Raw genomic sequence first — 72,089 nt, forward strand, 5'->3', positions numbered from 1 at the left:
ATGATTCCAGCCTAATAGCATATTACTTACCCTTTGGCTTGGAATGAGGTCACCAAGCTGCCTCCTACGATCTCCTTTCCATGCCTCCAGCAGATAGGTACCTTTCCCTTTTCTTTCCAGTGTCCTTTTATGTATTGTCTTTCCTCATTAGAAAGTAAGATCCTAGAAAGCAGGGACTGTTTCACTTTTATCTTTATATTCCCAAGATTTAGTATATAGTAAATGGTTAATAAATGCTTGTAGAATGATGGATGGATTGATTACCCAAGGTCACACAAGTAATAAGGAGAGAAAGAAAGGAGAGACAGATAGACAAAAAGAGACAGATACAGAGACAAATAGAGAGAGAGAGACTGAGGGAGAGACAGAGAGACACACAGATGGAGAGACAGAGACAGAGACAGATGGAGGGAGATGGATAAAGACAAAGGGATAGAAAAAAAAGACTGAAAGAGATTGAGAGGGAAGAAAAAAGATGAAGAGGAAAACAATGAAAGGGGAAAAGAGATTAAAAGAGAGAAATTAAGTGATTAAGGAGAAAAGAGGGAGAATGATTAAAAGAAAGAGAAAGAAAGGGGGAGAGTGGGAGAGACAGACAGGCAGACACAGAAGTGACAGAGAAAGGCTTGCTGTGGTGGTGTAAGATGAGAATTCAGATCCTATCGTCAGCCTTCCATCTCTGCCCTGTGGGGATTTCCTGGACCTCTCTGGGGTGCAGGGAAGCAGCAGGGGGATGCTTGCAGGGGCTGCGTGGGGAGGTGGCGCTGGCTGGGCAGTTCTACGCCTGCCTGTGCTCATCACCCCCTAGCCTGTTCCAGCTGAACCTGGTTTCCCAGATTGAAACTGTAACCTCCGTCAGACCGAGCCCTTGGCCAAGGTTAATGATGTGCTTCTGGGCACAGCTGCCAGCTGGCTCTCATTAGAGGCCAGTCACTTGTTACTTCTAGAACAAATGTGATCCTTCTTGCAGAGCCCTCTCCCTCTTCCCACCAGGACTGTCTCCTTCCAACCAAACTGCTCAGGGTTTCCTGTTTCCTCCCCTTCCCAGGAGCTTGTGAACACCCCGTCAGACTTCAGACCATGGTCTCCGGAGAGCCTGCGCCTTAAATGAATCTTTCCACCTTCTCAGACCAGCCTTCCCTGTTCTCCCCCTTCCCCTTTCTAGGAGCTGCTTCCCTGGGTTAGGGTCTTGCTCCAATTCTGATTCTCGACTCTCTGCTACCCCCGTGTGGTCGATGCTGCTCTCTGGGGCCACGAAACGGTCTTGATCCTTTGTTCTGAAGGCAGAGGGAAAATTAACTTAAGGCACATGCGGGACAAAGAATCAGAGATGAGAATTCTAGGTCGTCTGATTCAAGCCCATCATTTTACAGCTGGAGAAACCGAGGTCGAGAGAGTGACACAAGTAGTGAATGGTAAAAGTGGGGGAGCTTCCTAACGATGATGGACCCCAAGTTAAAAACCCCTGGGTTCCTCTGAAGAAGGTGTTATTTGTTTGATACTTTCTCCCAGAAAAACGAACAGCAGCATGGGAGTGAGAAGCAATTAGGGTCTGTTTCTGGTTTCAAGGAAGGGAAATACAGCTCATGCTCACCGGGACCTTAAACTAGTTATACTTTATTGTTGTAAAAATAAAGGCGCACATGTTGACTAGTGATGTAGCCCGTCAGGGCCAGTTTGTCCTGATTTGGGACATGTTCCATGCCACGTGAGATGCAGCCCCGTCAGAACTGCAGACAGACCTGAGCAGTGCTCATATGCTAGAGTTTATGCAGTTCTTTCCAAATGCACCAATCCAGGGTAGGTAGATCCCAGATATTTTTGAATACACCAATCAGCAGCAAGCAAGACAGAAAAGTCCATAAGTAGTGGTCAGATTCCTTAGGTGCTCAAGAGTTACACCTGTGACCATTTTCAGTATTTCTATACATTCTGTTCCCTCCCTTTCTCCTCCTCCTTTTTTTTTTTTTTTTGAAAAAGTCTGACCAAAAAGCCTGAGGGAAAAAACCTTCTCTGGATCTCTATTTCTTCATCTATAAAATGAGGGAGTTGAACTAGATCAGAAGGTTCTGAGCTTTTTCATTGCTCCCTTGCAGCCTGGTGAAGCTTATAATTCCCTTCTCAGCTTAATATTTTAAAGGCAAAAAAAGGCAAAAAAAAATACATAGGATTACAAAGGAAATCAGTTCAACTCAAATAGTTATCAAAATATTATTACAACACAAGTTCACTGATCCCAGGTTAAGAATCCCTGGAGAAGATGCTTCGATTGTGGCTTTCAGTTTTCCTAGAAGCCAATGAGGGAGATAAGCGCTATAGTGCTAATTCGAGGGGCTGGAGGAGAGAGCTGGGGTAAATAGCCTTCAAGACTAGAATTGGTTGGATGAACTCACTCTGAGGTTTTGAGACCTTGTATTATGCTGGTGATGAGTGGAGTCAGTCTGGAATCCCGTTGTCGCATCGTTGAACATGTACCTATTTGGGGCTTCACTCCTTGAAATCTCTCAGGCATGGTGCTCTCTGAGGGACTAAGAACATAATACTTGAGTCTTTGCTCGCTCTACAGAAGAGCTCAGGACAATTTTGTCAATACGTAGAGGTTTTAGCTCTAGAATTAGGTTTATCAGTCTCTTCCCAGCCTTCCATGGAGATGGCAACCTGCGTCCTCATCAAGCTGGTCGAAAAGTGGGGCCACGGCTCTCTCCTTTCTCAGGCAGAGATGAGCAAGGGATTGCCCCTCTGGGGGAGCAATGGGAGGCGTCCCCTGGCCAGGTGCCCTCTGCTCCTCCTCTTGCACCTATATTCTCTCCATATCCAGAAGCAGGGTAGCCACGAGGTCGATGACCAGAGAGACTGGCTGGACAGCGTCATATTCGGCAAAGAGATGACACACATTTTCTGCAGGGTCTGTCAAACTCTTGGCAATAAAGCCAAAAATCCTTAAGAGGAAGAGAAAGGCAGCTTGAATGAGGTCTAGGGTTTGGAGATTCTCCAGCCTGGGATAGGAGTGGATTTCCTTAACTCACTACCCCTTTCTCTGACTCCCTCCCCACCACACACACACACACACACACACACACACACACACACACACACTTCAGTGTAGCCTTAGTACTTCCTCATGCTCATATCTGGGCTCATTGAAGGCATTTCTCCTAAATGAAAAGGATAGAATCTCTACCTTCTTCCAACAGACTGGGGGGGGGGGTTCTCTTAGAGAAGAAGATCTTCCCTCCCAATTCCACCAGACTAGGGACTCCCTGCAGGTAGAAACTCTCTTCCCTCATCAGACTGAGAGGTTCTTGAGAGTAGAAACTATGCTTCTCCCCACACCAATCAGTTTGGGGGTTTCCTAAAGACTCTCCTAAAGACCCTCCCCACCTCACCAGGTTGGAGACCACTTGGGGATAGTAATTGATTTTCCCCTTAGCTGACTATACCCTTTTCCCTCAAGCACAGGGATTGAGTCTTCTCCATTACAATCAGACTAGAGCCTCTCTGAAGGCAAGGACTTTATTTTCCCCAGTAAATATGAGGCAGCTGGAGGACAATGACTGTTTCTTCCTTTTGGATCCCTCCCACGATCCCAGCACAGGGGTATATCCATAGAGGATATTCAATTAATGATTGACAGACTAGGCTAGGAAAGTTTCATAGTAAGAGAAGAGGGGAGGAAGACTTACCGGGAAGATTTACAATACTTCTGCCACCTGTTTGAGAGAAGGGAGAGACAGAACAAAATGAAGAAAGGCTTTGTTCACTTCTGAATGGAGATCTGACTGAGAGGGATATGCAGAAAAGATCTAACTTCCCCCTATTCCTTATCCTCCCCCAACGAAGGTTGTAGAATCATTCCTAGTTCTCCCAGTGGTACCACCTTATAAAGTGACCCCTGCTAGGGGAAGAGCAGAAATGGCTGAGGGTTTCACCAGAGATAAGTGAACAAGGGAAATGTGGGGCTATCATCCTGAATCCTAGACTTGCTAAACTTTAATCTTATACTTACTTCCTATGCTCTGGGTCCATGCCGCAGAAACGGAGGGTGGCAAGTGGATAATGTCGTCGGAAAAATAGTCTGTGAAGAAAAGGAGCAAAAACAGAATGGGTGGGAGCCTACTGCAGCATCCCAAGAGCATTTCCCTAAGGAATTCCCTGGAGAATTGGAGGATCAGAGAGGCTGAGGGATATAAATTCAATATGCATACATTAGCATTAATATTATTAATATATAACAATAGTATAGACAATTATTTGTCATATATAATTCTATATTATCTATTAGAGAATACATATATCATCGTATTGCATTATGTGCAACACTATGTAATGTATTGTTTTATATTTTATATTATTAATATTTATTCATCACAGTATGCAAAGAACTATGTAAATACATAAAGATAGATAAAAGCCATCTTATAATCCAACAGAGGGAAATGGCAAAGTTGCAAATATAAATCAAATAAGGCAGAAGTCAGTTATCAAAAAGAGATCTAGGCCAGGGCTTCTTAACCTTTTTCTACTTGTGACCCCTTTTTAGCTGAGAAATTTTTACTTGACTCTGGGTATACAGGTATATCAAATAGGTGTACAAATCAAAAATTTACTGATAATAAATCATAAAGAAATTTATTTTAAAACAATTCTTTGGTATACATATTTTATTGTTTACAAAAGATGGAAAGCAAATTAGCATACTATTGAGATGGATGTGCTTATTTATTTTTACATAAAGAATTAAATCTTGGTGAAGGATTTTATGCTTTTTACTGCTGACAAAAATTTGAGACCCTCACATTCAGTTAAGTGACCTTATATAGGATCACAACCCACGATTTAAGAAGCTTTGACTTAAGGCTTAAGGAGAATTTTGAGGAGAGATAGCTCACCTTCAGGTGGGAAAGTTTTCATGGAGAAGATGATCCCTGAGTTGGTATGGAAAGAAGGGAGTGAACAGAGATGATGCAGATGGGGTGGAGGATTGTCTCATTCAAGCAGGGTGACCACGTGGTGATGAAAGGGAGCAGAGCAAGGATGGAACAGAGAGTGCAGTGAGAATGGAATGCAGACTACATGAAACAGCATTGAGATAAGACTGAAAAGTCAGGTTGGAGTAAGATTATGGAGGGCCTTGAACACCAGGATTACCTTTCTTCAGCAGGCAAAGGAAAATGCTGATGATAATCAAGGCAGTACATTGGTAAGGAAGGTTACTTGCACATTGGTTTGAAGGATAGATTCTAGGGGGGACAGACTAGAGGCCTGAAGACCCATTAGGAAGCAGTTGTAATAGTCTAGTTGAGAGATAATGATGAGTGGAAGTGGAAAGGAGACAGATATGAGAGATGTTGCCAACCAGAATCTGTAAATTTGGTAACTTATTCGATGGGGGAATAAGGGAGAGGAAAGAATCACAAGGTAATTCCAAAGCTATGTATCTACATGACTGGAAGGATAGTGGGAGCTATAAATAAAAATAGGAAAAGATGAGGATTTCCCTTTTGAGTATGTGAGGTTTGAAATGTTGGCAACACACTCAAGTAGACATTATGATAGTTGAAATCCTGGACTGGAACTCTAGGGAGAAATTCCAAGGGAAGATGTGGGTCTGGGGATGATAACTGAAACCATGGAAATGGAAGAGCTCCAAAAAAGAATGGGGCTCAGGAGAGAACCCATTGTTCTGCAGGTGTTCTGCTTGTAGTTAAGGGGTAGAAGGAGGAAGGAGTCAGAAGGGGTGATCAGAGATAGGAGAAAAAAACAGAGTATAATGTCAGGAAAGCTCAAGGAAAGAAGAGTCAAAGGCTGAAGAGATCAAGGGAGATGAGTACAGAGCTTATGCTCTGAGATGTGGGGGCAAAGAATAGAGTGAGGACCAGAAAAACCCGACTTTCTTTCATTTTTTTCTAAGGTTCCATGCACCGAGCTTCCTCCCTCCAAGTTGTACTTCCAGAAGGACGCCCTTGTCATCCCACCCACCCCAAGAGCTGGGGTGGAAAGTCTCTTACTTTCTTTGCACGTCGGTGAGGGTGATTCCCTGGTCTGTGACTTTAACATGGACCACAGTGGGTGTGGGCAGTGTGTCCCTCTCAAAGGTGGCCGAGATGGCCTTCTGCACGGCCATGGCCCCGGTCAGCGTCTCCACACTCACAGAAGTCAGGTACAGAGCTTGGCAGCCTAGAGGACACAGACAAGAATGGCTGCCGCTCCTGAGGTTTCCGGCCCCCCACTCTGGGTCTCTCCATGAGACCTCTCCTATCCCCGGTCGGATGGAGCCCATGATGCAGACAGAGAAAGCAGCCCCGGGGCGGGGGGGGTGGGGAGAAGAGGGGGAGTGCGTTTGAGATCGGAATTTAGCAGGCAAGCGGAAAGATTCATGGGATTAGCTCCTGTCCTGTACAATCCACGTCCGTGTTCTGCTATTCATGGAAGGGAAAGAGATGTGAATTATGGCCACGGAGAAGTCCTAGCATGGGCTATCTCACTCCACAGGGCATGTCTCACTCCCTTGTTCATTCTGACCGGTCAGTGTTCATGGATCAATGTGTGATGGTCAGGGCTGGAGAGGAGAATCAAGTGACCATGGCCTTGTTTGATAAGAGGAAGTGTGTGTGTGTGTGTATGTGAGAGACAGAGAGACAGAGACAGAGAAAGAGAGATAGACAGAGAGACAAGAGAGAAAGAGAGAGAGACCGAGAAAGACAGAGAGAGACAGAGTGGGAAAGAGAGACAGAGACAAGAGAGAGAAAGAGACAGAGAGAAACAGAGTGTGTGTGTATGTGTGACAGAGAGACAGAGACAGAAAGAGATAGAGAGAGAGAGAGAGACAGACAGACAGAAAGAGAGAGAGAGAGAGAGAGAGAGAGAGAGAGAGAGAGAGAGAGAGAGAGAGAGTGTGTGTGTGTGTGTGCGCGGTCACAAGTTGGGGTGAGAAGGAAGGAGAATATGGGAGCTTCCAGATGTGACTTCAAGGTATGAGTTAATCCAGATGGCTAAAGTCTAATTAGGAGAAGAGGGGAGGCAACTAAGAATTGAAAGAATCTTGCCGGAGGGGTCTCAGACTAAGAGAGACAGCCCTCCCTGCTGTAGGGGAGGGTCCTTGAGCCCAGAGAGACTCACACTTAAAATGAAAGAAATCATAGGATTTACAGCTGGTAGAGTTGGAAGGCCCTTCAGGCATCACCCAGTGCAACTCCCCTCATTTTGTAGAGAAAGTTCAGAGGTTAAGTAACTTGCCTTTGATTACAGGGCAGAGGAGGAAACTTGAGTATTTAGACTCTAAATTTGGTGTTCTTTCCTCTCTAACACTGCCTCTCAGATGCAGAAAATTCTCTCCATAGATCGGACTCCTGAATACAGCAAAATTCTCTCTGTCTCTCTCTCTTTCTCTGTCTCTCTGTCTCTGCCTCTATCTATCTGTCTGTCTGTCTTTCTCTGTTTCTGTCTCCCTCTCTGTCCCTGTCTGTCTCTCCCTCTCTGTCTGTCTGTCTCTGTATGTGGATCATGTTCACAGAACATACTTTGTGCACAGCATTGGGCTAGATGGCCCCAGTTGCCCCTGGGCCTGCTACCTTGCCGTTTGGCCACTGTTAGCCTCTCAACATCTCTACTTTCAGTACGAGGAAAGGAGACTGCATCACCTTGTTAAAGGCTTAGAAATAAAGAGCTGATGGGAAACATGTGGGGGGAAGAGTTTGAGAGTGGGAAGTGGGTCTGGACCATCAGGCCCCTCTGAGCCTAGACTGGCGCCTTTCCTCCTTCTCTTCCCCGTTAACCACTTACTGGCTGATTTCTTCAGTTGAGAGGCCTCCGTGTCTGCTGGGGGATCTGGGGCGCCATCTCCGCCTCCCAGTTCTAAATCAAAGAAAAACAACAGGCCCAATAGGGACTGGAACAAATCAGTGCCTCCAACAAAGAGCCCCCCTCATTAATCCTTTGAATTGCTCCTTCTAAGTCCATGATGTGACATGTCTAAGTAGCCCAATATAATTATCACAATTATGCAAATATGGGATGCTAGGCCTCTAGCCACGCCATCCACTTTGGAAGTTTAATGATCTTTTGCTCCCTGCTCCCATCCCCTCCTCTCCCTCCCTCCTTTGTCTAGCACAATGTCCTCCTCCCCCTAAGCCATCAGAAGTCTTTCTTTAAGACCCATCTGCAAGCAGAGCACTCACCTTTCCTGGGGATGATCAGCTTGCAGGGCAAGGCTAAAGGCATGATGGAGTGCTGGTATACAAAGGCCGACAAGCTGCCTGCAAGGGAAGTGGGGTCGTTAGAGTGGAGCAGGACACACCATCCCTGCCCATGAAGGCGGGAAACTATGAGGGACTGATGGACCGGAGGTAGCTTGGGGCCTTACCGAAGTAGGGCTCCTCCCCGGCGCCTTTGAGGTGCACCCCTTTGGCTGAAGATTCAATGAGGAAGTGTCGGATGAGATCAAGGTCATTGCCGTCCGTTCCTGAATGTGGCAAGAGGAAGAGTAGGAGGGTTACCAGTACTTACAGAACGTTTTAATTTCTCCCTATCTTATTTCTTCTGCAAAGCCAGGTTAAAGATGTGCTTCCAGGAGATAGTGGGAAGAGCTGTGCACTTAGAAGCTTCAAACCTTAGCTCTCTCACCGTCACTCCTTGGACCTCAGTTTCCTCATCTACAAAATGAGAAGATAGGACCAGATGCTTCTAAAGTCCCTTTCAACGCTATTCTACAATTCCATTCAGCCCTGCTGCATCAAGGCGGCTCCATACCACAGCAAAATCACCCAGATACAGAATGAGAATTTATTTTTCAGATCCTCTCAAGGAGATGCCAGCTTCTTTTGGCTCCCAGTTCTAGTGCCTGATACCTTGCCCTGTCCATCTGTGTGATCAAGGACACGCGAGTTTGCATCTCTGTGCCTCAGTTTCCTGACCTGTAATTTAAGGGATCTAAACTTGCTGCTCTCTTAAGGTTCATAAATCAATGCTAAATCTTATGAACTAGGGAATTTCTCTCTGTATTCCTAGAATCTTCAATAGCTTTCAGACCAAATCTCCTCAATTTAGCTCTCAAAGTTTTATACTTCCCATGTTCTTTCTTTTAATCTCCAGCATAATCTCTTTGCTATAGCCATGTCTCCTGGTATCTAACTTTTTTCCTGAGTCTTTGATCATGCCATTTTCTTGATTTTAGAGGCCAATTCACAGTTTTCATGATTAACCTTCTCCAAGTAACCTTTCTTGATTCCCTCTATACTGATTCTGTACACTGAAGACTTTACTTTCTCTCAGTGCTAATTAATGCCTATAGATTTCCTCCTCCCCCCCCCCCCCCCCAGTCCTGTCTGATTCTTCATGACCCCACTTGGGGATATTCTTGGCAGTGATATTGGAGTGATTTGCCCTTTCTTTTTCAGTTCATTTTACAGATGAGGAAACTGAGACAAATGGAAGTAAGTGACTTGCCCAGGGTCACACAGCTAGTAAGTATCTGAAGTCACATTTGAACTCAGGAAGATGAGACTTTCTGACTCCAGGCCCTGTACTCTATCCACTGTGCCACTTGCTCAATCTGCCTATGGATTAGATGGAATTATTATGTGCTTGGTTTCATCCTCTAGTCCTTGGAGGCAGACCCATATCCTGGCATAATAGAAAGAACCAGAAATTGGAATTGGGGAATTTTACTTCAAGAATCAGCGCTAAATCTCAAAAATTACTGTGTGATGATAGAGAAGTCACTATGCTTCCCTTAGCTTCTGTTCTCTTATCTGTAAAATCAAGATAATAACAAAGTATTCTCCCTACCTTGCTGGATTGTTGTGAGGATGGGGAGAAGGGGGGAATAATGTGTGTGATTGTAAATGATATCAATATGAGCTATTATTAATCATTAGTTAAAATTGCCATTTTCTAGTTGGATGTCACTTAACATTTTTGCCTCAGTTTTCTCATCTGTGAAATGAATTGGAGAAAAAAAATGGCTAACATCTCCAGTAGCTTTGCTAAGAAATCCCCAACGGGGTCATAAAGAATGGAATACTACTGAAAAACAACTAACACTACAAAATTATATCTAATAGAGTGGAGGGGGGCAGAGCTTTTTGGTAAATATAAAGCCATTCAGGAAGAAGCATATTTGTTATCGTTCTTTTTAAAATTCTTTTAAGATTTTTAAAATTTTAATAGTATTTTATTTTTTCAAATACATGCAAAGATAGTTTTTTCTCCCCCAGAGGCAATTGGGGTCAAGCAACTTGTCCAGGGTCACACAGCTAGGAAGTGTTAAGTGTCTGAGGTCAGATTTGAACTCAGGTCCTCCTGACTTCAGGACTAGTGCTCAGTACTGCGCCTCCTAGCTGCCCCTGCAAAGATAGTTTTCAGCATTCATCTTTGCAAAATCTTATGCAAGTCTTCTAAACATATTTCCATATTTATCATGCTGTGCAAGAAAAATTAGATCAAAAGGGAAAAAAGCACAAGAAAAAATCAACAAGCAAATAAACAACAACAGCAAAAAAGATGGAAATACTATGCTTTGATTCATATTCAGTCTCCAGAGTTCTCTCTTTGGATGCAGATGGCTCTTTCCATCACAAGACTATTGGAAGTGAGGAAAAGGCACATTTTGATAAAAGTCAAATTCCTAAGCCAGAATCCTTGCGGTAGGTGAAATTGGATTTATTATTAGGTTTATTCTTTTTTTTTTAAAAGGCTTTTTTATTATTATAACTTTATTGACAGAACATATGTATGGGTAATTTTTTACAACATTATCCCTTGCATTCACTTCTGTTCCGACTTTTCCCTTCCCTCCCTCCACCCCCTCCCCTAGAGTGCAGGTAATCTTATACATTTTAAATATGTTGTAGTATATTATTAGGCTTATTCTTACCCCTTTCCCTTTCTTCATGGATTTGGAGTCAGAGGACGTGGGTACATATCCTGATTCTTCCCCTTCTATCTATATAACCTTAGTCAAGTAACTTCACCATTTTGGACTTCAGTTTTCTCACCCGTAAAGTGAGGGCTCGATGGACTTGATGGTTTTATGAGAAGCCTTCCAACTCTCCATCTGTGACCCTATGGCTATTCCTGCCCCCTACCCCTACCCTCATGTACTGATTTAAGGCCTTGGGGAGATATGACTTAGATTACCTGATCTACTTTGAAAGGATGTTGAGGATTCCTGAACCTTCATGGCGAGGCCAAAGGACCCTCGATACGAAGTGCTGTCCCTGATCACGAAAGCCCCTGGTTCCTCCATCTTCAGTAGCTCGATTGCTGAAATGATTCTCATATCAGAGGTGCCCCCAACCCTACTTACCCTTCTCCCATGTCTCAGAGACCCTCCCCCATTCTTGGAAAGCAGATACTAAAGTCCCCTAGATCTAGTTTACAGTTTTGCTTGATTATAGGCAGGAAGTACCTTCTCCTGCCTGGTTCTGTCCATTCTGGCTATAGGGTCAACCCATTTCTTCCTGTGCTTGTGTATATTTGTCTGCATACTGTCTTCTCCATTAGACTGTGAGTCCTTAGGGAAGAGGGACTGCCACTTGTCTATCAGTGAATCCCGAGCGCTTAGCACAGTGTCTGCCACTGTAGTAGGTACCTAGTAAATGCTTATTAAATGATTGACAATAGACATGGAGAATGGACTGGCCTGTTTCAGACCATTTCCTGTCTCCAAATGTACCTTGACAAAGGATAAGTTTTGCCTTGGTTTAGGACAATATCTTTGATGTAGGGGCTTTCTTGTGTCATCTCCCCAATTGTCCCCCTCTCCCCTACCTTAACTAGGAATAATTGTCCCTAGGGCAAATTCATTCCAGGGGTAAGTTAGTGGTAAAGAGAATACTCTGGGTAGTAACTGAACTTGTGGGGAGATAAGGAATGGTCTGTCCCTAAAAAGTGATCTGTGTCCCTGAGAAGAGTAAGAGGGGAAGGCAACTCCAGAAGAGGGGTGCTGTGGTGACCCCTGAAGGAGGTGGTCCCTGAGAGTAAGCCAGCTAGTGGAAGGCCACAAAGTGAGGACCAGGTAAGCATGTGCTCCACCCAAGAGGGAGCCTCTATGAAAGAGAACATGTCATATCCGTGTCCTGGGGTAACGCCCCTGTTGTCCTATTCTAGATTGGCTCTGCTTCTCTCCCTTCTTCCTTCCCTCACGAGATCACATACATTACCTTGATCCCGAGTGATGCTTGGTTTAAACCAGTACTTGGATGTGTCCATTACAAACTTCATGGTTGGTGGTGAATTGTTTCTGCTAGGACCTGAGATAGGACATGGAAGAAAAAATCCTTGTAGGATGCACCCCAACCTGGCTAAACTGGCCCTGGAAAGGCCTTCCCGCATTTGCTGTTCACAATACCCTCAAACAGAATCAAATGAAGGGTTTCTAGGGTGTGGGCACTCCGAACTTGTAGACCCCTCCTCACATTTAACCTCTGTGGTCATTAGTGTCTTTATCAGTAGTAAGATGGAGGGTTATCTTTTGAAGTAGAATGTAAGTTCCTTGAGGGAAGAGACTATTTAGTTTTTCTTTTTGCAACTCCAATGTGTAGAATGGTACCTGGGACTTAGGAAGTGCTTCAGATCTTCTCTAACCCTAACTGTTATGAAACCTGCGATAATCCTGACAATTAATCAGAATCAAATTGGTAAAAATTCAATTAAAAGAATAAAATCATCTCCTAGGTTTGTGGCACTGTTCTGCCTGAATCTGTTCAATTTCATGGCCCATTTCCTCCCTACTTCTAGAATGGCCATATGAGATATTTAACTTTTAAACGACTCTGATAGAAAGGATATTTCACTAGGAGTCAGTAGACTTGAATTTTACGACTGACTCTATCATTAATTTTGTATATGGCCTTGTGGCAAGTAATTTCCTTTTCTAGGCTTCAGTTTCCTCATCTTTTAAATGATTAGATTTGGTGTATTAGATGATCTGTAAAATCTCTTTTAGCTATACAAATCTATAAAATTAAAAGGAATTTGATTTGTAGAATTTTTGAAAAATATGATATCTCTTTGAGGAAAAAAATCACCATCACCACCACAACAACAAACCTGGAGATGCCCAGGATGACATGATACTAGATTTGAGAACCATGGGGCTAATTTAACCTTGGAGGCAACATAGAACAATAAAAAGAACAATGAATTTTGAAATGAGAAGATCTGAGTTCAAATCTAATTTCTGAGGTTTACTACCTATGTGACTTTGGACATATAGGTAATTTAGCCTGCATAATCCTCAATTTCCTCAGTTGTATAATGAAGATAGTGGAGCTTTGAGGTCTTTTCTGTTTTATTTCTGCTATCTTATGAAGTGGAGATTCTATGACTTGATTTTTGAACTTCAGGATTTAGTAAATGCTGGAAACAGCCTACTATAGTAAAAAGAGCACAGGATTTGAAGTCACAGGACTGTGACAGTCAAAATCCCAGTTCTGCTGCTTACTACCTGGGTAATCTTGGACCAGCCATATAATCACCTTGAATTTTAGTTTCCTTTTCTGTAAAGTGAAGGGATTAGCCTAGATGGCTTCTAAGGTTCCTAAAGCTATATGACATTCAGTCATTCAATAAACATTTAATAAGCACCTACTATGTGTTAAACTCTGAGCATACAAAAAGATGCAAAAACCCTTATCTATGTGACTCTGTGTTACTCACAGGAAGGTTATTATCTCTGTGCTTTAGTAAAGCATTTAGCAGATATCTGGCACATAGTAGGTGTTTGAAAATGCTTATTTCCTTTTCCCCCTTTATCTATAAAATGAAGGGATTTAGGTAGATAACCTGTTTCCTTCCAGCTCTAGATTAGGATTCAGCCCTTAATAGTTTTGAGTCCTGGAAATAAGAGAATGAGATTTTTGGTGGAGAAGGAAAGGGCATGGGTCATATGAGGGTTCATAATTTGAAAGATGAAAACTTACCCTCTGAGGAGGAGGCAAGAGAGGTATCTGAGGGGGTTTTGCTGTGGCTACTGAGGGCTGCATAGGGGCTGCTGGAGGTGTCAGCCCTGGGCCGGACAAAGCTGTGATGTCGGCGAGGAGGCTGTGGAGAGGCAGAGTCTGGTTCTGGGCATCCATTGACCAGCACAATGGGGATGTCCACCATGGAATTAGCAATGGATGGCGGACAGCTGCTGGCGTGCTCCTTTTGCAGTGGGGTTGAGTATGAAGCAGCAGGCTGGCCCAGGGTGGAAACTGGTGGTGTGAGCCCTGAGTCAGGGCTCTGGAGGTGGAAATAATTGGGTCTCCCACTGGGAGATGAGGTGCTGGGGTTGTGGATATTAGAGGAAGACCCTCTGGAGCATTCTGGGTTCTTGTAGGCAAGCTGGTGGCTAGAGGTGCTGGTAGGAAGCAGAGATTGGCTGCTGTAGAGAAAGAGGGAAGACAGGTTGATATGATGTCTCTGGAGGGTACTTTCTCCTTCCCAGACACAGGGTACTTTCTCCTTCCCAGACACTAACTGCTGTTCCCTAAAGTGCTTACTAAATGCTTATTGACTGTCTGACTGCACAGCATTAGGTTTGATTCAGTGCAGTTTGGCAACTCTCAGTCAGGGTTTCTTAGCCCTTTTTGGAGTCAGTTCTACAAAGCATCTCTTTTTTCATAGAATGTTCTTAAATGTATAAAATGAATACATAGTAAATACAATTATGCTAAAACAGTTATCAAACTATTTTTACAAAAAATTCATGAAAACCTGGAAAGACTTACATGAACTGAAACAAAGTGAAGTGAACAGAACCAGGAGAACAGTATACACAAGTATAGCATTATTATATGATGAATTATGAATGACTTAGATATTCTCAATTATCCAAGACAATCCCAAAGGGCTCATGATGAAAAATGTTATCCTCCTCCAGAGAAAGAATTGATGTTGTCTGAGAACAGAATGAAGCTTTCCTTTTCTTTCTTTGTTTTTTTTTCTTTCCCTTCCTTCCTTCCTTCCTTCCTTCCTTCCTTCCTTCCTTCCTTCCTTCCTCTTCCTTCCTTCCTTCCTTCCTTCCTTCCTCTTCCTTCCTTCCTTCCTTCCTTCCTTCCTTCCTTCCTTCCTCTTCCTTCCTTCCTTCCTTCCTTCCTTCCTTCCTTCCTTCCTTCCTTCCTTCTTTCCTTCCTTCCTTCCTTCCTTCCTTCCTTCCTTCCTTCCTCTTCCTTCCTTCCTTCCCTCCCTCCTTCCTTCCTTCCTTTTCCTTCCTTCCCTCCTTCCTTCCTCTTCCTTCCTTCCTTCCTTCCTTCCCTCCCTCCTTCCTTCCTTCCTTTTCCTTCCCTTCCTTCCTTCCTTCCTTCCTTCCCTTCCTTCCTTCCTTCCTTCTTCCTTCCTTCCTTCCTTCCTTCCTTCCTTCCTTCCTTCCTCCCTCCTTCCTTCCTTCCTTCCCTCCTTCTTTCTTTCTTTCCTTCCTTCCTTCCTTCCTTCCTTCCTTCCTTCTTCCCTTCCTCTTTTTCTTTCATTCTTTCTCTCTCTTTCCTCCTTCCTTCCTTCTTTAGTTCCTTCTTTTCTTACATGACATAAATATGGAAATGCTTTTCATGATTGTTCATGTATAATCTATATCAGATTGCTTATTATCTCAGGGACAGAAGAGGGGAGGAAGGCATAGAACTTGGAACTCAAAACTTTGAAAATTACTTGTTCTTACAAGTAAGTAGATAAAAAATGTTATTTAAAAATATATTATATTCATAGGCTCCAGAATAAGAACTCCTGTTCTAAGCAAAGAGTTAGCCCAATTAAATGAAGCAGCTAAACGTGCAGCACATAGAGTACTGGGCCTGGAGTCAGAAAGACTTAAGTTCAAATCAGACACTTATTAGCTATGTGACTCAGGGTATGACACTTAACCTTTCTGCCTGCTTCAGTTTCCTCAATTGTAAATAATGAAGATAATGAATGGCATATAGCAGGTGCTCAATAAATGTTTGTTTCCTTCCTTTCTTAAATCTCCCTTAAAAGATCCTTAGCTATACATGATTAGCATAAAAGTTTGTCTATAATTCAATCTTTTTTCCATCCTATGCCTCCTCTCAGCTTTGCCTCCTTTCCTGTTTATTCTGAGTGATACTTAGAGAGTTCTGTTAGAAGAGAGAGTGACCCAAATATAAAGAAATGAGCGGTTGGGCTCAGGCCAACTGCACTCGGCCTCTAGGATAAAATAGTGGATTACAATCTCAATAGGAACCAACAGTATGATATGTTACCAAGAAAGCCAATCAGATCTTAGTTAACCTCAAAGGGAGATAAATAGCAACCCTGCCTGTCATCTGCCATGGCTGAACCCCATTCAGAATACTGTGGACATCTTAGTTTAATGAGGACATTATTGAATTGGAGAATGTTGAAAGGAGAGAATTTAGGACAGTAAATGGCCTTGATTTAACTACTAACCTCCCTGGCGTCCTTTAAGCCCCAATTAAATCCCACATTCAATGAGAAGCCTTCTCCAAACCTTTTGATTCCAGGACTTTCCCTTTCAAAATTATTTTCTATTTATCCTATACTTAGCTTACTTTGTAAATTAGACTATAAGCTCCTTGAGGGCATGTGCTCTTTTGTCTCTTTTGATATCCTGAAAATTTAGCGTAGTGCCTGGAACATAGTATAATAAATTAATATTAACAAAAATTTACTGAATGAATGAATGTTAGAGGAATATTGATTGAAGTACTGGGGTAAATGGAGAAGAGGAGAGCTTTGGAGGGAGGGGAGACAGGGAAAAGGCAGTGATTTAGGTGATTGGTTATATGGAAGGCTAGGATAAATTGGGGGTAGTCTTGGAGGGAAGGCATTAGCTTTAGGAAGACTGGGATGTATCTGAGTCAGGAATTGAATTCAAACCATCCTAATTCCAAATCCAGCACTGTGTTTACTTATGTGTTCTTGGGCAAGTTGTTTAACCTGTCCGAGTCTCTGTTTCCTTATTTGTAAAATGAGAAAGATGGACCAAACAGTTTCCAAGATCCCTTCCAGCTTTGTGTGTGTGTGTGTGTGTGTGTGTGTGTGTGTGTATAAGCCTATGATTATGCTCTTTTTAACATGTGCCCAGCTTGGGTCTGCAAAATAAAAAGCAAACTGGCAAATGCATAAAGTAGATGATAGGAAAGAAGTTATAATCAGGAAAAATCTAGAAAATATAAAGCTTTGTTTCCCTTTAGATGTCTTCTTTCTTTAAAGATTTTCTAAGAGTATTTTCTACATGTACTTTAGAGGCTTGAAGAAGCTAGATGGTACAGTGGTTGGATCACTGGGCCTGCTCTCAGGAGACCTGAATTTAAATCTGGCCTTAGATGCTTACTAGCTGTGTGACCCTGTGCAAGTCACTTCACCTGCTCATTTCAGTTTTTTCACATGTAAAATGATCTGGAGAAGAAAATAAACCACTCCAGTATTTTGCCAACAAAACCCCAAATGGGATTATGAAGAGTCATAACATGATAAAATGACTGAACAACAAAAAGAGGGTTTTAACTTTAAAATAATGCATTTTGTTTGACAACTCCTCAATATAGGATTATGGTGAGGTGGAAAGAACACTGCATTTGGAGGCAAGATTTGGGGTTTGACTCTTATCTCAAACTCTAGTCTGAGTTAGCTACAGGACTGCATATATGTTACCTAAACTCTCAAAGACTTCATTTCCTTATTTGTAAAATGAAGACAAACATATTGGCGTGATCTTCTTAAGTAGATTTCTCCTTGCTGGGTGTAGGTCAGATTTTTATATTTAAAAAAAAAATCCCATTTTTAAACATATGAGGTCCCTGTTTAAATGAATTCTTTTGTAAAATGAAAAGCCCTTAATTTATCTTGAGGGAGAAATACTGCTCACAGGGTTTTCTGCTTAAAGAGAAACAGAGCTACAGATTATTCTGCTAACAGTCCTGAGCAGGAGCTGGTTTTGTCACTGGGAAGGGAGGAGGGATAAGCAAAAATGGATGTACCTGCCAAACACATAGCTGGTGTCAGAGCCTGGGCTGCTGGACAACAGAGAAGCTCCACTGACCCTCTGCAGTGCCCAGCTCCCCACTGAGGGCCTTGGCAAAGCTCCTGAGCCTGGAGAAGCTTCCAGGAGGAAGCTGTCACTTTGAGGACCAGGATTCTTGTGCTTGGGTTGGGGAATGGTGATACCAGGGGAGGGCAAGTGAGGAGATGACCACTCTCCCACCGGGGGTGGAGGCTGCTGCAGGGGGTGATGTCCCCTATGCTGGTTCCCGGAGAAAATGAGGCTCTCGCTGCTGGCATTGTTTTCACGGGGTCTGTCTCTGCAGAGGAGGAGGCCGCCACTGAGAGGTGATCCACAGGAAGGGAGGACCGAGGGACTGGCACAGCGCTGGGGGGGGTCCTGGCACCTCGATTTGGTAGATGTCACCTCAATATACTTGATATCTTGTGGAGAGAGAAGAAAAAAGTCAATGACATTATTCAGGCAGCCATACTCAGACTGGAACGAGAGATTCCTTCCAGAAGAAAGAATAGAAATTGAATTCTCAGGAGATGCTACCAATAAAGGAGCCCTTTTCTCCCCAGACTCCTTTGGGCACACAATCATGAGGCAAGACAATTGCTACTAAGGAGCAGTTCCATCATCCCTATGCCTAGCCCAAATGGCCTGGAGCAAAACTTGACTTGGGAGATCCAGGCTTGAAATCTGGCTCTAACACTGGCTGAGTGAACTTGGACATATTAACTCCTCTGAGGTCTGGTTTATCCATAAAATAGGGTATTGGTCTAGATGAGGTTTAAGGTCATTTCTGTCTTTAAATCTTAGGATTTCTCTAAGGACACTGAAAATAAGGTTTACTTTCTGTTTTTTCTCCCCCCCCCCCCCCCCCCCCCCCCATCCCTCAAGTAAAGGGAATCTGTTTCTTTTTACTACCCTGGTTATATGAGCATGGGTGTCCCTTATTTTGGAGCATCACTAAGTCTTGCCTGATTTCCTCTTCTTGTCCCACTTCTTTGGTTTTGGCCCTCCCCAAACCTTCGCTGGCTCCTCCACGTGTGCCCCTAGTAATGATTGCAATGTTTGTACTTGTAGCAGCCTGTAGTAGGGTGGGGCTCATTATTTGGCCCCAGCACAGCAGCTCTGGCTCTGTCCTTACCTGCTCATTAAGCCTTTGACTCGCCAGCAGGGGATGGTGGTGATGATGGTACTTACGTCAAATGGGTGGGTAGTTAGGGGGTTGGGCTTGGCCTAGACTTTTGGGTGGTTATTGACTGACGGGGCTCATCCTGTGTTTTTCTGATTGTCCTTGAGCTAGAATGGGACTCCCACTGTTAAATGAAAAGAGGGCTAAAGAGGAAAGTGCTTTGAGTTTGCTAGAATATAAGGAAGGGAAGTACATAACTTCATTCAAAGCTACTCTTTTGCAGAACACCACAGGGCCTTTGTCTGGGGTCGGTGACTGGCTATATCTTTGGGGAAGAACCTGCCTAATATGCTCTTTTCTAGGAGTAAGAGTCAGCTGTTAATCCTGAACACTGCCCAATAGTCTAGCACTGTAGAGGTCGATTAGGGCAGCTTTAGAAAATTTCTTGTACCCCTTCTACCATTTGCTTTGTTTCTCTAGGGGGTGGAAAGAGAACAGGGATTGGAAAAGAGTATTACTGGAAGGGAAGATGGATGGGGAGACTAAGTCACTGTTGTTTTGTAGATATCAAGAGGTGGATATGGTTAGTGGTAAAAGAACACAGTGAATTTCTCCACTCCCATAACCAAGGTGTGTCTCTTGTTTATCAGGACAAACAAAATGAGCCTGCAGGGCACCCATGCAGCCAGTTACTAATAGGCAAGTCTGAGCCAAGCTTTGGGTCATTTGCCAGGTCCCAAGGGCAGGAGCAGGCAGGGTGGAGGAAAGGGGTGATGGTGGGTTATTAAAACTAAAAGCCCTTTATTGTGGACTGGGAGAAACATGTTGGAAAATGAAATATGGCAACATACTTAGAAGGAACAGCTCAGCTCTGGGCATCATGTTTTAAGAGGGATGACACAAAGTTGGTTGATAAATATAGGCTCTAAAAAATATCTTGACAGGATAGAAGGCTGGGTTGAACTGAACCAAATGAAATTTTAATGAGGGGGAACATAAATAGGATCAAAGGTCATTGGCCTAAATTTGGAGGGAACTTCAGAGGTTGATCTAATCCAAACTCCTCATTTTACAAATGGGGAAACTGAGGCCCCAGGAAATTCAAGTGATTTGCCCAAGGTCACTAAGTTAATAGTTTTCACCCTTTCCAAGTCAAAGATTTTGAGAAAATGGACAAGTTTGAGTTTATCCAGAGGAAAGTGACTGGAATGGTAAAGGATTTGCTAATAAGATCTATGAGAAAGGTCCCACGTGAAATGCCAAGTTGGATGACTCAAAAGCCAGAATTGAGATTGCTGAGAGAAATATCAACAGTCTCAGATAAGCACCTGATTATCATTCCAATAGCAAAAAGTGAAGAATTAAGAAGCCTCTTGATGAAGGTGAAAGAAGAGAGTAAAAAGCTGGCTTGAAACATAACAACAAAACTAAGATCTTGGGAAGTAACAGGTCCTATCACTTCCTGGAAAATAGAGGGAGAAGAAATGGAAGCAGTGTCAGATTTTATATTTTTGGGATCAAAGATCACTGAAGACTGCAGCCATGAAATTAAAAGATGCTTTGTTCCTTGGAAGGAAAGCTATTGCACATCTAGACAGAGTACAAAAAAGCAGAGACATAGCCTTGCTGACAAAGCTCCGGGTTGCTAAATATATGTTTTTCTCAGTTGCAATGTATGGACTATAAAGGAAAACTGAGTGCAGAATCATTGGTTTTGAATTATAGTTCTGAAGAAGACTTTTGAGAGTCCCTTGGATAGTAAGGAGGTCAAATCAGACAATAATATTTAAATAAATTAACTTCGATTATTTACTGGAAGGTCAGATATCATTGCTGATGGTTAAATACATTAAATACATAATGAAAAGATGGGACTCACTGGAAAAGACACTGCTATTGGGGAAAATGGAAAGCAAAAGGAAAAGGGGACAGCAGAGGATGAGATGGATAGATAGTTTCATAGAAACAATGAACATGAACTTGGACAGATTTTGAGAGATAAAGAAGAGTAGAAGGGCCTGGTGTGCTGTGGTCCATAGGGTCATGAAGAGTCAGACATGATTAAACAACAATGACAAGAACAAGCCTATAAGGAGAGAAGGAATTGGTGATTATTCATCAAGACCATGGCAACTGTCTCCAAATATTTGAAAAAAATTTTTTCGTGGCAGAGGATATATTTATTTTGCATTGCTTGAGAGAACAGGACAGATAGGTGGGAGTCATAGGGAAATTGATTTCAGATCAATAGTTAAGGAAGAACTTTCCAACAAGCAGCTGTGGGGTATACAGAATTCTGTGCCAGAATAAATTCCCTATTCAAACAAAGGTTAATGACCAGATCATAGACTTTTAGAATTGGAAGGTACTCTCAGATACCATCTGGTCTCACCCATGTTTGAAAAAAGTCCTTATGGAGATGTGTTAAGAGGATACCTGAATTAAAAGGGCATTATGGGATGATATTCAAAACTCCTTCCTACACTAACATTCTAGGAGGAAAAGGATACAGCAAGATAGCTCTCCCTTCACTCCTTAGATTTTAAGTGCATGAATTGTTTTTGCTTTTCTTTGGCCCTAATGCATACACTATGCCATAACTGTAGTGGGTGCTTAATAAATTCTAGTTAATTGATCCCTTTAAGGAAAAAAAAGGCAAGGTGGGGCAAGTCCCTGATCTCATGGATCTCTGGGAACAAGTCTCATGGCCAACTCTATAGTCTACCTAGGGTGAGTAGAAACAATTTGGGAGAAAACATCTGTGGGAGCTAGATTTTTTTTAAAATTTAGTGGGCTGCAAGGTCAGGGAGTCAAGAGTGTGACATGGCTTCATTGATAGAGGGACTTCCCTCTATGCTCACATGGTTCTAGTCCAATAGAAATTATTATGTTCATATGGATTGTAAGGAATTTTATAGGGGCAGCTAGATGCTGCAGTGGATAGAGCACCGGCCATGAAGTCAGGAGGACCTGGGTTCAAATATGACCTCAGACACTTAATACTTACTAGCTGTATGACCCTGGGCAAGTTACTTAATTGCCTCAGCAAAAAAAAGAACTTTATACATAGCAAACAAAAACATTAAAGCTTAAAATTGCCTTCTGATCTTTGCTAATATGTATATTTGTTTTTCCAGAATTATTGTATCAAATACTTGAATTTGTAATCTTGTTGAGATGGATATTTCTTCTAATTTTTTGGATTAAAAAAAATCTGTGCCTGTTTAAAAAAAAGTGTGACATGGAAATCAACAAATTCTCATGCTCTCCTAGGGTGTACATCCTGTCCAGAAGGGGGGCAGATCATCGATTTGCTCTGCTCTGAAGTGTTATGTTCAGTTTGGGGCTCTACATTTTAGGGAAAACATGAACATGATAGAGGTGTCCATATGAAGGAGAACAGGATAATAAGGGGCCTTGAGACTTAACTATTTAAAGATTCTGTGGAAGGAATTGAGGGTGTTTGTCATGAAGAAGAGAAAGCTTGGGAAAGGATGATGAAAGAGATGTTGGGAGACATAACTGTCATCGGGTATTTGAAGGGTGGTCATATGAAAAAAAAGGAGGAACATGGTGTGGGGGCTAGAATGATGGACTTAAAATTAGAAGATCTGGGTTCAAATTCTGCCTCAGACATTTACTAGCAAAACTAAAATACTCTGTTTCAGTTTCTCATCTTTAAAATGAAAGGGATAGATTAAGTGGCCTTTTGAGCCCTTTCAATCTTTAAATCTGGGGACTTATTAGGTTTGGTCTTTGCTTTGTTCTAAAGGAGATATGATCTAAGACTAATATATATCGAGAGATAGTATTATGTCGATAATAAAATGTATATAGATAGATAGCTATCTATATACATTTTATTATCGACATATTACTCTATATCTCTATATATAGGTATCATATGTATATGTAGTAATATAAATATATAGATTTTTAAATTTTAAAACTTCAAGAAGAGGCTGGATGATCACTTATTGGAAATATCAGGGAGAAGTTAGTTTTTTTCTTGTAAAAGAACTTGTTCAGGACGACATAGTCACTAAATATGTGAGGCTGAATTTGAATTTGGTCCTTTCTGATTCCAGGACCAATGCTCTATCCACTATGCTATCTATTTTTGCCCTGAAAAAGTTCTTACTCAGATATGGGTTGAATGAATTAACTGAGGTTCCTTTCTCATTCAGCTCTCTTCTGTTCCACTTTATCCATTTCCCTAGTAGAAACTAAAGATCCCTGATTTTCCATAATCCCCAGTCTTCTCTTCTCAAGAGGAATAACTAGGTTTCTTTTGATTAAGCTCAGAGGCTTCAGGACATGGGGATGGGGAGAGAGGAGATAATAGTAGTCCTCTCTGCCAAAGGGGCTGCAAAGGTGTTTCATGTCCAATAAAGCTCCCCTAGGGTGTATAAAACACCCACCTAATGTCATTAATAAGCTCCATTAAAATAGTTTGACTCCATTAACATTAATTAGCCCCTAAATTCCCTCTCTTGGGCAATTCATCATTCCCAACTGGCCCTAACAAGCAATAATGACCACTAGAAGGATAATTATAGTTTTTATAACCGGTATGGAAAGTGGCCCATGGCTGAGGAAAGAAGAGATGAGTGGGCAGAAGAGTGGGGTTAATCTTCACATTAAACCTTAACTTTAACTTTTAAAGAAGTCAGAGTTAAATCTGGGATTATTGTTGTTCATCCTTCATTCTAGGAGAACACCAATCACATCACAAGGGTGCTATCTTGCCCCACTAGTGAATTGGATGTAAGTGAGGCAGGGCTGTACAAAGCTCTGCTCAAGTCCAACAGCCTCATTTTATAGAAGGAGAAACAAAGGCCCACAGTAGAGGGAGTGCCTTGGCTAAGGTCCCATGAATAGCCAGTGACAAAACCAAGATTGGAACCTGGGTCCTCTGACTTCACGTCTCACGCTCTGAGAAAACTGTTTCTTCCTAGTAGTAGAACAGTGTCCCTAGTCCTAATGATCAGGTACAAAGTAATCCTATTTTATTTAGAGGCAATTAAATGGCTTAGTAGATAAACCACTGGAATTTAGGAAGCCCTGAGTTCAAATCCCACACTTCCTCACTGTGTGACCCTCAGGAAGTCACTTAGTTTCTGTTTGCCTTAGTTTCCCTATAAGTAAGATGGGAATGATAACAGCACTTTCTCAGGTTTGTTGTAATAATCAAGTGAGATAATACATGTGCTTAGCACAGTAGTAGGTGCTTAATAAATGCTTGTTTCCATCTTCCTATTCAACTTTCCCCAGATATGCCATTTTTTTTTTGTACAAGGGCCCCCTTTTTGGCAGACTGGTAAAGACTAGGGCTCACATCTCAGAATAATATTTTTAAAGTACAAAAGAAATGAATTATATTGAAATACAGTTATCAATTTTTTAAAAAATCTGCAGACTCCAGATTTAGAAATCCTCTCCTTTTTTAAGATTTAGAAATCTTTCCTTTTTTCTTCACCTCCCTTTCCCCAGCACACTTACCTAATATTTCAGAGTCTTCTTTTTTGCTTCTTGCTACTGCGGCATTGGGAGTTGGGGCTAGGTCTGCCCCTGAAGGCAGAAGCTCAAAGGTAGGGTCAAGTTCAAGGATCATTTGGTTGAGGCTCTCCAGAGAGAAACCAATGGAGGAAGCCAGGTCATCAGTCCAGCCTGTATCTTGCTGCCCTCTGGGCTGGGGTAGGCCATTTGATTTGGTCACTGCTGGTGCTGCCTGTCCCGTTCTAGAGCCATGGAAGTTCAGGACACAGCTGCCCCTGTTGGGGATTGGTTGCCCCTTTGCAGGCGTGGGGGCCATCAGGACCTGGGCCCCCCAGCCTTCTGTGGTATAGTATGGACACTGGGGAGCCAGGTTGGTGCTCCGGGTGGGAAGAAAGCTGTTTCTGGTCTCCTCTTGAGGGCCTACACAGACAGTATGGCCTGCCCTCAGCACCTGGCTGGACATCACTTGGGACATGGTCAGTGGCCTTCGTCACCTTCCCACAATCCTTGTTCCAGTCTTGATCAGGAGGTAAGTGCCCAAGTGCCCAAGGAGACCTGGAATAGGCAAATCACAAGAATAAAATAGATTGGATCATTTAGAAACATGTTCTCAGCTGCTCAGACCCCTGGTTCCCAGAATTCAGGTCTCCTGGGCTTCAGTTCCATGGATATCTTCAGTTTGTCACCAGAGCAAGGAGGAAATGAAGTGCCATGCTGAGGGCTCTGGGGCAGGAACCCTATTTGCCTCTTGTATTCCTTGGGCCCTTTCTTAAAATCATGATTTTATATGCATAAAATAAAACACACAGGATTACAAAGAAACCAATTTTATTAAAATAAAATGTAACTTTTTTCCCATCCAAATTTGCTGATCCCTTGAAATTTATCCATAGACATCCCATATCCTTGGGAGTCGGTGAATCCCAGTTTAAGGACATGCATAGATAGTAGGGTTTTTTGAGTTCCAGGGTCTTTTGACTTCAAATCTAACACATCAATGATAACCAACATTTATATAGAGAATCAACTTGGAAGTTTGCAAAGCATTTTACATTCAATTCAAGCAGTATCTATCCTATGTTTACTGTGTGCCATGTACCATGGCGAGTTGTGGGAGTACAAAGGCAAAATGGAAACAGTCCTCGCTCTCAAGGAATGTATATTCCATTAACAATTTTTAAAATGTATATTTTTATTTATATATAATCATTAATACTTATATAAAGTCTTGAGATTTGCAAAGTATTTTAAAATATGATCTCATTTTATCCTTATACATCTTTGGAAGATTGGTGCTATTATTATCCCCATGTTACAGATGAGGAAACTGAGATTAGCATAAGTAAAGTGACTTGACCCTTGTCAAGACTGAATTTGAACTCAACTCTTCCTGACTTCAGGTCCAGTGTTCTATGCATTGGCCATACTGCCTCCCAGAGGGCTAGCCCTTCTAGATGGGAACTGGACCTGTATTGGTCCAATATCATTGGTATGGAATAAAAATCCAACCTGGATCTTCCTCTCCCAATGAAAACTAGTATTTTCTCTGCAATTTAGAGTTTTAGAAACCTGAGAGGTCATTGGAGTTGCCCAGGGCCACACAGCCAGGAGAAATGGGAGCCAGGGCCTGAAACAGTCCTTGGCTCCTGAGGCTGGTTTTCTATCTGCCACCCCTGGACACCTTTCAGATTTTCTGACCAAGTATGAACAAGAGGGGGAAAGGAAAACAAACAGTTAAATGAATCTACCCACTACAAAAGTCTGCTATTCTATGCCGCATTTCACACTCATAGTTCAGAATTTATCTTCTTTTAGGGGGAAAACAACATGTACATAGAAAATTAAATACAAAAAATAATATAAAGCAGTTTTCTAGAGAGAGGGCACTGTCCACTGGGGACAATAGGACAGACTTCCTGTAGGAGGTGGTATGTGAATGAGTTTTAAAGGAAGGTTTCTTACTCTCTCGGGAGCCTCACAACAGCCCTGTAAGGTAGGCACCAGAGAATTTATTATCCCCATTTTACAGATGAGAAAATGGATTCTGGAGAAAGTGGTTTGCCCATGATCGCGTAACTCATAAGTGACAGAGAAAGGGTTTTGAATCCAGAACCAGTCTGGCACTCTTCACTTCATAAGCTCTTTTTCTTATCTGGAGCCAGAGCTTCTGTTCCCCAGTTTTTCTTTTTCCCTCCCTCCCTCCCTTCTTTCCTTCCTTCCTTCCTTCCTTCCTTCCTTCCTTCCTTCCTTCCTTCCTTCCTTCCTCTTCCTTCCTTCCTTCCTTCCTTCCTTCCTCTTCCTTCCTTCCTTCCTTCCTTCCTTCCTTCCTTCCTTCCTTCCTTCCTTCCCTCTCTTCCCTCTCTTCCCTTTCTTCTCTTTCCCTTTCACCTTTCATGTGGAGAAGCAGTGACCTGGCTGTTATTTGGCTTGAGTTCAGACTGTTTTTGGCTGCTATGATTAGGTGGGATCCATTTTCCTGATTCATACCAGAATGGGTCTGGGATGCTCAGAAACTCCTGTCACCTTGCTACGGCAGTGAGGGGAATCATCATTGCCAGAGAGCAGTGAGGAGCTTGTTGTATTTCTAGAACTGATTAAGGGAACAGGGAACAAGAGGACGAATCCACCTTGACAGGGCCAGGCTTGCTGCTCCAAGGTTCCATGGGGACTCACACTGCTCAGGCTGCATCTTGGAGGATGTCTATAAATGGAAATGAAAAGGAGCCAGGGAGGTCTCCTTCCCAGTGCCTCTGCTTAGGGCAGCTGAGGATACTGGGAGATGATTTTTTCCATCATCATGCTTAAGTCTCTCTGACTTGTCAGGATAAGATCTCAACGTACTTTATAATATAGAGTAGCAGTTGTGAACTCTGTCACAGTCTCTGTCCTCCTGGGATGATGAGTCAACTATCTTGACTTGTGTCAAGTTGAGAGGTATTAGGAAAGTTTGCTAAGGGCACTGCTTAGATTCAGGGTGGAGAGGAAAGACCTACTGGCTGTGTGACCCTGAACAAATATTTCCACTATTCTGTATTCTAGGCTAACAATACTCAAAGTGTGGTCTTTAAACCCTGGAGTGTTCCCAAGACCCTTTCAGGGGGCTCTTGTGGTAAAACTATTTTCATGATAATGCTAAGATGTTATTTCTATAACTACACAAACAAAAACTCTGTAGGGTGCTCAGTAATTTTTAAGGGTTTAAATGAGTCCTGAGGCCAAATAGATTGCTCTAGACAATTCTTTAAACTATAAGGCCTGCATTGTGGGGAAGAGCCCAGCTCTCTCTCTGTAAAATAAAGAAATTGGACTAGAAGATCTAATTTGAGTACAGACATTTCTGCAATCCTGTGAAATGCAGTCTTTTATATAGACTTGACTCAAGTATAAGGTATAAATTCCCTGTTCTCTGACCTGGCAGTCTCCTCCCTCCCTAACCCTCCCCTACAACATTCTTTCCTGAAATGGGAAAATCAGAAAGAGATGATTTGAGTCACAGAGAATGACAAGGGCAGGGGCAGGGATTGAATAAACTCTTTTTTGAATTATCTTTGCTTTATGTGGTTACTGGATGAAATCACTGGGGTTCCACATGGAAGGGATTCTTTCTCCATCTTGACTCCCACCCACTACCTTGAGAGCTCTTTGGGGTGTGATCAGGTGTGACTGACTCTTTGTGACCCTATTTGGTTTTTTTGGGCGGAGGGCAAAGATAGTAGCTTGCCATTTTCTTCTCCAGCTTTAAACAGATGAGGAAATTGAAGCAAAAAGATTAAGTGACTTGCCTAGAGTCACACATTTACTATTTTCAGGCCAGATTTTAACTCAGGAAGATAAGTCTTCCTAACTTCAGGACCAGTAGTTTGTCCACTGGGTCGCCTAGCTGCCCACCAAGTTCCCTGGGTATGGAAAGTGAGTAATAGATCAGACTACTTTGTAACTGCCAAGTAGAGGTCTAGGTCCTGTCTCTTCCATCTCCCTCAGGGTCCAACACATTTGTCCTTGTTCTCAGTCTCACACATCTATGAGACGGAGAGCAGGCTGGCTATCACAAATCTGTGTGTTCTTGGACAGAGACATAACATAGCAAGAGTCCTCCAGCTCTGTCCCTCATATATCAGAGCTTTTCATTTTGGAAGGAGGAGTGCTCAATTCCCCAGGCTGAGCCCTTCTCCAGAGATCTGGGGAATGAGGTAGGGGATTTTCAGGAGGACAATGAGTCAGAAGCACAACTAATAGGCCCTGAAGGGTAAATATAGTAGATGCCAGATGGTATAGCCTGTTGAGGGAAGGAGGTGGGGTAAGAACTCATGGAAAGAATTCTGGCTTTGGACTCAAAAAGATTTGAGTTCAGATCCTAACTTTGCCAAATTATTAAATGTGTGACATTGAACAAGGCACCTCCCTTCTCTGCCTAGCTTCCTTCTTTGTAAAAATGAGAAAGATGGAGTAAATGACCTCTAAGATCCCTGTAAGGAACAGCTAGGTGGTACAGTGGAAGAATGCCAGGTTTGAATTAGAAAGCTGAATCTTTCTGAGTTCAAATCTGACCTCAGATTTGTAACAACTGGGCACAAGTCATTTTCACCCTGTTTGCCTCCATTTTCTCATCAATAAAATGAACGGGAGAAGGAAAAGGCAAACCACTCCAGTATCTTTGCCAAGAAAACTCCAAATAATGTCACAAAGAGTTGTATTCAACTGAAACAACTGAATAACAACAAAGGTCCCTTCTACTTGGTGATTACAGACAACAAATCCAATTTTGTTCCTAGGAGCTATGTCTTTGTCAATATCCTGCCTGGTTCTCCTGCCATTAGTCTTCCATCTTTGGGCTCATAGGATCACAAATTCCAGACCCTAGGCAACATCTAATTCTACTTCCACCTTTCAAAAAAAAATGAGGCTCAGAAAGATTAAGGGGATTGCTCCAAGTCATACATGTATTCAACTTCAGAGCACATATTTGAACCCAGGTCCTCTGTGTCCAGTGGCTTGGGGATTTTCCAAGTAGCAAAAGTGGCAGAACCAAGGTTCAACACTGACTCTCCCCCGAGATAGCTAAATCCTTATCTTTGACATATCTTCTCCCCATTAAACCGTGAGCTCCTTGAAGAACTGCCTTTTGCCTTTCTTTGTACCCTCAGCATTTAGCACAGTGCCAGGCACAAATCAAGCACTTAAAAGCTTGTTGACTTTTTGACTTCAGTTTTTCTTTCTGATGGCTCTGGAGAAGAAAGAGAGGCTGAAAGTGACTTTGCAGAAAGTGACTTTGCACAGCCCACACTCACTAAAATTCAAATTACTTGCATATCACAGCATCACCTCCCTGATGTTAGTCTTCTTCCAGAATGAAGGACAAATAACCATAACAACAACCACAACTCCTTTTAGTCCCAGAAGGGGAAAAAAGGGCTGCTGCTGCTGATACAATATAAATGATAATATTGATAGCTAGTCCTTTTCTAATATGAAGTACAAACACACACAATATGAAGTACAATCACAACCACAATCACAGCCCTTCCTGATCCCAAAGGGGAAAAATGGGATGGTGATGATGATATAATAAAAAATGATAATATTAATAATAATTAATATTTCAAAGTTTACATGAGGGAAGACACAGAGTATTAGAATGATAAAAGGATACAGGAGGATAACCAGAACTTCTTTCCCCCCCACTTAATTATCCCAAAGTCTTAATTAAACTGTGATTTGGGAGGCTACCTGTGAAACAGCTGCTTGGGTTCGCCTCAGATGAGATGCTTTCCCTGAGGCTCTCCTGTTATAACTGGTCTCCTGGGACTGAGGTGGGTTCCACGGCCAGGTGCGGAGTGTACTGAGGATCTAGGCTACCCCCCACTTCTTAAAGAGCATCTTTTCAGCCCTCCCTCTGGGGCCTCAGCACATGGCCTTGACAGCGGAGAGACGCCCCTCCCATTTCCTCCCTTCCCTCTCGGGTTTCTGGCCAGCCTCAGGTGTGCCTCAGGTGGGGCTGGCGTAGGGCAGTGGCGGAAGTGAAGCAATGGAGAGCTGGAATGAGTTCATGGAGGAGGCTGGGCGGGCGCCCGTGGGCATCGGGCAGGGTTGGGAGATGGGGATGGGGAGGGAGGCTGGGTGTCTCCCAAGCTGGACTCGCCTCTCAGGTACCAACGTCCCAGCCGGCCTGGGCTGCCCCAGCTTGCAGACTAGCGGACCGAGGCCAGGAGTGCTCCGCTCCCGGGCGCAGTGGAATTGTTTTACGCTCAGGTGCCCAGGAGTTCAGCCGCGGGGGCTGACGTGACTGGAATATAGGAAACCAGCAAGCGTCTTCGCTTTCCCAATTTCTCCTATCACTTTAGGCATCTTCGATAATAAAAGATGATATGGTGAATGAGTCAATACGCATCTATTAAAGGCTTACTGTAGCCCCGGCCCCGTGCTTGGAATTGGCGATGTGAGGAAAGACAAAACAAAAACCTGATCTTTAGCCTCAGGGAGGCTCAAGGGAGCCTCAAAGGCAGACAAGTAAAAACAAATAGGTTTAGAGTTGACTCGGGCAATCTGTCCACTTCACTGTTGAAGCTTTCCCATTACTGTTATTGTTATAAACATCTTATTTTTGCCCCACTAGGCTATTGTGAAGATTGTGCTTTATAAACCCTAAAGCACCATAAGAATGTGAATTCTTATTCTTAGGAAGGAGGGGGTGTTTATTAGGAAGTATCTGTTAGGTACCTATTATGTGCCAGGGCACAGCTATGGCACTGTAGATAGAATTTGAGGCGTGAAGTCAGGATGACTCATCTTCCTGAATTCAAATCTGGTAAATCTGGTCTCCTATACTGTGAGCTTGGGCAAGTCATTCAAACCTGACTGCCTCAGTTTCCTCATTTGTAAAAGGAGTTGAAGAAAGAAATGGCAGACCATTCCAGTCTCTTTGCCAAGAAAGCCTTAAATGGGATCAGGAAGTCAGACAGGACAATAACATATGCCAAGGACTGTCCTGGGAGCTTTACAAATACTTTGCTCTTCATAGCATCCCTGAGAGGAAAGTGCTGTTATCATCTCTATTTTATAGTTAATGAACCTGAGGCAACAGAGAGAGGAAAGGACTCAGCCTTGTAGCACACAGCTGGTAAGCTACTGAGGCTGGACTTAAAGTAAAATCTTCCTGATTCCAGGTCTAGTACTATATTGGCTATGGCACCTAGCTGCTCTACACTCTTACCCCATAATAATAGGGAGCTATTATTATATTCTATTATTATTCTTAATCACAGATTAAAATGCTCAGCTTAGAAACTTCTTTTATCTTTGCCAGTAATTGACTTTCTGACCTTTTGAAATTTCTTGAAATTACCTGGCATATATTTTGCATTTGTTTATCTGTGCCCTTATTAAATTCCCCCAGTAGAATGAGAACTCCTTGAAGGCAGGGGCTATTTTGTTTTGTCATTATTATTCCCAGTTCCTAAATATATACTTTAGGCATTTAATAAATGTTTATAAATATACTTTTTACTTTAGGGATTCAAGAAATGTTTATAAATGTTGGTTATAAGTTCCCTCATGGGAGGGATTATACCATACTTCTATTTGCATCTTCCAATAATATTTAGCTCATAGTAGACTAAGTGGCTCTAATTTTTTAAAATTTGTGATGAACTTAACAAATACTGCATTAAAAATGAACATTTTCAGAGACAAAGTAGAGCAAGTAATGAGGATTGTACATGGAGCTGTGAATCTCTGCTACATGCAACTTTTTGTCCCCCTACCCCAGGTTAATTTTTTAACATGTAATTTTCAGAGCTGTTTATATGCTCTTTTGCTCTTCCTTCTGTTATTTTCATTTAAAAAATTGTTTCAATGACTTTTCTGTTCCTTCCCCCTACATATTTGTTGAATTAATTGCGTAAATGGAGATGGAGATGGAACTTGAACCTTTGGTTGAAAAGTATGAGGGTTAACAGATGGCTTACTCTATCTCTGCTCTAGTACCCATGGAAGGTTACAAGATCTAGAGGAAAGTATCCAGCAAATTAGGCTATGGTAGATAATGGAAGAACAGGGACAAGATGAAAAGCTGTGGATACCAACCCTAATTCTGAAGTTACAGTCTATGTGAGTAACATAGATGTATGAGATCAAAGATCCAGTGAATTATTGGAAAATGGCTTCAGCTTTGGGATGGTGGTTAAATTTTGGAGAAGAGTGAGACAAGGCTCAAACACTGGGATGTAAGTGATGAAAGTCGCCACTATTTGGTTCTTCTCCAAAGAGGAATTGAAATTTCTTCCTATTCTTGGCCAATAATAGAGATAAGGGAGAACTATTTTTCCTAGTTCTAGCCCTATAGGAAAACTCATCTGATCAATTTTTTGCTTCACCACCTTCTATCTGAAGTCATTGGGTCATTTAAGACCCTGAGTGGTGTTCAAGTATACACAAAGGACCAATCATTTTTTTTTCTCATAACATTAGGTGCAGTATTCCAAAAAAATATATATAGCATAAGGAAGGACATGTCTTCCACTCACCATTGTATAAGCTAAAATAGAAGATGGATATTGAAATTATGCCAGACCCATGGCTCTCCAAGGTAGATTTAAATTCTGGTGCTGCTACCAATTTGCTGAGTTGCCTCAGGAAATTCAGGTAATGTTTCTAGGCTTCTTTTCTCTTTCCTTCTGTTCAAGGGGAGAATTAATTGCCTAAATAAAATACAAGTTTTTAAACTTGATATTCTCAGCCTTCCATAAACTAACCCCAATTTTTCTTTCTAGCCTTATTTAAAATTTTTTTCTTAAATTTTAAAAAATTCTGAACTTACATGTTAAAGAAAATTTTCATATACATAGCAGAATAACAACAAAAAGAGGATTGAGTATGAAACCACAGATCTCTATTATGTATAGCTAACTTTTTTATTAAAGCTTTTTATTTTCAAAACATATGCATGGATAGTTTTTCAATATTACATATTTATACAATTGTCTTGCTGCACCAGAAAAATCAAATTAAACAAAAAAATGAGAAAGAAAATAAAATGCAAGCAAACAACAAAAAGAGTGAAAATGCTATGTTGTGAACTATACTCTGTTCCCACTCTCTGGGTGTAGATGGATTTTTCATTACAAGATCATTGGAATTGGTCTGAATCATCTCATTGTTGAAGAGCCATGTCCATCAGAACTGATCATCGTACAATCTTGTTGCTCTGTACAATGATCTCCAGATTCTGCTCAATTCACTTAACATCAGTTCATGTAAGTCTCTCCAGGCTTCTCTGAAATCAACCTGCCTATCGTAGCTTACTTTTCGTTAATAATCAAATTAATATGCAATTTTTGAAGCTGTTCTGCTTGGTTTGTGACTCCTACTGGAGTTCATTCTATTCTCTTCTGTGCATTTAAAAATGCTTTTATGTTTTCCTCCCTTTCTTCCTCCCTCCCTCCCTTCCTTCCTTCCTTCTTTCCTTTCTGCCTTCCTTTCTTCTTGCCTTTCTTTCTTCCTTCCTTTTTTCTTTTTCTTTTTTATTACCTTATTCCTTAGCCTACCGTTTCCTTTTATTCTGCTTTACCCTAGTTTGTCTTTTTTTTTCCCATCTGTTTTTCACACTAATCTCATTCACATACTTTTGCCAAAATGAACTAATTAATATTCCTTGATCTTGTCCTTCTCTCTCTCTTGTCTCTGTAGTATTTACTTCTGCTATTCACCATGGAACACGTTCTTCTCACTTCTCCCTAGTGAAATCCTTGTTTTAAAAATGTGTATGTGTGTGTATAAATGTAGCGCTTATATCTATAACTTTAAGGTTAAAAAACACTTACAAAAATTATCTTTTTCCCTATAAGTGTAAGAGTGCCTCTCTAACCTTCTAGTCAGAATTTGGGAGAAAGATATAAGGCTTCATTGAAATGGTAGTACCTGAACTGGACTTTGAAAAGAAAAGAATCTTGACTCTTTAGGTGGGTCTGTTATTCTAGATGCTGCCATGGAGGCCCAAGAGCCTGATTAGTGTCCTGGGGAGATACTGAATCTTATTATGTTATTATTATACTCTTTATTCATGTAAGATGTAAGGTGAAGATGTAAGAGAAGACTATTGAGCAAAGGCATGGGTGGGGGGGAAAGGGCAGAATAGAATACAGGAATTATAAGAGTAGGCTAATTTAGGTAGAACATTTATTACTTTTCCAATCTACTAACATTTTACCTCCTTTGAGGTACTTTTGGGTCCAGTGACATCCTTGATTGATCATCCTACTCAATAAACTTTAGCAATTAACTACTGACTCTAGGATCAAGTAAGAAATTCTGTTTGGCCTTTAAAAAGCCCTTGATAGCCTGCTCCCTTCCTAACTTTCTTGTCTTTTTATACTTCACTCTCTATTCACTCTTTGATCTAAGGACACTGTAGAGTTTTTAAGTTTTGTCAATGTGCACTTATGAATATTTGTGTTTTAAGTATTTCTTTTGTAGTAGAGGAATAAATAACTGCCTATACCTGATCTACATTGTATATTGAATATTATTCTTCTCCCTTTTGGAGATTGAATTGTAATGTACCAATCTTCAAATGATTTTCCTCAGTGTTCTGAGATTGGTGCTTAAAGAGACAGATTATGACAAAAAAGAGTTTGATCCCTCTATAGGAGAGGTTTCCCCCAAGGCTAAACCTATACCCTATGAACATGAACCCAGAGCGAGGGTCTCTTAGTGGGGTCCACTTCTGGATTCAGAAGGCCTAGGGATACATGGAGAACAGTTGAGACTGTTTACTTTGATGTTTTTCCTTCTTTTCATCTTATAGCTTCTTGACCTTAAGCTCTTCCCCCCTTTTCCTCAGTTTCTGACGAAGTGGTAGTTACCCTTTGCCAATACCAATTTCTTTGCATGTATTTTTGCTTCCATTTCCTTCTGTTCTCTTCATTAGATTGACAACTACCTTCCTCTAATCTTCAATGTCTATCTTTTGATTGCTTCAGTTGCCAAATCTTGTGTTTTTCTACTTTCATACAAGTTTTGTTCTTTTTTTTTTCCACTCTCCCCAGTACTACCTTAATTCAGGCCCTCATCACTTCTTATCTGGGTTATTACATCCTTAAAGGCCTTGATATCTCAATTATCTCCCTTCCCAATCCATCCTTCCACAGCTGTTGCATTGATTTCCCTAAATCATGAAAATGGCCATGCCGCTGTCCTACTCAATAAATTGCAATGACTTTCTATTATCTCCAGGATCAACTATAAATTATTACTCTGTTAGACAGTGAAAGCCCACAACATGCCCTCATTCTAACTTTCCAGTCTGATTACTCTCCTTTATATTTCCTACAGTCCAGTCAAATTGGAGCTCCATTTCTCATCTCCATGCCTTTGTACTGGATATCCCTTATGCCTGAAATATACTCTCCTAAATATTCTTATTTTTCTTAGAGCTGAGCTTCTGCTGATCTTTTCAATTACTAGTGAGAGGAGAGAGAGGAGAGACAGAGAGAGAGGGGGAGAGAGAGAGAGAAAAAGAGAGAGAGAGACAGAGAGAGAGAGAGAGAGTGAGAGAGAGATAGAAAGAGAGAGAGAGAGAGGGAGACAGAGAGAGACAGAGAGACAGAGAGAGACAGAGACAGAGGGAGAGGGAGACAGAGACAGAGACAGAGACACATAGAGAGAGACAGAGAGACAGAGAGAGAGAGTAAGAGAGAGAGAGAGAGAGAGAGGGAGAGGGAGAGAAAAGGAGAGACAGAGAGAGAGAGGGAGGGAGAGAGAGGGAGAGACACAGAGAGAGACAGAGAGAGAGAAAGAGAGAGAGAGAGAGAGAGAGAGAGAGAGAGACAGAGAGAGACAGAGAGAGAGACAGAGAGAGAGAGAGAGAGAGAGAGAGAGAGAGAGACAGAGACAGAGACAGAGAGAGAGAGAGAGAGAGGCCAACAAAAAGTCCCAGGCTTAAACCCCATTTGGCCTTTGTTTGGGCCCTGATTGGCTCAGAGTGAATGTAAATAGCAATTGTTTCTGTTTTGGTCAGTCTTAATCATTAGTCTCCCACTACATCCAGGGCCATCTCCAGTCATCTGATCTATTTCTGGTCATTGGACCCAGATGGCTCTGAAGGGAAGAGAGGTAGGTAACTTTGCACAGCCCCTCCCTCACTCAAACTGAATCACTTCCCTAATGTCATGGTCTTCTCTCAGAACAAAGGACAAAAACCAAAAACGTAACTAGAATCGCAGGTTCTATAATTTGGAGTAAGAGTCCTTCCAGTATACCTTTCTCATTTTACAATGAGGAGCTAAGGGCTGAATCTATTTTGCTCCTGTCTTTGTATATCTAGCCTCTAGCCCAGTGGCTGAAACAAAATAAATGCTAGATGGAACAGTGGGTTGGGCACTTTTCCTGGGAATTAGGAAGATCCAATTTCAAATCTGGACTTAAGCAGACTTAACCAGCTGTGTGACTCTGGCCAGGTCACTTTACCTTTGTCTGTTTTAGTTTTGTCATCTGTAAAATGGAGATAATAACAATACTCATTTCTCAGGGTTGTTGTGAGCATAAATGCTAGTTATTTCTAATAACTAATTGTTCAGTGGATGATGAATAGATTATCTCTTGTCTATGAAACATTCTCTAATGCTTCCTGTTGTTAATGCTCTGCTTTCCCTACAATAACCTTTTATTAATTTATCTGTGTACATGAATCTACCTCATATAATGTAAGACTTTTGAGGGCAGAGACTGCATTTTTTTCCCCATCTTTGAGCTGTTTCATTTAGTTATTTCAGTCATGGTTGACTCTTTGTGATCCTGCTTGAGGTTTTCTTGGTAAAAATACTGGAATAATTTACTATTTTCTTCTCCAGCTCATTTATAGAAGAGCAAACTGAGGCAAGCAGGATTAAATGACTTGCCCAGACTCACACAGCTAGTAAGTGTCTGAGGTGGATTTGAATTCAGTTCTTCCTGACTCCAGAGCCTGCTCTCTATCTTATTGCACCACCTAACTGCCCCTATCTTTTTTTTTTTTAACCAATATCAAAGTATATAATCTTTTCCTCAATAATATTCTATTTTTTCCAAATACACATAAAGATAGTTCTCAACATTCTTTTTTGTACGACCCTGTCTTCCAAAATTTTTCTCCTTCCCTTCCTCCTCTCTTCCTTCTTCAAAATAGCAAATGATCTGACAGACTGAACATGAGAAATCCTTTTAAATATATCTTCATATTTGTCATGTTGTGCAAGAAAAATCAGACCAAAAAAGAAAAAAAATCATGAGAAAGAAAAAGCAAACAAATAAAAAGGTGAAAAAACTATGCTTTGATCCATATGCAGTCTTCATAGTTCTCTCTCTCGATGTGAATCACATTTTCTATCCTAAATCTATTGGAATTATCTTGGATCACTACATTGCAGTTGATCATTATGTACTTTTGCTGTATACAATATTCTCCTGGTTCTGCTGACTTAGCATCAGTTCATATAAATAAGGCTTTATAGGCTTTTCTGAAACCAGCTTGCCCATCATTTCTTCTAGAAAATAATATTCCATTACATTCATATAATATAACTTATTCACCTATTCCCCAACTGAGGGTTATCCATTCAATTTTCAATTCTTTGCCACAACAAAAAGAGCTGCTACAAACATTTTGTACGTGTGGGTCCTTTTCCTTCTTTTATAATTTTTTTAAGAATACGGACCCAGTATCAAAGGGCATGAACAATTTTATAGCTCTTTGGGGATAGCCTTTTAGAATGATCAGTTCACAACTTTAAGAACAATGAATTAGTGTCTGAGTTTTTTATATTCCCTCCAACATTTATTATTATTTTTTTCTGTCATTTTAGCCAATCTGATGGGGGTGAAGTGGTAATTCAGAGCTATCTTAATTTGCATTTCTCTAATCAATAGTGATTTAGAGCATTTTTTCATATGACCATAACTGACTTTAATTTTCTCATCTGAAAATTATCTATTCATATCCTTTGACCATTTATCAATTAGGGAATGACTTTCATGTTTATAAATTTGAATCAGTTCTCTATCTATTTTAGAAGCTTTTATCAGAAACACTGGCTATAAAAATTATTTACCAGTTTTCTGTTTTTTTTCTAATCTTGGCTGCATTGGCTTTGTTTGTGCAAATCCTTTTTAATTTAATGTAATTAAAATTATCCATTTTGCATTTCATAATGTTCTCTAGTTCCTTGGCCATAAATTTCTCCTTCTCCAAAGATCTGAGGGTTATATCATCTCTTGCTCTATTATTTGCTTATAATATCACCCTTTATGTCTAAATCATGAATCCATATTTGACCTTGATAATTTTTTGTTGAATTTAATTGAAATACACTAGGATTCCAAGAAGGGAAAAATGAGGGGACTATAGTGTTATCTTTTATCTTGTCAGATTCACTCCTGAATCCCCTCAATGATTTTGTGAAAGGCTGTACAGGGATGCAATGATTGACTTATCCTCATGCTGCCCCAATTCCTGTGATGCTTATCTGTGATGGTGGCCTGAGTTAGAGAGTTGCAGAGGACAAAGCAAAGGTAACTTATTTTGTCAAGTACTGAATATGTGACCTTGGATTTATTAATATCCTCTGCTACTCAGTTGAGCCAAATAGCCTCAGAGAGAGGAGTATGAGGAATTTTTGGGCAGGCAGCCAGGGAGTGCAGTGGATAAAATGCTGGATATGGAGTCATTTCAAATTCTATTTCAGGATTTATTAGCAGTGATACCAAGTCATTTAACCTCTCCCAGCCTCCGTTTCCTCATCTGTAAAATGGGGAAAATAAAAGCACTAATCTTTGAAGATCAGATAACATAAATAAAGTACTTTCCAAATTCAAAAGTGCTGTTGAATGGCACTTAGCAGTTATTATTAGCAGAAGAACAACACAGATCTGAATCACAGTCTCCTTTGACAAAGGATTTATGAGCAGTGATACCAAGTCATTTAATCTCTCCCCAAGTCACTTAATCTCCTCATCTGTAAAATGGGGAAAATAAAAGCACTGATTTTTGAAGATTAGATAACATATATAAAGTACTTGGCAAAACTCAAAAGTGCTGCTTAATGTTAGCAGTTATTATTAGCAGGGGAATAACACATATCTGAGTCACAGTCTCCTTTGACAAACTGATGAAACCTATGAGCCCCTTCTTAGAAGAATGTTTTTAAAGGATTGAAGGGAATACTAAAATGCAGTTAGAAGTTAATGAGAATAAAGATGTAATTGTTTTCCCATTTGAGTTTACAGACTCCCCTGAAATCTATCCACATACAACTGACAGGATTAAGGACCCCAGGTTAAGAATGTTTGCTTCAGAACAATGTCAGGAATATTCATTAACTCCCTATGTGACCTCTATCAAATTACTTTCCCTCTCTGGAAGTCAGTTCCTGCTTGAAAAAAATTCTGGGGGTTGCACTGGAATTTCTGTAAGGTTCCCTCCAGCTGTAACAGTCTAGGAAATCAGCTTTGATCACACCCAGAAAAGAGGCAGGCCCCAAATGGGGGAAACAATAGACCCCCTCCGGGGAGAATCAGAGGCGGGCTGGACTTGTTGGGCTGAAGGCCTGCCTCCCCGGCTGTCCCCAGCTGACCCTGAGCTAAGGCCTGCTGCGTGCCTTGGGCTTGGGGTTTGTTATTGTGGTGCTGAAGCCTGGCCTGGCTCCCCCCTGCAGAGCAGGAGGAGAGAGATCCAGGGCCCGAATTCCTTTTCAAATGATATTCCCGTGGTTTGCTGAGCAGAGGCTTCCATGGAGAGAACAAACAATCTGGAATTAAATGTCACTGCAAAACAGACTCTGAGAACGAAGGCCTGAGCTGTCTCATTAGGGTGGGCAACGGTCTCCTCCTCCCCACATCCTTGAGTGCCAAGCTGGATTCCCTTTGCTTTCTCTACAATCTCTGTTTTCTCAATCTTGGTATCCCAAGGCCTTCCCAGAGCCCAACCCTACCTCCCAGCCCTGGCTCAGCCAACCCTTGAATCCCGCTTTCATTCCAGACATTTAGCTTTCCTGGGAGCAAGACGCCCTGCCCCAGGGACTACTGATGCTGGAGTTTGCTGGAAACCCCTTCCCCCTCCTCCCTTTGGAGAGGAGGGTCCAAGGAACCATTGCCGCCATCTGCCTCCACCACCATGGAGCCAGGATCCAGGATTAGGTTGCAATGTATATAGAGCAGTGAGACTTGTTGTCTCTCCTGGGTCCCTTGAGGCCCTGGGTCAGCTCTTGGGCTTCCATGATAGCTTCTAGGATTACAGGCCCTTAAGGGCCAAGCAGCTTGGAAAAAGGGTGCCCAGAGGCTGGCCTGTTCCAATGTACCTGATTTCACTTTAAGTAAACAACCAAAGGAAGAACAATCATTTATTCAGCATCGAGCCCCAGCCGTGCTCAGATAGCCTGGGATTTCCAGCTACCTCACCCCAACCTCATCAAAAATACTTCCCAAATTTCCAAATACTCTCCAATCAATCAATACTTCCAATAATGTGACTAGTTCTGTGCTAGTCAATGAGAATACAAAGACAAAAGCAAAAATAATCCCTACCTTCAAGAAGCTTGTGGTCTATCTGGGAGAGATAAAATGCATATATGTGTGCCCGTGTATATATATTATCTTTGTATTCTCATTGACTAGCACAGAGCCAATCACGTAGTAGACAAGTCTTGATTGATTGGAGAGTGGAGGTATTGGAGGGGATGGAAGGAAGGCATTAATATCTGGGTGATCAGGAAAAGTGATCATTGAAGGACTAGGAATTCTGAAATTCAGCATTAAGGAGGGAAGGCATTTCAGCCATGAGGGAGATAAATGTCCTATATGAGGACCGGCAAGGTTAATTTGGCTGGACCAGAGTGTGGGTGGTGGACAGTAATGGGTAATAAGACTGTAAAAGTTAGTTCCAGACTGTGAAAGGTTTTAAATGTCCAAGAGAGGAAAAAATCCAATTCAAAATGTCCAGCAAGCAGTTAATGTGAGACTGGGAGACTAGGGCTAGAGTCATAGGTCTGGGAGATATTTGTGTAGAAATGATAATTAAACTCATGTGAGCTGATGAGGTCACCAGGAGAGAGAGTGTAAAGAGAAGGGAAGAGATCCTAGGGCATAACTTTAGAGTAGACCTATAGCCAGGGGTCACAACATGATTGGTGACCCATCAAAGGAGACTGAGGAGTTGTAAGATTGATAGAACCAAGAGAATGGAAAACCAAAGGGGAGAGGACATCCAGCAGGAGAAGTTGGTCATCAGTGTCAGATGCTTCAAAGAGGTCAAAAAGGATGAAGATGATAAGAAAAGGCCATTCAATCTGGTAACTAAAATTTGTTGGTACTTTGTTAAGGGACAGCAAGGTGGTTCAATGGATAGAGTACCTGGTTTGAGGTCAGGAAGACTCATCTTCCGTGAGTTCAAATCCTGTCTCAGACACTTCCCCTGCAAGTCACCTAATCCTATTTGCCTCAGTTTTCTCTTCTGTAAAATGAGCTGGAGAAGGAAATGGCTAACTACTTGCTGTGTGACCCTAGGCAGGTCACTTAATCCAGTTTGCCTCAGTTTCTTCATCTGTAAAATGAGCTGGAGAAGGAAATGGAAAACCATTCCAGAATCTTGGTCAAGAACACCCCAAATGGGGTTTCAAAGAGTCAGACATGACTGAACAGCAACAACAATGGTCTCAATTAAATTGAGTGAAGAGGATGAGAGTCAGGCTTGAGAAATTTGGAGAGGAGAGGACGGATTATAGACAACTTTTAGAAAAAGATAATCTGAGAAAGAGAGAAAAGATATTGACACCTGGTAGAGATGATGGAAATGTTCTAGAGGAAGGTTGCTATTTTTAGTTTGTAATGTGTTTGTAGACAGCAAGAAGCAGGTAGAGAGGATTAAAGAGAAGCAGGTTGCTTTGGGGAACAATGCACTGGAGAAGATTAATTTTATAATGAACAAAGACCAAGGACTAAAAAGGTTATTATCTAACAGGTAGTAAGTAGAAGGAAGGCTTTTTTTTTTTAATGTATAGATGATAAGTCTTGGGAAGATGGACCATTATGGGGACAACTAATATATTCCATATATCTGGAAAATAGATCATATGAAGGAAAGTATATGGGAATTAAGGCTGAAAAGGTAGTTTGGAACCAGACTGAGGGAATGAGTATGATTCCAGGTCTGAGCACTCTATCCATCAAGGTAACTAGTGCCTCAGATCAAGACCATCTGAGTTCAAATATGATCTTCAATATTTCCTGGCTATGTGACCCTGGGAAAATAATTTAATCTCTCCCTCAGTTCTTCCATCTATGGAATAGATTTATGGAATTTATGGAATTTATGGAATAAAGATAGCAATGGCATTTATCTCCCAGTGTTCTTGTGAGGATAAAATGAAATTATACATACACACATACATATATACAAACATGCATATATTCACACACATATAAACACACATATATGCACACATACATACATATAGACACACAATATAATATATACATGCACAAACACATATAATGCATATATACAAGCACACATAGATAATCAATACACATATTATAGATACATGCTTACATACACACATATGCACATAACACACAAATACACAACACACATATGTACACACCCCACACAACATACACACATGTGTACACAACATACACATGTATAAACATATACACATGACACACACATACACACATGTAAATGTAATCTATACATATGTTTATGTATATATCATTTTGCAAATCTTTTAAGTATTATATTAAAGCTAGATATTATTAGAGCAACTTAAGTTAAAATAGCACTTAGTCTGAGACTAGAGAGGTTTATACACTTCTAATTACCTTATCCCAGTGTATTTTTTTCTGAATTTGCATATTCCCTTTTCTATTATAAATAACCCCAGAAACCACTAAACAAATCCAAACACTCTAGTTTGAATCCTGGTTTTGTTGTTCAATATTGTATGACCTTGATTGAACAAGTCATTTTATCTCTATAAATCTCATTTTTCTCATCTGTTTAAAAAAAAAATAGGAAGAAAGTTGCTAGATGACTTCCAAAGTCCTCCCAGATCTAAATTTATGATCTTATAATCCAGGGCTGGATTCTTCCCTGGCTGGCATCACTAGGCTCCTAATCACAACTGCCAGAAGGGCAGTGAATTTAAGAACAGGGAGTTGGGATTTCTAAGCATCAGTTCCAGGTTCCCCATCTTCAACTTCATTCTGTTTTTTTTTTTTTTGTTTTTTTTTTAGGCAGTTGGGGTTAAGTGACTTGCTCAGGGTCACACAGCTAGGAAGTGTTAAGTGTCTGAGGTTGGATTTGAACGCAGTTTCCCCTGTTTTCTGGATTGGTGCTTTATTCACTGCACCACCTACCTGCCCCAACTTAACTGTCTCAGTCAAGGAAGAAAATGTGTTTATTTCCTCTTCTCCTATCAAGAAGCCACGGATCCACCCTAACTGGCCGTGCCCAGGATTTCTAGAGTTGTTTTCGGGAATATGGTATTCAGGCTTCCTGCTTCCTGTCTTTCCAAGATTCTTTGATTTTCAAGTCTTAGCAGAATTGGGGGTTCTGACAGTGTTTCCTAATTTGATTCCCTATTTCAAGTCTGAACTCATTAAATCTATTTAATTTTAAAAATTTAACTCAATTTTAATTTATTTTATTTTCAGATCTTTATTATTTACCTCTTGCCCCTCCTTCTCCCATTGAGAATATAAGAAAAACAAAATCCCTGTGACAAACATGTATAGTCAAGTCAAACAAAACTAATTCCTTCATTGGTCATGTCTAAAATTTTTTTTTTAAATTTTAATCCCTACCCTGAGTCCATTACCTCTCTATCAGGAGATTGTTTCATCATGAGTCCTCTGGAATTGTGATAGGTCATTGAGTTGACCACGGTTCCCAAACCTTTTATAGTTGTTTTTCTTCTCAATATTATTGTTATTGTATATAGGGTTCTCCTAATTCTGCTCACTTCACTCTGCTCAATTCAAAAAAGTCTTCCCAAGTTTTTTTTGTAACCATACCCTTCATCATTTCTCATAACACATTAGTGTTAAACACATTAATATTAATAACAGGATTATTAGTAATAATATTTATCATGAAAATTATATGCAATAGTTATAAAATTATTAATAGTTTAATGGTATAAAATTAAAGCCAATATAGATATTGACAGGCATTGAGAGGTCATACATCAGGTCAGTGAGAAGTACCACCAATATCTATTTGTTAGCAGGGAGTTTGAAATCAACCTCCCTAGGGTCATGGAATCATAGTGCTCTTCAGAGTTCTTCTAGCCTAATCCCCAATTAATCCCACAATTCCTTGTTTCCATAACCTCCTCCAGGAGAGCTATACTAGCACCTCCTATTTATCAGGAGCTCCCTCTTCTCCCTCACTCTATAAATCAAGACCCCTCTTTCTCATATCCTCTTAGTTTCTCTTCTTTTGCTCATCTTTAATAAAAAAGGTAAGTATTTACTGTCCTTTTCAAGGCTAAATACCTCATGTGTCTTCTTTTTCTCATTTCCAGTTTTCTTCTTTTCTTCAATCTTACCTTATCTACATGTCCTGCAACCACCACCTATTCAGGGCTCACCCATCCTTAAACAACTTGCCAATCCTTCAAACAAACTCCTAATATTTCTTCTTCTTTTTTAATAGCCAAACTCCTGGAAAGGGTTATCTACACTCTGACATCTTTCTCAATTCTTTGCAGTCTAGTTTCCTATCCTGTCACTCAACTGCGATTGCTGTCTCTAATGTTAAAAAAAATAGTTTTACTTTTCTGTTCAATGTTTTTTTTTCTTTCAATTCTCATTTTACTTGACCTTTTTGTGGTTTTCAATGCTTGACCAACCCCCAAACCTCTTCCCTTGATACTCACTTTGTCCTTGGACTTTAGAAGATCCAGGGGGTCTTATGGATATAGTGTCAGACTTGAAGTCAGGGATATTTTAATAACTGGGTGACTTTGGACAAGTTATTCATCTCTCTTTGCCGCGGTTTTCTTAGCTGTAAAATAAAGAAAGGAATAGCCCCTCCCTTTCAGGGCTGTTGTGAAGATCAAAGAAAATAATGCATCTAAAGTATCTTATAAATATTAAAGCTCCCTATAAATGTTAGCTATTGTTGTGATGACACTGTTCTTTCTGGGTTCTCCTACTTGCCTGCTCCTTCTCAGTCCCCTTTGCTGGATCTTTATCCATATCCTGCACCCTAAGAGTGGGTATCCCCCGAAGCTCTGCCTTGGATCTTCTTTTCTTATTTCTCTGTTACTCTTTCCCTTGGTGATCTCATTAGCTCTTATGTGTAATATATGCAAATGACTCCCAAATCTGCATATATGCACAGATGTACAGACTCACACTTAGACACACAGATGTGTCTAAGACAGACACATGCACATATATACATCCTACAAGTCTTGGTAAAGTTTTGAGCTTTATTAGTTTTGAGTTATTAATATTGAATTTAAAACAGCACCAAGACATTTGGGACTCTGTGTGTATATACATATACATATATACATGGACACATATATGATATAAATATTATATATATTATTTGGGATATATACATACATTTGGCAATAGATTGATATGTACATAATGCACACATGTAACATGCATGTACTTATGTTAATGTATATAGTATATGTTACATATGGTATCATATGTGTATGTGCTAAATATATGTATATATGGAATCCCAAATAATATATAATATAATATTTATATTACATATGTGTCTATGTATATATATGTATTTGTATACACACATATAGAAAGAGAGTTCCAAATGTCTTGGTGCAGTTATAAGCTGTTGTTTAAGTTGTTGAAAACTATCTTTACGTGTATTGGGAAAAGGAAAATACTATTAAAAATTAAAATAAAAAAAAAGCAAAAAATGCTCCTTGAGGATTGGCTCGTTTCTGTCTTTGTATTTCTAGTGCCATCTCACATGTTGTTGAATTGAATTGCTGTTGACTTGGCTCTTTCAGTCCTCTCAGGAAGAAATAAAATCCTTATTTTGGAGCTGACTAAGAACACCTCTTACAACACTCCCAACTAGGCTTTATGCGCCTCTGGCCATATCGTCTCTTTTCTTGCCCATCCCCAAAGAAAAGACAAAGAAAGGAAGGTTTAGGAATAAAAGGTGGCAATCAGAAAAGAGGAAGGTTTCAAAAATTCCCTCCAAATTCCAGACCTGCCCAGAGTAGTGAGAATAGTCTGAATTGGGAGGCTCAAGAAGGAGGGGTTTTTGTCCCCCTCCTAAAATCTGCTACTATTTGCATATTGTGTGTTATGATGAATCAGAGGACCTAAGTGAGTTGGAAGATATGTAAGAGGCCATCTGGTCCTAGGCCATCCAAGCAGGAGACTGAAGCCTTGAGAGAGCAGTGACTTACCTTTGATCTCCCAGTTTGCTGTTGGCAGAGCTAGGAGCTGGATCAGTCCCCATTTTCTGCCAACCTCACCCTATGGATCACACTGAAGCAGGCTCTACCCCACCCCCAAGTTCCCTTCGCTCAGTGTCATCATTGATGGGGTTTTCCAGAAAGGGTCCCATGGTACTAGAGCCTAACTTTGGGTATCCCAAGGCCTGATGGAGGAAATGCCGGCATGCCCCAGCCCGAGAATGGCACAGGATGAGTGGATGAGGCTGGAATGTTCTCTCAGACCTCAGGAGCGGCAGGGAGGGGTGCTTTGGGGTTACCCTTACACACATCCTGAGGTATCAATGAAGAATCGGCCGCACCCACTGTGTCCACAGGCATGTTTTTCCAAAGTAAAAGCTGTGTAAATATAGCCAATGGGGCCCTGAATCATCCTCTGGTGAGTCCTTTGTTCTCTTTCTCTCTCTCAAGACACAGAAATGCATTCCCATGTACATTTCTTTATATAGTATTGCGTAGGTGACAATTGTACATGTGTTCCTGTGTGCTGGCTGGCAACACGTTTGCCCGTATGCTTTGTCTCCTTCATCAGGATGGAAGTTCCCTGAAGCCAGGAGCTGTGTCTCCCTCCTCACAGGATCATAGATCTAGAGATGGAAGAAATCTGAGTGTTCATTTTCCACCAATCCTTGCTCAGTTTATAAAGACAATCACTTACTCAGGATCACATAAGAAATGACCAATCACTCTAATATCTCTGCCAAGAAAACCCCAAAAGGAAGTCACAAAGAGTCAGACACAACTTAAAACAACTGAACAACAACTCAATCCAAATCCCACACTCTTCCTAGTGTAACATATTGCCTCCTTTTTTGTCAAACAATCATGCAATACGTAAATATGGTGACAAGCCTTGGGCTGGCCACTGGGGACAAGAACAAGGAATGCAACAATCCCTCCTAGTAAGGAGTTTACATGTGTTCAGGTGTATGTTCACTTTCCCCTGGGATTGGAGTTCCCTCAGGTTAGGGAAAGTCTTTTCTGCTTTCTTTGTGTTGCTATACCCTGTGTAGGGCTTGAATAATGGGTCCATACCCCATTAATTTTGAGTAAGGAGGGGGAGAGGGAAGAGAAGATAGAGAATGGGTAAGGGGAAGATGCAGAGCTTTTACTCCTGCCCTGTTCCCCTAGTGGACAAAAGGAGAGCAAGTTCTCTCAGATCTAAGCATATTATTCCTAATTCTGAAGAATCAGCAGCCACTCCTAGTGGATTCCAAGAAATCCGGGTGGGGTCAGTCTGTCTCTCTATGACTCTGAGTCTGAGGGGGTGGGACAGGGGGAGGGGCAAGGCCCAAGTTGCTCTAAGGTGGGTGGAGATTTTGGTGTGTGGGGGTAAGAACAACCCAGCCCAAGATGGTGTGGCCCTATTTGCCTGGGTTGCCAGAAGGGATAGAGATGCTTAATGTTTTGGCTTGTCAGAATCTATCTGTATGGGTCACAGATTTTGTTTTTGCTAAGGAGCCTATCATTCAAGGACCTTCATATTTTGGCTTCAAGCCTTCCCAGTTCAGTCACTTAATAGATCGCTCAATTTCCTTAGTTTCTAAAGTCAAAGTCTCTTCTAAAGTCTCTTTCACCTTGGAAACCTATGATCTTACTTTTTTACTTTTATTTCCTATAACACTCCTAGATGACCATCCTATATCTGTCAAAAAGATATTCATTTGCCAAACCCTGATATGATGATCTACATTATGCCTTAAATTTGTAGTTTCCTCAGAGATCTGATTTCCTAAATACTATTCATCCTTTGAGGTCCGTTATAATCCTACCCGCTCTCCTTTTGAACTCCTATTGAAGTTACTATAAGTGCTTCTCAATTTATAGAATCACAGAATCTTGGAGTTGAAAGGAGACTCAGAGGTTATCTAAGCTTCTGTTCTCTTATTTTAAAAATAATTTTTGTCTCTCCCTTTGACTATGCCCTCTCCCAAATTAAACAACAACAAAAATTATGAAAAGAAAAATACTTCCCTCCTCATAAAAATGTCTTGTCCAGCAAAACAAATTCTCACATTGTCTGTGTCCTGAAATAAGTCCCATTCTGCATCCTGAGTCTGTCACTGCTCTGCTAGGAAGTGAGTGAAATGCTTCAGCTTTGGTCTTCAGGATCATGGTTGATTATTACATTGATGAGGATTCTAAAATCTTGCAAAGTTTTTTTTTTTTAGATCTGCATAATGTTGTTTTCTTTCCATAAATTGTTTTTTTAGTTCTGGTTAATTGCAGCAGTCAGTCAATAAGCATTTATTAAGTACTTACCAAGTGCCAGGTATTATTAACCTAGACACTGGACATACAAATGCAAGCAAAAAGAAGGCTAGTTCCTGACCTCAAAGAACTTTCATTTTAACAGTGGAAGAAAACAAAAGGGAGTTAAAAAAGCAAAGAATGTGTGTGTGTGTGTGTGTGTGTGTGTGTGTGTGTGTGTGTGTGTGTGTGTAAACTAATTCCTTAACCCATACTTGTCTGGGGTTCTTTCCATCCTGAAAAGTCATTATCTAGCCTCAGCCTGTATGCTTCTTGATAACAGAGACTTTGTTTTTGCCTTTATTTGCAGATCTAGCAAAGTACCTGGTGTGTAGTAAGGGCTTAAATGCTTGTTGACTGACTGACAAAGATCTCCAGAGGTGGGAGAGCTCACTGTCTTGCAAGGGAGTCCGTACTATTTTTTATTTTAAAGTTCTAATGGTTAGGAAGGGAATCTAAGTGTTGCCAAAGAACAAGAGAGCCAAGCCTAGAGATAAGAAGACTCATCTTCCTGAATTAAAATCTGGTATCAGAAATGAACTACCTGTGTGACCTTGGAGAAGTCACTCGACCCTATTTACTACAGTTTTTTTATCTGTAAAATGAGCTGGAGAAGGAAAAGACAAAATATTCTAGTATCTTTGCCAAGAAACTGAGGGAAATAGGGTAAGTGACTTGCCCAAAGTTACAAAGCTAGTTAGTTTCTAAAACTGGATTAGAACTCAGGAATATGAATCTTCTTTGACTCCATGTCTGAAGCTTTGTTCACTATATCACTTAGTTTCTTTTCACCTTTTATATAAAATCTTCCCTGGTTCACCCTTCTCCTCCCGATTTCAATCCTTGTGATGACCGTGTATTTTAAAATCAGCTGGAATCAGGAATTCAGGTTAAGGGCAAATCTTCAATCTTTATTCTTTTTGAGGTGAAGGGGGATTGCTATAGCAATATGGGCAGCTGCAACAAGACCCAGCTAGCAGAGGTGAAGGGGGATCACGATTGCAATGTGAGCAGCTGTGACAGGAAGCCAGCCAGCAGTCCCTTCCGATTCTCTCTTTGCCCTTCTGCCTCCACCCACCAAAATTGTCATTTCCTATACAACACATCAGGACTTGCACAAAGAGTGGGTGGGGGCCATTCTTTCTCCAAGCATATATATTAATAGAGTATGGTCCAATTATCATTTAGCCTCACGTGCTTGGGACCTCAGTGCATCAACTCGAGCTTCAGCCCATTATATCTCCCGCTTTCTTTTGTTTTAGAACATAGGTGGTCATGCCATCCCTGACTCCTCAGGGAGGTCAGAGCCTCCAAGGGGAGGTGATCACACCCTCCCTGACTTCTCAGGAAAGGAGGTGAAAGCACCAAAAAGGAGGTGATCACGACCCCCTTGACTTCTCAGGAAGGGAGGTGAAAAGCACCAAAGGGAAGTGGGAGTTGCTAGTAGGTTTCTGGGCTGAAGGGTCTTATTATGCACAAACACATCAGTATAGAAAGTATTAAGGTATTACACAAGCACATAGCAATAATGCAGAGGCTATTAGTGATGACCCTCCCCTCAGTCAGTGCAGCCTCGATGTGGTGTAACAGACATGAATTATACACGCAAGTAGCAGTATAACAAACAATATAAATCAACATGGTGTTGTAAAAGATTGCCAGACAATTGTTAATGCTGTAAAGTTACCCATGCATATAACCTGTAAATAAAAGGCTATTACATTAGAAAAAAAAGAGAAAATTCTAATTGAGCAAGAGAAAGCCAGAGAAGCTATAAGTGACCGAAAAATAATAAAACAAAATATAAATAATGAAAAAGTAGGAGAGAATGTAAAACATAAGAAAAATGGCACATCTAGAAGAAAAAAAACCATAAGAATAATTGGGATACCTAAAAACTGTGACAAAAAAAAAAAGAACCTTGAGAAAATAATACAAGAAATAATCAAAGAAAATTTTCCTTTGACTCTTTTCAACAATGTGGTGGTTCAAAGAAATTCCAATAGGCTTGCAATGGAAAAGGCCAAACACATCCAGAGCGATAACTATGAAGACTAAATGTGGATTAAAGCATAAGATTTTCACTTAAAAAAAAAAAAAAGTAAAAGATTGCCAGAAGTCCTAGAAGGAGGGTATATAAACAGCAGTCACACATATGCCTTCTTCAGCAGCCAAGAGATAGTCCAAAACCAATCTATTGTCCATTGCTTCACATGTCAGGGAATCCAATGATCCCCCCAAGTTATTGAAGTCCTGCAAAAGTCTTTTTATGTGTTAGGGAATCCAATGATTCCGGCAGATTTTGAAGTCCTGTAACAGTCTTATCATTTCTCAGAGAATCCAATGATTCCTGAGAGTTTTTGAGTCCTATGTCTCAGAGAACCCAATGATTCCTGAGGGTTTTGAAGTCCAACAATTTTCGATGTCCATGAGTCAAACGCCATAACTGCCATGCTCTTTCAATGGTGAGCACAATCAGCAACAGAACTATCCAATATTTCTTGGGTCTTCTCCTTCGTTTCAAGGGTCTGCTCCATCTCTCTGCAATGGACAAGGCGAATACGGCTCATTGGCACCCATATGATTCCTTCTTCACCTGTAGAGATACAAGCAAACCCTCTCCCCCAAGCAGTTAGCCTATCTGGTTCCTTCCATTCACCACTTTCTGGGTCTTTCCACATCATCTGGCGATTATCTAAAGATAGTGGAGCTGCTCGCACTGGACACTGCCCTTCTGGTGGGTTATAAAACCTGTCTGCCGGAGCCAGTGCATCTTTGTCAAAAATCAAGAAGTTAGTAGTATAAAGGGATGGATTTAGAAGTTCTCTAAGGTTACCTGTGGCTCCCCTTTCTTTTGTTTTTGGAGGAGCGTCTTACTGTCTCTGTTTCTCCTCTCTACTATTGCCTGTCCTTGAGGATTAAAAGATATGCCAGTGGTATGTAAAATCTTATACTGTGCACAAAAGTGTGCAAAATGTTTGGAAGTATATGCAGGACCATTGTCTGTTTTTATTGCTTGTGGCACACCCATAATGGCAAATGCTTGTGTGAGGAATTCAGTGACCACTCGGTCTGTTTCTTTTGCTGCTGGTATTGCAAAAGTGAATCCTGAAAAGGTGTCTACCACAACATGGATAAAAGACAGACAACCAAAAGATTTATAATGGGTCACATCCATTTGCCAGATTTCATTGGGTCTCAAACCACGAGGGTTCTTCCCTGGAGGCAGTGTAGGAGCATGGAAAGGAAGGCAACCCATACAGGCTTTTACTCTGCTCCTAGCTCCCTCTCCTTTATTCCAAATTGTAAATGTAAAGCTCAAGCAGCCTGATGATATTTAGAATGAGATGCCTGGGCTTCTTGGAATAAAGGAGTATTGACCAACATAGTTAGAAGGCTATCTGCCTTTGAATTACCATCAAAAATGGGACCTGGAAGTCCACTATGAGAGTGGACATGCAAGATATAAATTATACCTGGATGCTTTCTCACTTGCTCTTGAAGTTTCTTAAAGAGCTGATATATATTAGAGGCTGCAAATTTTATTTGGGCTGTGGCAATTCTTTGTACCACAACTACTGAATAGGCCGAATCAGATATGATATTTATGTCTCCTGGATAATAAGTAAGAGCTAGAATGATTGCGTACAATTCATTCTGCTGAGTGGACTAAAAAGGAGTTCTGACTACTCTCTTTATAGTCAAGTCATGAGAGTATACAGCACAAATATCATGTTTATATGCATCTGTAAAGATAGTTTGTCCTTTAAGAGGAACTTTAGAAACTTTTTCTTCAAGAATCCATCCCCAATTATGTAATAGTCTGGTTATCTTTAATGGAGACCCATGTGTAAAATTTGGAGCCATGGCTAATAAAATTTGCCACTCTGGGATGGTCTCACAGCACACATTAATTTGTGTATTGGTATAAAAGGTGTATATCTTGTCAGATCTTGTCCAAGATAATTGTACTGCTCACTTAATGGCCTTTAATAAAATTCTAGCCACAAGCACTGGATAAGGAGTAAGACTTTGTTCTGGTTGTGTCGGGAGCTTCACCCACTCTATCACACTGTCTCCTTGATGAAGGACTGCTGTGGGTACCTCTTGTGTGGCAAAAACTGATATTTCCAAGGGTTTTTGAGTGACTCTTTCAACCACATTGGATAAAGCCAGTTCAACTTTTCTCAAAGTCTCTTGAGCTTCTTTTGTAAGGTGGTGTGGTGAATTTAAAGCACTGTCTCCCCTTAAAATGTCATATAATGGTTGCAATTGATAGGTAGTCAGGCCTAACACTGGTCGCATCCATTGGATATCTCCTATCAATTTCTGAAAATCATTCAATGTGTCTAGCTTCTCTGTTCTTAAGGACAGTTTTTGTACTGTAAGCACCTTAGGGTATACTTCATATCCTAAATATTGAAAAGGAGCATGTCTTTGAATTTTTTCTGGCGCTATGTATAATTTGTAATTCCTTAGTGTTTCTATGGTCTTTTGTAGACATGTTTCTAACATTTGTTCCTCAGGTGCACATCCCAATATATCATCCATATAATGTAATAGCGTAACTTTTGGAAATGCTTTTCTTATTGGAACAAGAGCAGCAGCAACATACATTAGACACATAGTGGGGCTGTTTTTCATTCCCTGTGGCAAAACTGTCCATTCATATCTTTTATAAAGCTCAGCTAAGTTAACGCTGGGCACTGAAAAGGCAAATCTTTTCATATCCTCCTTATCCTGGGGGATAGAATAGAAACAATCCTTAATATCTATGACCCAAAGAGACAATTCTCTAGGCCAAATCTAGGTAGGAGATGGAAGTCCAGGCTGAAGAGTTCCCATAGTTTCCATCTGTTCATTGACCTTTCTTAAATCTGTTTTGGGCACTAAATGTGATGACCATGTATTTTAAAATCAGCCAGAGTCAGGAATTCAGATTAAGGGGAAATCTTCAATCTTTATTCTTTTTGAGGTGAAGGGGGATTGTAATCGCAATGTGAGCAGCTGCGACAGGAAGCCAGCCAGCAGTCCCTTCCGATTCTCTCTCTGTCCCTCTGCCACCAAAATCGTCATTTCCTATACAACACATCAGGACTTGCACAAAGAGTGGGTGGGGGCCATGCTTTCTCCAAGCATATATATTAATAGAGTATTTAGCCTCACGTGCTTGGGACCCAGTGCATCAACTTGAGCTTCAGCCCATTACAAATCCCCTCTTTGTTTCTCAAATTACTTTGTATTTACTTTGTCTATATTTCTCTGATACAATGGAAAGTCCTTGAGTGCAAGGATAGTTTCACTTTTGACTTATCCCCAGGTCTAATGTGGTTCCTGGAACACAGTAAATGTTTACTAAATAGTTATTCAATGATTAATTGACTTGCTTGATAGCTGGTAGTACTCCTCAGGTTACATCATGGCTAGTTAATGTCTTTGATTATCTACACAGAAGAAAAGTAATGGAGAAAATATTAATTATGTAGATTAAACTTGTAATTATGTCAAGTGTACATTTTTTTCTTGAAGAGCCAGTTGTTAAATATTTACTACCAACTACACCTTTGGTTGGGTGGATTTGGATATCTTTGACTTCTGTTCTGAGACTCTGGACTTAAATAGATGATTTTTCATCTTGTATTTCCCCAAATGAGGCTATTTCAACAATATCCACTCATTTCCAAAACCCCCTTTTCATCCTGCTTTCCAATTCCAGCTTCTTCTTCTTCCATTTCTCCTACTAGAATGAGGGCATTTTGAGGGCAGAGACTATTTTGCTTGCTTGGATTTGTATTGTCAGTGTTTAGTACAGTGTCTGATACATAATGCATGCTTAATAAATGCTACTTCATCAATCAGTTAATTAATTAATTCATCTGGCCAATCAGTCAAATGAAGATGCACCTCAAGCCCCCACCTACTGGCTAATTCTGTCTGGTTAATAATACATGCTATATTTCAGTGAGTTCTGGTCATGGGATTATGGTTCCCCATGGAGACATGCACATGCTGGGATGCTGCATATATTTTTACTCTTAGCATAGAATTAATGAGTAAACAAGCATTACTTAATAGCCAGAGAATATGACACGTAATAAAACATATGAGGCATGGACTGAATAAGTGACTGTGAGATTGTTGCTCTCCCAAATCTCAGAAGCCTCCTTCCTGCTTTTTCCTCTGCCCCACATAGGATTGATCTATGCCCAAGAGTTCTGTGAAATGTATAATGCAATCCTCCTTTGATCAGCCAAAGGAGTATAACACCATACTTCTAATAGGATGTTTGACTCACACTTCCCTCAGGACTGGTCATCAGTTGTAGACAGAGAAACTTTGAAATTGGCTTATTCCTCACATAAGAATGAGGAAGGCAGGCTCTGTTGCAAATTGGAACTCAGGAGGATTGGTGGTTCCATATCTCAGTTGTTTGGTAATTGGTAGGGTCTACAGACCTCACATGGCTGCTGTTAGCTTTTAATGGAGCAAGGTGAGTAAAATTGACAGCCAACCTTGGGAAATAGTAGCATATCTACTTCATATCCTTGCTATCCCTTCTCCTGACATTCAATATTACCTTCAATGGCTATGTTGTGTCTCTACTTCCCTCTCTTCTCCACTCCAAAGCCCCTGTAGTTTCTTGAAGCAGTGGGGAGCAGCATCTTGAAGTTATGGTTATGAATAAAGGCAGGTATATGGCTCAACAGGAAGAAAAACAACGACCTTGCCTGCTGGGCTCAATATTTATTGCTATGCTTTTCTTCTTCCTTTTCATTTATAGGAGAGATCAAAATAACTTGAAGGATTGAAAAACTGGGGTGAGGGGGGAGATGGGACCCAGAGGATTTGTTGAGAAAGAACCAGCTAGGTGGTACAGTGGAAAGAGTACTGAACCCAGAATCAGGAAGATGCCAGTTCAAGTACGGCTTTGACACTTTTTAGCCATCTGACTCTGGTAAAATCTGTTCTTCAGATTTCTCATCTATAAAATGGAGATAATAATGGCATCTACCTCCCAGTGTTATTGTGAGGATCAAATGAAGGAAATATTTGTGAGAAGAGTTGGAACATAGTAGATGTTTAATAAATGCTTATTCCTCTATCATCATCGTCATCACCACCACCTGTTTTTGGAAGGACAGCCTTTCAACCAATACTGACTTGATGCAGTTTAGTAATCATATAATAAGTGGAGAGTCACAAGGAATTTCTAGGGAGTTAATTAATGGCTTGTTCTATTTCTTTTTCTAAAATGGGACTGTTTAAGCAATTTACTTCTTCCTCTGTTAATCTGGGCAGCCTATATTTTTTGAAGGTATTCATCCATTTCACCTGTTATCAAATTTGTTGGCATAAAGTTGGGCAAAGTCACTCCTAATTATTGCATCACAAGGAATTTCTAACCCTAAGTAGGAGTAATGATTCTCAGATAGAGACTCTATTTTGATTGAGAAGGGTGTAGAAGTTGAAAAGACTCAGATCTATTAACAGATTTCAGCTGTAGGTCCCAGCTAGTCAGGATTGTTCCAAAAAAAAAAAATAGTGTTTGGGGCAGCTAGGTGGTGCAGTGGATAGAGCCCCAGCCCTGAAGTCAGGAGGACCTGAATTCAAATCTGACCTCAGACAGTTACTTCCTAGCTGTGTGACCATAGGCAAGTCACTTAACCCCAAATTGCCTCAGTAAAAAACCAAACAAACCAAAAAAACCCCTTAGTGCTTAAGGTGAGGGAATTGTTCTGTTTTATGTTTAGTGTCTAGCACAAAGCCTGTCATGTATATAGAAGGCTCTAATAAATGCTTGTTAGATTCAATGAAAGTATTGGCTTCTTCTGATTGATGAGGAAAAGTAAACAAATAGGTGAGCTGCAGTTACAATTTATTTTTAAGTTAATTTTTTTCAACAACTAAAAATCTGTTTTCTTTTCCTAACCCCTTCCTTGCCTATTTCTCATTGAAAAATAAAAACAAAGTTCTTGTAATAAACACATAATGGTTTAACAAAAATAAATTCTCATATTGGTAGTATCCAAAAAAGTCCATCTCATTCTGCATCCTGAGTTCATCACTTCTCTGTCAGGAGATGGAGATCCTGTTTCATCATGAGTCTTGTGGGTCATTGCATTGATCAGAGTTCTTATGTCTTTCACAGTTGTTTGTTTTACAATGTTGTCAATAATGCACAAATTGTTCACCTTCTTCTGTGAAGTATGATTTTAAAATTATTCCTTTTGTTTTTATATTACATTTATTTTCAAATATATTTCTTTTCCTCACCTTATCCAATTATCCAATATCTTCCCTTGTAAGAGATTTTTAAAAAATAATTTAGCAAAATAAACCAATATATCTATATTCTCTGACAGTACATTAACCCATAGTCTCAAACTTAGTATTATAGAATTTAGAGCTTGGAGGGATCTCTAGATGTTATAAGATCCAACTCCCTAATTTTTCTTTTGAAGAAATTGACACCTAGGGAACTTGAATGATTTATCTAAATTCATATTAAGTAGGAGAAAAGACTTTGAACCCAGTTCCTTTGACTTTAGAGTTGGCACTGTACCAGGGAAAGGAGAAAGGGAAATTTTCTCACCTTTTTTCTGGAACCAAGTTTGTTTAGTTAGTCAAGCATTCATTAAACGCCTACTATATGCCAGGCATGGTGCTAATTGCCTGACTAAAGTTATTTAACATCTCATTTCATATTTATGTTGTTGATGTCATTGTGTGGATTATTTTTCTAGTTGTGATTACTTTACTCAAGACCATATCATAGAAATCCTCCAATTTTGGGGAAATTCTTTATTTTCATCATTTTGATGGCATTGAAATATTCGCCGTGATTCCCTGCAGGTTGTTTAGCCATTCCCCAGTTGATGGATGTTTAAATTATTTCTTTGTTACAAACAAAAAAAGAATTCCACAAAAAACGAGTAAGGTCAATGAATATTTTGGTAGATGTGAGACTTTTTGTCTTTGAGTTCCTTGGGATGTATTCTGAGCAGTGGGATCTCATGAGATATGTACCCATAGACTTCTTTGAAACTGGGGTAGTCATGTTTAGAAGATATTAGATGCCCCAAGTTTTCTAGTTGTGACTCTCTCATACTCTACTTGTATAATTGACTTTTTGAACTCTAGTATAGTGTTTTGTTTTATTTTTTTTTTTTTTTGGTTTGTTTATTTATACCTTGTTTAATCTATATGGATAGATCTGTGGAGTAAAACATCTACAAGTTCAGATGAACAACTTGTTTGTAATTTGTAATTCTGCAGAGATATCAGGACACTCTCTGTTGGAGTGAACTGACTGTGGTCACATGAGTAGCATGTGGCAGAGAAGGCTCTTCCTTACTCTAAGGCTGGCCCCTCCGTTCACTGTGTTTCCCCCTGCCTCTCATTTATCTTTATTAAATTTTAATCTTATTAGTTTCAGCTCATCATTCTAGTCCATTGAGATCTTTTTGGATACTAGTTCTGTCATCCAAAATGTTAGCTGCTACTTCCAGCTTTATGTCATTGGCAAATTGGATGTCCTTTCATTGATTTAAAAAGGGAAGCTGAACAGCTGAGAGCCAAGGAGAGCATTAATAGTGCTTCACTAGAGACCTCCTTCCAAAATGATATCAATTAATCAAATTGGCACTTATCTTCTATCTTTTATTGTAGTTTAAAAATGTTTTTGGGAGGTTGCTATAGTATAGCAGAGTGCTAGTGCACTGGATTTGAAGGGAGAAGATCTTAGGATAGAATTCTGGTTCTGCCTTTCAGTAGCTATAAATACTTTTTTGATCAGTGTATTTCTCAAGTATCTGGGCTTTCAAGTTTTGGCTCTATGGGAAGGGAAGAGTATAATCATATATATAGCACCTACTATGTGCCACACACTTGCTGAGTACTCTAGAAATATGATCTAATTTTTATCGGCACAACAACTCTTCGAGGTTGATATTACTATTATCCCCATTTTACCACTGAGGAGAGGACTTGCCCAGAGTCAATCAGTTAGCAAGTGTTCAAGTCCAGATTTGGGGTCTTTCTGATTCCAGCCAGCAGTATTTCTACTTGGCTACTGGCTGCCTCTTTTGTGGGAAGGGATTCTGACTCTTTGAAGGACAGGTGTGTGAGTAGAAGCTCCTATTTGATCTCTTGGTTTCTAGGATGGGAATTTGTGCCAAAGAGGATTAAAGCCTGAACCTAGAAGGATTGTCTTCTCTATGGCCTCTACCATGAAGAATCTGAAAAGCCAGTTTTGCTCTCTTTTGAGGTAGTTTCTTTGTTGGAATACAGCCGATAGGAGCTCTTCCTTGGAGTCCTAGGGATGGGGTGTATATGTGGAGGAGGGAGTTTCTCTCTGCCATGTGTGCAGCCATGTTGTCTACTGCTAGGGAGGAAAAAAATCCGAATTGCTTTTCTTTGGGTTTTGCTTTCTCCTATGACTGAACTCAGGTCTATTTGAACCTAGAGTTCAGTGGGGTGCCCCTTGGGCCGCGCATGATAAACAAAATGGGGCTATTTCAACTCCCTACCACACAGGGTTGTTGTCACATTAAACCCCTTGGGGATCTTAGAATACTATACCTAAACCTGTCTCTCCCAGCCCCCACCTCCCCCAGATTCTCTATTTCTGTGGATGACACTTCAATCCTCCCACTCACCCAGGCATGGAAACCTCAGTCATTTCTGACTCTTTTGTCTTCCTCCCCCTCCATGATCTAACCAGTTCCCAAGCTCTGCTGATGCTATTGCCTTATTATCTCCCTTACTTCTGTCTCCTTCTCCCTACTCATAGCAGCCACCATTCTAGCTCGGGTCAGTCTAAGACAACACAACAACATTTATTAAATGCCTCATTTGTGCTATGAACTGGAAATACAAAAATTAAATGGAAGATCTTGAGGGGCTTTTAGGTCCTTATCACCATTCTTAACCTCTTAACATGTCTTCTTTCCTGGGGCCTCCTTCCTTCTAAGAACCATCCATCTCACAGCTGCCAAAACAACCTTCTAAATGTACAGGTCAGAGCATTGTACTTACCCTCTTATTTAACAAACCTATTGCCCATAGTACAAAACATAAGCTCCCTAATCTGGCATTTAAGGATCTTGACAATCTGTTTCCAGTCTGCCTTGCCTGCTTCATTTCAAATGATTCTTTCCTTTAGGCACTTTTTGTCCTAGTCAAACTGAACTGCTATTATTCCCCCAAATCACTATTCTGTCTCCTATCTTTATACTTTCATTCTGGCTGTCCTTGTGCCATTCCTTCTTCATGCATTTTCTTTTCAACTCTGGCTATTAAACTGTTTCTCTTATTTTCTGGTACATTTCAAGGGCCACCTCCTCCTTGAAGCTTTTCTTGAACCTCCAAGTTGAAAATATTCTCTACTTCTCCAAATTTTCTTTGAGTATTCTGTCTTGATTTCACCTTTATTCCCTATTACAATCTATGTTAAATAGGCTGTCTCAAAAGTGTTAGTGCAAAATGCATAGTGCAGAGCTTTAATCATTTATATATTTACTTGTATGTGTCCATATTGTTTCTCCCCTGTAGAGTGTGAAATCCTAAGAAAGAAGGGACATTTTACTTTTTTCTTTCTTCCCTCCCTCATTCTCTCCCTCTCTTCCTTCCTTCCTTTCTCCTCTCCCTTCCTTTGTTTTACTCTCCTTCCCTCCTTCCCCCTTTCTCTTTCTCCTTCTCTCTCTCTTTTTCTCCCTAGTACCCCCTCTCCCTCTTCTTTCCTTCCTTCCTTCCTTCCTTCCTTCCTTCCTTCCTTCCTTCCTTCCTTCCTTCCTTCCTTCCTCCTTCTTTCCCTCTCTCCCTCCCCTGTTCTCTGTTTTTCTCCCCAGTACCTAGTTAAAACTTTAAACTATACTAAGACTTCTTGGACAGCATGTAACACAATTAATCTGATCTTTTAAAAAAAATCAATCTGATCTATTTGTCAAAATGGTTCCCTCCTCTCTGGAAGAGATTATGAACTCCTTGAAGGGAGGAACTATGTGTTTTTTCACCTTTTTATCCTCAGCACCTGGCACAGTGGTTTGTATATAGTAGGTATTTAATAAGCATTTTAAAAATTGAATTCTTTATCTCTCAATTATCTCTCAAACATTTTTTAAGCATCTACTTTCTGCCAGAACTTGGGAATCCAAAGGAAAAAAATGAAAAAACTCTTTCTTCTAGGATCTTACATTCCATTGGGAGAAAATAATATGGACTCATGTAAATAAAAAAATGTATGCAGAATAATTTTTGGAGGGGGGGAGTGGCTAATATCTGGGACTGGTGGGAGTGGAAGAGGAATTAGGAAGACCTGAAGTAAGTTTGGTGTTCCAAGAGGCAGAGATGAAAATGGAATACATCTAGTCATAGGGAGCAGCTTGTGTTAATGGTAGGAGATGAGATGTGTCACTTAAGCATTTTGATTAAAACACAGAGTATGTGAAAGCGAATATGTCAAAAGTCTGGAGAATTAGGAGGCTGGAGTCAGATTGGAAAGAGCTTTAGATACCAAACACAAGAGTCTGCATTTAATGAATTAAACTTTTTTGGGGGGAGGGGGTGAGGCAATCAGGGTTAAGTGACTTGTCCAGGATCACCAACTAATAAGTATCAAGTGGATGAGGCTGGATTTGAACTCAGGCCCTCCTGATTTGAGGAGTACTTCAACTACTGAGCCACCTAACTGCCCCAAGAGTTTATATTTTAAATAAAGGTAAATAGCAACTATTGGAGATTTTTTAAAAAGGGAATTTCTGAATTCAGGGATATTGTTTTTGTCCTTCATTCTTGAAGATTACCATGATATCAAAGAGGTAATGCCATGATATGCAAGTGAATTGGATTTAAGTGAGAAAGGGCTGTGTAAGCTTACCAGCCTCTTTCTTCTCTAGAGTCATCTGGGCCCATTGACAAGATACAGGATGATTAAAGATGGCCCTGGATGCAGGAATATAAGGTAGAAGAGGTAGAAGATGAATTGGAGTAGGGAGAGAATTAAAGTAGGGAGAGAGATAAGGAAGCTGTGATAACAGTCTGACAAGAGATGATGAGAGTAATAGCCTTGTAAGTAAACAAAGGGTATGAATTTGAGAGGTATATGGGTAGCTAGGTGGCACGGTGGATAGAGTGCTGGGTTTGGACTGAGGAAGACTCCATCTTCCTGAATTCAAATCTGGAATCAGACACTCGGACACCATCACTTACCCCTGTTTGCCTCAGTTTTCTCATCTGTAAAATGCCTTAGAGAAGAAAATAGCAAACCACTTCAGTACATTTGCCAAGAAAATCCCAAATAGGGTTACAAAGAGTGGGAAAACAATTGAAGGGACTAAAAAACAACTGGACCACAAGTGGAAGTAGAATGGCTAAAACTGGACAACTGTGAATTTGTGGTGTGGAAGAGAATGAGGAGTTAAGAATGGTTCTAAGATTGCAAATATGGGTGACCTGAAAACAGTGGGACCTTTGACAGAAATAAGGAAGTTAGGAAGAGGATAGATTTGGGGGGATAGGAAATGAATTTTATGTTAGTCATATTGAGTTTGAGATGTCTATAATATATCCAGTTCAAACAATTCATTAGGCGGATGGTTATATGCAATTGGATAAGTACCTGAAACTCCTTCAGAAAAGTTGTCATCCAGATGTGGGAGGACCAATATTACCAGCAAAGCTTCAGGTCCTTTAGATTTTGATGGTCTTGAAAACGACTTCTGAGGAGGAGTCATAAAGCTAGATGTGGAGAAATTATGTAGAGAGACAGAGGAAAGGGGGAGGGATGTTTCTGTTGTTCCAAAACTGTGCTGTGCTAGACAGCTGCCATATTTTTCCTGCTGAACTGGGGGATTCGGTACTATCTTCGATAAAAAGCAGGAAAAAATGGAGCTGAGGCTTTGTAGTAGAGAGTATATGAAAGTTGAGTAGAGATGTGATTGGGTGGAGCAGCTAGAATAGATTGGAGCTGAGACATGATGGTGGTGGTTGAATCTAGTTCTATTATCTCTTTTCTTCCCCCTTGCTTATCTGAAGCAGGGAAGCATCCTCTGTTTATGTGCATGACCACTCATTTTGATTCCCTTCTGACCAGTGGAAGGAAGAGATTTAACTGGCTGCAGCCGCCACAGCCTGGAAGTAGAAAACTGTTCCTTTCAATCCTTATTTATATTTCTATGTATTTTGAAATTTCTATTAAAGTATATGGTTACTTACAATTATTTATTTCCTAGCCTATATGTGCATAGTTTGGGATTGAGGGACGTGAATGCCACCCCAAATCAAAAGGAAATCTTTCTCAATTTAGGTTGAAATGGGGGCAATTAATTTATTAAATATATATATTTTTACATTGTCACTACTCTCTGAGATATGCATACCCAGGCTTTTTTCTTTTTAAAATACAGGAGAAAATTTGAGAAAGAAACAAGTCAGTATCAGTGTGAGGGTGGGGACACAGCTAAGCCCTTCACTCTCACTCCTCACCTGGCTATAAACTATTTTGATTATTATTGTAATTAGTTATTCTCCTCTCTAAAAAATAGATGGATATTGGAGATAGAGGATTGGCCTTGGAGTCGAGGAGATCTGGATTCAGATTATGCCTTTGACACATATTGTTTTTGTGATCATGGGCCATTTATGTCCCAAGGCAAACCTCTAAAATGCTTATAGGTGAGTTTGCTGCTCTGCACAAGTGGAAAGAGTTTTCACACCAGGAGTTCCCACACTGATGAAATAAAAGGTCTAGACCTCCCAACACCGAATTTTTTTATTGCTATTTTTATCTCACTTCTAGAGGAAAAACCAACAGGCAATTTATTTGTTTGCTTTTGGTTATAGATTATCTATTGGACCATGGAAGGAATGCCCAGACTCCTGGAATCATTGATCCTTGAAGTACTGAAATATTTTTCCGATGTGTACAATTTCTTTTTTTCCTCCTAAACATATTTCCACATTTGTCATGTTGCACAAGAAAAATCAGATCAAAAAGGAAAAAAGAACAAGAAAGAAAAAAAATTAACAGACAACAACAACAAAAAGGTGAAAATACTACATTGTGATCCACATTCAGTCACCATATTCTGTTCTTTGGATGCAGATGGCTCTCTCTATCACAAGTCTATTGGAATTGCTTTGAATCACCTTGAAAAGAGCCAAGTCCATCACAGCTGATCATCACATAACCTTGTTGTTGTTGTGTACAATGTTCACTCACTTCACTTAGCATGAGTTTATATATGGTTTCCAATCACCCAATTAGATCTTGTTGTAAGTCCATTAAGCTAAGGGAACATGATCTCATTCATCTTTGATCCCCACAATGTATTCATTGCATATGTTTGGTATGTACTAAGTAAAGGATTGTTGATTGACTGATATTGCCAGAAGATATGTTTGATTTCCTTAGATCCATTGAACCACAGAATGTTGGGTAAAGAATCAACCTTAAAGTCCATTAAATTTAGTGATTTCGTTTTATAGAAGAGGAAACAAAGGGCCTGAGGATCTGATTATATCAGGCTGACTTATTAACTAAGCCAGGACCAGTGGCCTTTCCCACTGCAACTTCAGCTAGCCAATAAACATTTATTAAGTGCCTACAATGCGCCAAGCACTATGCTAAGCCCTGGGGATACAAAAGAAGCAAAAGACAATCTATGTCATTGTAAAAGAAAGGTTTTAAGTAGCAGAGTCCAGATTCAAACCCAAGACTTCTGGTTCCAAATCAGTTGCTTTCCATTCCGCTACATGGAGACTTAGGACTTCATTTTCCTCCTTTGGATCCCCCTCCCTCAGGCTGATCCTTCCACTCCTAGGACAAGATCCCCATCAGGGTGCATGTGGAGTTTGCTGCTTGTACTGCAGCGGAAAAAGCTATAGGTTTGAGGAGTCACGGCTGTCACTAAATGGCTTCTGTGACTCTGGCCAAGTCATTTTCCCTCTCTGGGTCTCAGTTCCCTCTTCTGTAAATTGAGGGGGTTGGATCGCACGATCCCCAAAATTCCTTTCTAGATTTCAAGATGTGATTTGATCTTTCAGTGAGCTGAAATCTCCAACTCAAATGTTTATCTGATGGTCTTCTGATGCCCTCTGGTGGACAGCCACCTTCTCTCTCTCTTCAGTTACCTAACAAGAGGGGAAGTTCTGAGGGACTGGCATGTGACTGGCATGGAAGTGAGGGGGTGGGGTAGGAGGAGAGACGTATCTGGAGACAGGAAATAACAACCCCAGCGCACTGTCTATGCTTCCTAGAAAGGGGGTAGAGCTACATGCATTCACAAATACACACAATAAAGCATAAGGTGTCCGTGTGATTCATTGTGTGTCCCTGTGTCTCTGTGTACACAACTCATGACTTCTTCTGGGCGTTGAATAGGTAACTGCACAGTACAGGTAGCCACAAGCCCTGGGTTCTAGCTGGCTCTGCCATGAACAAACGATTTGAAGAAAATGGCAATTTTCAGCTTGGAGCAGAGAAAAAAGAGACAGGGTACATGATACTTGTCTTCAGGGATCTGAAGGATTTTTTATGTGGAAGAGGGGTTTGTCCATGATTAGATAACTGGTTAAACCCTTGTACACCTAAGCCAGATTGTTTCCAATTGCATGGAAGGAGGCGATACAAGGAGGGATTCCTTAGTGGCTAGGGATGGGGTAGATGCTGCCAAGAGATTAATTTGATCTTGAGATGGGGAAAATATTTTTTGAATTTTAATATTTAATGTTGCTATTTACTAGCCAAATATCTTTGGGCAAGTTCTATAATCATTACATCTCAATTTATGTATCTGTAAATTAGAGCAAAATAATAATTATTGGCATATATGTCTAGTTTTATACACAACCTTTCTTATTTGATCATTGCATCTTTTCCTCCCAACCCCATGAGGTATGTAGTTTGTATTAAAGATATTATCCCTATTTTGTACAGGAGGAATAAGAGAAAGGTTGTTTGGGCTAGGTCTGAGTCAGATCATTCCTATATTATTTATATTCAATATTAGAACAAAATGAATCATTTGTAGTGAAGATGGGAAAAATCTTAACAATTAGAGCTGTCTATTAGTAAAATGGAGGACAGTTTCCTCTCCTTGAAAGTTTTGAACAGAAGCCGGACAATTATTTGTCAGGTATGTTGTAGGTTGGACCAGGTAGATACCTAATATCCTGCTAGCTCTAAAATTCTCTGATTCTATAAAAGTACTTTCCATATCTGTAAAATGAGGACCCTGGTTTAGCTGATTTCTAATGTCTTATTCAAGTATGATTTCTGATTTCTGATTCGGAATCTGTGACAGTCCTTTCTCATGTTCCTCAGAGAGAAACGAAAGAGAAGTCAAAACTCTTCATGAGAAAAAGAGAAAAACCAAGAGTTTAAAAACAAGTCAAATGTAGACACATCGACAGCTTTCCCCCAACCCCTCCTGTGTTGGAAACTCCCTTCTTGTCTCCTGGGTCTGAAGCCACTTGACTATGAGTGGGGAAGGGGCAGTTGTGACTTAACTCTGAGCTGCTATTGATGGGGGATGAGGAAGTTACAGAGCAGGAATTCCTAAACTGGAGTCTATGGACCCCCACAGAGTCTGTGGGGAGTTTTTAGGAGATCTGTGAACTTGGATAAGAAAAAAAATTACATCATCATTTTCACTGACCTGCAACTGACACTGAGCATTTCTTTCAATTTTGAATACAGGCAACAAACATTAGTCTGAGAAGGATTATTCACCAGATTGCCTCTAGCTCACACCTGGTCCCCAGACCTCACCTGGTAATACTTACATTTTCCTTCAGCCTCTTTCCTGGAGACATTCTCAGTCTCTGAGCCCAGCCTCTCCCTAACAAACACCTACTTAAGAAAGAGGCCTCTCTTCCCTTTGTTCTCTTCCTGGGAAAGAAGCATTTCCAGCTGCAGGCAGTGGGATACTCCCTCTCTTAGCCGTCCATATTTCTTAATATCCTTCATCTAGCTCTAGCGAGGGGTACGGACTTATTTGAGGTCGCACAACAGAACTGAAATGGACTTTTCCAGCCCATTCTTTCTTTCTTCTTCTTCTTCTTTTTTTTTTTTTTTTAAATTCTTTTCAGGAGTATTTACATTTGTATTTTATTTTATCTAATAGTATTTTTTCCAATTATATGTAAAGACAATTTTAAACATCCATTTTTACAAAATTTTGAGTTCCAAAATTTTCTTCCGCCTGCCCCCTCTTGCTCTCTTCCTAAAACAGTAAACAATTAGATATAGGTTATATATATGCAATCATGTAAAACACATTTCTATATTCGTCATGTTGTGAAAGAAGAAACAGCCCATAAGGGGGGGAAAAACAAAAAAAATAAAGAAAGTGAAAACAGTATGATTTGATATGTATTCAGAGTCTTTCAGTTCTTTAAAAATTTTGAATATGAATAACATTTTCCACTATGAGTCCTTTGGAATTGTCTTGGGTCATTGTATTGCTGAGAATACTTTAAGTTATTTACAGTTGATCATCATGCAATACTGCTGTTGCTGTGTACAATATTCTATGGTTCTGCTCATTTCACTTGCATCAGTTCATGTAAGTCTTTTCAGATTGAAATCCCTCAGGCCCATTCTTTTAGTGACCTTGAACCTGGGGCATAGAACATCTGTTGGACTAAGCACTGAAAGTCCCTACTTAAATTCTAGGAAAGAAATGGTAGTCCTTTTGACTGTCCTTTCTGGCCTTGTTCTTTATCTGGGAAAGAGTAAGGGAATGAGAGAGACCAATGGGGCAAGAAAGAAACCTAAACATTAGGCTTTGGTGAATTCCTGAGGCTCAGTTCTGGACTACTGGTTTCTATATTACCTAGAGCCTTAACTAGGAATGTTTTTGCCTGTGTCAAAAACAATTACATGGATATGAGGGAGTATTCAAGGTCATTTAGCTACTGGAGGAAATAGTAGAATTGGGATTTGAACCGAATTCTCTTCCATGTACCCTGCAATCCAGCTATACCAGATGATATGATACCCCAATTCCCATGTCTGTGCCTGAAATGTATCTCTCTCAACTCCCTACCCTTAAAATTCTTGACTTCAGTGAAGACTCAAATTAAGCATTACCACCTCCCAGAAGCCTCTCCTGGTCCCCTTATTTGTTAGTGCCATCTCCTAGAGCTGGCTAAGCAGTAAGGATGGAGAACTGAACTGGAGTCAGGAAAACCTGCATTCAAATCTCACCTCAGACACTTACTAGCTGTATGACTTTGGGCACTTAACATCTGCCTCAGTATCCTCAACTGTAAAAGTGAAAGGTGGGACTAGATAATCTCCGAGGTCCTTTCCAACTATAAATATATGGTAATAATAACAGTAAATACACATAGCATCTTTATCATCAAGCTTCCCCTCAAACCTTGTCAGTACCCCCTGCTCCTGGACCCTCTCTTAATCCTTCTCATGGAAAGTGGACAGTCCCTTCCTGATCTTCCATTTAAAGTGTCTGTCCAGGCCAGCCATTTCTTCATTTCCCACCTGGCCACTCTTCTCTGGACTTTATTATGCCCCCCATATCAAATGACCAATCTCTGCCATCCCCTTTTCAGTGCTTTTTAAAGCATTGTCTTTTCCTTATTGGACCAAGTTCCTTGGGATGCAGTGCTAGGCACATAATAGGTGCTTAACAAAGGTTTATTAATTGATCTCATTCCATCCTCACAATAATCCTAAAAGGAAGATGCTAGATAGCACAGTGAGGGCTACAATTCAGATCCTGCCTTTGATATTCACTGATTCTGACTCTGGGCAAGTCACTTAACTACTTCAAGTCTCAGCTTCCTCATTTGCAAAATAGGGGAAGGGAAGGCTGAACCTAATGGCTTTCAAGAGTCCTTCTAATTCTAAATCCATGATCTGATGCTATTTTTACCCCCTTTTACCAAAGAACCTGAAGCTGAGAGAGGTCTCTCAGTACCATAGTCCCAAGCACCTACTTTCTTTTCTCTTTCCTTTATTCCCCCAATGTCTGCATACTCCAGACCACAAACTGTGTTTTCTAGGATTAATTTAGGAAAGAAAAGAGACTACACAAATTCAGAAATAATATGCCAGAGTGAGGTAATTAAGAAATCTCCCTGATCCCAGACTGAGCGGCACCTCAGCTTTCTAATCTAATGCTTAAACTAACGTTCCCCAGGCCTACTTGGACCAGTCCTGATTCTACGGAGGCTGGTGTTGTAGCAGGCCTTCCAAACTATGGACCTCCAAACCAGCTTTGACTCCTGCCTCCTAGCTGGAGCTTTAATCCCCCCTTCCTTTTAGTCAATCAGAAAACCCCTTCAGAACGATAGTTTCCATTGTTATGAAATGGTTTCTCAATTAAAGGGAAACAGGGAAAGGCAGCCAACATGGGCTCCTCATCTGGTGTGGGAGGGATGGGGTAGGGAAAAACAAACATGCAAACAGAATAATTCAATCTTATACACGGGTCACTGTCCAAGTTTGTAAATGAAGAATCCTTTTCTTTCTATATTTGTCTCTTTCATAACAGAGCCTGGGTAAGACATTCAGGGCTCTCCTCAACGTGAGTGCAAATTCTGTGATTCTAGTAACTACATTTTTTTAATACTAGACAAGCAGCATAAAATGTATCTGGGGGAAACAACATTACTGGTGGCCCTCAAATCTTTCTGAGAAAGGCAGCCAAACCTGGGCAGAGAAGGGGGTTGGGCTGAGTCGTGGTTGCTGAACTATCTGGTGGCTTCTTATTTCGATTAGCTAGATGCCAATCTCAGTGACTTCCGGCTTGCTGGAGAGCAGCAAGTGATGTTAGTGCCTGGTAACTTTTGCATCCTGAAATCAAGCTCCTATCATCTACCCTAGTTATCTTTCTAGTGAGAGAAGGGATGAACGGAAACCCCTGAAGGGAGGGAATCAAGTCACTAGCTCATGATGTGGCTTATGTTGTTCTCTTTTCCTCCCACTGTTTCCTTTTCATCCAATTCTTGGTATTTTAGGAGGAGGACATTCTATCTTCTAGTCTTATCCCATCTCGAGTTACCAGCTGATCAGTATATGATGGACTTGGTCAATAGGTTTTCCCAGAAGCTGCACGGCACAGTGGAGTCAGAGGACTTTGGTTGGGATTCTGTCTCTGCCACTCACTACCTGCACAACATTGATCAGTCAATAAAAAATCTATTAGGGGCCTATTCTGTGCCAGGCACTATTCTAAGTGTTGGGTATACAAACAAAGCTCTCAAGGAGCTCACTATCTCTTGGGGGAGAGACAATATAAAACAACTATATACAATGGAGTATGCAGACAAAGGGGATGGCAGAGATTGGGCATTTGATATGGGGGGCATAATAAAGTCCAGAGAAGAGTGGCCAGGTGGGAAATGAAGAAATGGCTGGCCTGGACAGACACTTTAAATGGAAGATCAGGAAGGGACTGTCCACTTTTCATGAGAAGGATTAAGAGAGGGTTGTTGTTGTTCAGAATGACTTTTTGTAATCCTATTTGGAGTTTTCCTGACAAAGATACAGGAGTGGTTTGCCATTTCCTTCTCCAGCTCATTTTACAGTTAAGAAAACTGAGGCAAACAGAGTTAAGTGACTTGCCCAGGATCATATAGCTGCTAAGTATCTGAGGTCTGATTTGAATTCAGGAAGGTGAGTCTTCCTAACTCTATGTTCAGTGTTCTGTGCCCTATAAGCCACCTAGCTGCCCCCTCTTTTCCTCTTTGCACCCCTATTTCTAAATTTCACATCTAAATTTTTTGCCAGTATTAATGTTTGGCTGGGCTCTAGAGTTAGGAAGACTCATATTCTTGAGTTCAAATCCAGTTTTAGATAGTTATTAGATCTTGGACAAATCACTTAACCCTGATTATATCAGTGTTTTCATCTGTAAAGTGAGCTGGAGAAGGAAATGGCAAACCACTCCTGTATCTTCGTCAAAAAAATTTCAAATAAGGTCATGAAGAGTCAAGTATCATAGAATGATTGAACAACAACAAAAAAACTTTCTCCTGTGGTTCTCCTACTCAGTCTCCCCTGTAGGATGTAAAGTCAGATGTTCCAGATTCAAACCCTAAAGGAAAATAGCAGTTATTTCTTCAATTAGTCAATCAAGTTTTTTTTTTTTTAAGTTTCAGTCAATTATATTATATTACTATTATTATTAGTGGTGGTGGTGCTAGTAGTAGTAGTGATTATGGTGGTGCTGGTAGTAGTAGTAGAAGGAGTAGTGATAGTGGTAGTGGTAATAGTAGTAGTAGAAGTGGTGATAATGGTAATAGTAGTATAGTGGTAGCGGTTTCCTCAACAGAAACAGGAAAGTCAGAAAGAGGGGTGGGTTTTGCCAAAATATAAGTTTTCCCCATTTTCTTCTCTTTTTTAAAAATGGTATTTTGTTTTTCCAAATATATGCAAAGATAGTTTTCAATATTCACCATTGCAAAATCTTGTGTTCCAGATTTTTCTTCCTCTATTCTCCCCTCCCCTTCTCTCCAAAATAGCAAATAATCTGACATAGGTTAAATGCGTGCAATTCTTCTAAACATATTTCCATATTCATAATGGTGAGCAAAAAATAAAATCAGATCTAAAGGGAAAAAACATGAGAAAGAAAAAAAAAAACTCAAGTAAACCAACAAACAATAACAACAAAAGGAACAATAAAAGGTGAAAATACATGTTTTGATCCACATTCAAATCTCCATAGTTCTCTTTCTGGAGGCAGATGGCATTTTCCAGTCAAGTCTATTGGAATTGCCTTGAATTATTTCATTGTTGAAAAGAACCAAG

At 40.6% G+C, this 72,089-nt stretch overlaps 1 protein-coding gene across 1 annotated transcript; it reads right to left on the reverse strand.

The window, feature by feature from the left end:
* Positions 1-2,797: 2,797 nt before the first annotated feature.
* Positions 2,798-30,522, reverse strand: TNS4 (tensin 4). The gene is made up of 13 exons (XM_012548340.3): positions 30,309-30,522; positions 24,585-25,136; positions 17,937-18,381; positions 13,923-14,365; positions 12,162-12,251; positions 11,137-11,262; positions 8,363-8,461; positions 8,178-8,255; positions 7,783-7,854; positions 6,009-6,177; positions 4,007-4,075; positions 3,684-3,710; positions 2,798-2,939 (listed from the first exon to the last, which is right to left on the reverse strand). Exons 2-13 carry the CDS (start codon positions 25,054-25,056, stop codon positions 2,798-2,800), a joined length of 2,232 nt encoding a protein of 743 aa, XP_012403794.1. The 5' UTR covers positions 25,057-25,136; positions 30,309-30,522.
* Positions 30,523-72,089: the final 41,567 nt, after the last annotated feature.

Source organism: Sarcophilus harrisii, chromosome 4 (genome assembly GCF_902635505.1).
Source record: "Sarcophilus harrisii chromosome 4, mSarHar1.11, whole genome shotgun sequence".
In the NCBI taxonomy this organism is placed as follows: domain Eukaryota; kingdom Metazoa; phylum Chordata; class Mammalia; order Dasyuromorphia; family Dasyuridae; genus Sarcophilus; species Sarcophilus harrisii.

Bases quoted from the DNA above. Each gene is read 5' to 3' on its own strand.
- TNS4 (XM_012548340.3), bottom strand. From the start codon at position 25,056: ATGTCCCAAGTGATGTCCAGCCAGGTGCTGAGGGCAGGCCATACTGTC. The intron at 4,076-6,008 runs GTAAGAGACTTT...TTTTCTTCACAG, and splicing joins CTCACCGACGTGCAAAGAAA to ACTATTTTTCCGACGACATT. The intron at 3,711-4,006 runs GTAAGTATAAGA...TCTCTCAAACAG, and splicing joins ATGGACCCAGAGCATAGGAA to GTGGCAGAAGTATTGTAAAT.